Below are 72,089 nucleotides of genomic sequence, written 5' to 3' on the forward strand. Positions count from 1 at the left end.
TGAATTAGTGGAAATGTGTCAATTATATCAGTAGAAACCAGGTAACGAAGTCATGAACATTTAAACTAATACTTCATTTTTTTGGTAGCGGGTCGTTAGAGAGATGGGTTTAAATGATAAGTTTAAATGCGAAAGGATTTTTCCTCTGTTCTTTTTTTTATTTATAATATAACTTGGTTTTTACCTTTGTTTACAAAAAGTTGCATTTAAATAACTTTTCATTAATAAATAAATTTTTTATCAACAGATTTATATTATTGATTTTACCACTGTAAGTAAAAAATATATAAAATATATAGTATACTCTAAAATATATAAAAAATTCGTTTTTATTAAAACTTTTTTCTAAGAGTTAAAGTTTGATAATAGAAACCAGTATTTTTTTCGTTTTAACTTTTTAAGCCTCAACGACCCTAAAGCTTTTTTTATTGTAAGATTTGCTTTGAGCAAATTAAGAGAATAAAACATATCGAGTTTTCGAGTTTTTTTGAGTGACTTTTTAAATTAAATTCGAATTACTGTAATCTATTTTAGTGAATCGATTAAAATACGTTTTAATATTATTTATTCATGCAAGCTTTTGGTTTTTTTCTTTTTTTATATTTATATTTTATATCATCTGCCGGTTCTTAAAAAAACTTTACTCAAAATTACTCGAAAATACATTAACGTGCACCGTGCGTCCTCTGAATGGTATTGAATTTAGGATATGGATAGTATTGAATTTAGGATATGGATATGGAATGGTATTGAATTTAAGATATAGAGGAGTTTAGGACAACATAAGACGGAAGCAGGGGGTGCACGGATCTTTTAAAGGATCTTTTTTTATTTTCTTATTTATTAAGATATTTATTGTAGATATGAAGGACTTCTTTTTAGAAATTAACGATTTTGCTCCTCCACTTCGAAACCCGTGTCGCCAGCCATGTAAAAAGCTGCGTCTGCAAACAATAAATGATAAATTGATTTACATTAAAGAACTCTAAAACAATATTTCACCTTTTCCAAACACCATAAAATCTAATCTTTATAATGAGCTTAATAACTTTATTTCCCATCAACTTAATAACAACAATAACAATGACGTAAACCAAGAAGAAAATTTTATAATTAAAAAATTTTATAATGATATTTTTGAAAATGGAACGATACCGTTTATAAACAAACCTACTAGAATTACATCATCATCAGCCTCATTAGACAATATAATTACTACAGATATTTTTCACTTATCTATAAAAAAGGCATAATTAAAAGTGACGTCTCAGATCACTTTCCAATTTTTTTTTTTTCTATTAACGTAAACAACATAAAACTGCTCCGTCAAAATAAACTTCTCATTATATATTTTTTACAGAAACAAATTGTATAGCATTCAAGGAACGTTCCTTGAATGCTATATAATTGTTCGAACAATTATCTTTACTTCATTGGAATCACATTAATGATTCTAAATAATAAAATTTCAATAAAATATCGTAATAAAACGCATAATTCGCTAATAAAATTGATAAGCAACCAACAAAAGTAGAAATAAAACAAAAACAGATTTATGAGAAATTATTCAAAGTATCATTAACCAAAAACGTTTCTTATATTTTAAAAATTTCTTTTTTTGTTAAAAACTTGAATGAACTTAACGAATTTACCGTACCTTTGAATCCTTTTCGAAAAGTATTCCATACTTTTGGACCTCGATATAGAATGCTGTACTCTGAGTATTTGTTTATTATCCGAGGCAGTTTATATGTGTTGGACATATTCGCTCTAAGATTATAGCTATCATTTTTATTTATTTTAAACTTGTTATTAAAGCTTATAGGAGAGATATTGTGATTATAACGATACATGAAAATTAAATGCTGGTAGATATTTATTTCAAACACATTCATCATTTTCATATCTTTCATTAAGGGCTTAGCGTGTTCACGCCTATTTTTTGAGTAAATGATTCTGCAGGCATGTTTTTGAAGACTATAAATTTTTTTAATCTTTGCCGCTTGAGTACTTGCCCATGAAATGTTTGCATAGCTGATGAGGCTATGAATTAGCCCAAAGTAGATTAATTTAAGACTATTTTTATTGACGTAGGAGCGAACTCGATACATCAAACCTATTATTTTGGTGATTTTTGACTGGATATATATTATATGTGGAAGCCAGGATAATTTTTCATCAACACGCTAATCAAGACGCTAACTTAGTTTAACACGCTAATCAAGACGCTAACTTAGTCTATAATTCGTTTTTAAAAACATTTTTTGAAGTATATGCTATTAATTTTCCAAAATATAAAATATTAAAAAAAAAAGGAAGATATAACGTCGCCATGGATAACAAAAGATTTCAAAAATGTTCTAAAATCAAGCAAATATTGTATATCAAATACTTAAAAACAAAATCATTCGAAAATAAAACATTTTATAAGACTTATGTTAAAAAAGTCCAAAGGAGAATGTTACAAAAGATTTATTACATAAATTTACTAGAAAAACATAAACAAAATTCAAAACACACAGAGAACTTTTAAGATAGCTGATAAAACGAACACATTTTTTATTTCAGTTGGAAAAAATTTTGGTTAAAAATATTCGAACCAAAACAAAAAAAATTAATAATTTTAGTTTTCCTTTAGAGTCTTGTTTAAATTCATTTGAATTATCTTTCGATGAGTTTGATAAAGCATTTAAAATAAAGTCAAATAAAGCAATAGGTCATGATGATATTAACGGAAACGTGGTTATTAACACATATGAAACCATAAAAAATGTTCGAAATAAAGTATTTAAATGTTCAATTGATCAAGGAATATTTCCTGATCAGTTAAAAATAGCGAAAGTTACACCAATATTTAAAGGAGGAGAGTTGTTGAACGTCAGTAATTATCATTTCTATTCTCTCTGTTTTTTCTAAAATTTTAGAGAGAATTCTTTATAACAAAATTTTCCAACATCTGTCTCAAAATAATATCTTATATAAAAATCAATATGGGTTTAAGAAAAATAACTCTACTGAGCACGCTATACTAAAAATAACTCAATATATTACAAATTTATTTCAAAGTCCAAATTTACTTTAAGCATCTTTGTTGACTAATCAAAAGCATTTGATATGATTGACCATAAAATCCTTTTCAAAAAACTAAAATATAATGGAATCATAGGAAATTTTTTAAGCTAATAAAAAGTTATTTACGCAATAGAAAACAATTTGTTCATTTCGACCAAACATTGTGATTTCAATTATTAGAAATAATTTGTTTGTTTGATGACTGTTACGTTTGCTGATGACACAATTTTTTTTTTATCTCATAGCGACATAGCAACACCATTTTCTTGTATGAACAATGAACTAATGAAAGTTTCTCAATGGTTTAAATCAAACAAACTTTCTCGGAATATTGAAAAAGACAAAATAATCTCTTTTTCATTCTAACTCTAAAAAACGTCTACTTCCAATCGAGCTTCTTCCTCTTTTTATTGATGCCGTTCGTCGCCAACAGAAACATGCTCCACGTCTTATTAATTTTAAAGACCATTTTTCACATGCTAAGCCTCTTTTTATTGAAATGAATATTTTAAATATATTTCAACTAAATATTTTTAATGTACTGTGTTTTATGTTTAATTGTAAAACTCGTACAGCTACGGTTTCTTTTCGCAATTTATATTCCTTAAAAGAAAAAAATAAATATAATTTACGAAATGATAATTTCCTTCTTCAATCAGTTTTCAGAACCAATTTAGGCAAGTTTTGTATTTCTTTTCGAGGGGCGTTTCTATGAAACATTATAGTTTTGAAACGTTTTGATTTTTCTCAAGACTGGAACTTTTTCGCATTTAAAAGGAAATTAAAAAATATCGTTCTCTCTATTGAAAACATACTTATATATTTTTAAATTTAATTATTTTGATTTTTTTATAATGTTTTTACGAATTACTATATAAAAAATATTTATTTGACTATGTACTTGTATATTTCAATTTTGTTTTCTTAATTTTATTTATGTGTATCATGCTAATTTAATTTATACATTTTATACCTATAAAGTCTTGTATTTTAAGTATTTATATAAAACGTTAATTTTTACTTCTTACTTTCGTTTCATAAACTTTATTTGACGCCCTTATTTATTTTATACACATTGCAAAATTGTTTTAAACACGTAGCGGTTCTTGATGATAAGATCGTATGATCTTCTGCAAGTCTCCGCGTTCTTATATTATATGTAACAAAATTTGGAATTTTTTATTTACATGCATTCTTCTTTCATGTATTTTATTGTAATAGTTATTATGAATAAATAAAAAAAAAAAAAAAAAAAAAGGAAACCTCATAAATTGTAAATATATGGCATAGAATGGTTCAATTTCTCTTTTTCATTTAAATATTGCTTCTTTTATTAAAAATTTTGACGAATTAAGCTCACTATTATCTCTTACTAATCAGGATTTCAGTAATATTGGTATAACTGAAACTAAACTAAAAAATGACATCCTACCAACATCCGATTAAATCTTACTGGTTATGTTTATGAGCACACTCAACGAATCACTCAAAAACTTTAATTGATAATATTATTTCTAATGCAACTTCTACAAATATTTTTTCCGGTAATTTTACTTCTACGATATCAGATTATTTACCCTAGTTTTTAATATATCCATCTTATTGAATCAAAATTATTCCTCATAAAAGCTGCATTTTTTGTCGGAATTAAAAAAAACAAATTGCGAAAATTATGAAGTGATTTCTCAAAAACCAGCTGGACGTCAACGTCAACACCAACGAAGGTAAAACTAATAAGTGATTTGAAGAGTTTTTCACAAGTTTTGATTCTCTTTTAGATAAACATGCACTATTAAAAAGTCAGCAATCGCTGCTTGTCTAGGGGTCGCCAACCTTGGATAAAACGAGGAATCTTGACTTCAATTAAAGTTCGGAATAAAAATTTTAACAAATTTCTTAAAGCAAAGAATCCTAATAACAAATTCAGTCTAGAAAAATTTTATAAAACATATAGAAACTTACTTGTTACTCTCACCCGTCGCAATAAAAAAAACCATTACTCTAAGTTCTTCTATGCCAAAAATTTGAAATAAAAGTTTTAATATATATATGAGTTTAACACTTTTAATATTCTTTGTTTTATTTTTAAATGTAAAATTAATTTGTACACGGTTTCTTTTTATGATTTGTATGTGTCAAAAAATAAAAACTAATACATTTTACGCAATGATAGTTTTATTTTCAAACAAAGTTTGATAAATTTTGCTTTGATTTTTTGCGGACCAGTTATATAAAACAAATTGGTTTTAAAAGGTTTTTTTTGAGATTTCATTCAACAATACAAATACGATCAGGGCTGCCCAGAGGAGGGCCACTGGGTACGTTTTACTTAGGCGCACGAACAAAGGGGTTTATTTTTATAAAAAAATACAATTGATAAATAACTGTCTAAAACCTAAATTTGTTCTTAAATCGGACTTCAAGTATTGGAGTTCCATGTTCTTCAATAATTTTTGAAGGCAAGTTGAGGTCAGAGGTATCAACATCTTCCTGATCATACCACTCAATTGTTTCTTTGTCCGAATTTAAAAAGACACACATGAGTTCAGATAGACGTTGAGCAACTAGGCAATGAGGTCTAATTTTTTGAATCTCATTCGAATATCCAATACTTGAGCAAACTGTTTTGTGTTGTTTTATTGATTTGATAGTGGCAAAATATAAACTGCAGTTGGTACAAATTCTTTTTGGTAAGGAACTTTGAATACTTGGACATGAGTAATCGTATGGCAGTCCATTGGGATACTTTTTTGTAACTGTCGTGGACAAAATTGTTTTGCAAAGTGATAAGTTTAAAAAGAGAGATGCTAAGTTGTTCTTTGTATTATTGCATTCAAGACCATCTTCTCCTTGGAAAAAAAGAAATTGATGGTGGAAGAAAACCAGTTAGAATGAGATAAAATAATGAGCTATGACAATGACCACAGCAGTTTTGATCATTACATTTTACAATTTGCAGGAAGTATTGGCTTTCTCTGACATGCTTAGCATCCCACTCTGCTTCAAAATGTTTTAACTGTACACATTTTTCACTGTTTGGTTTTATGTACTTGGCTTTAGTTTCAAATCCATCAATGACTATGCTAGACCAAATTTGTGCAAGAACTTCACCTGCTTTGGCAAAATTTGCCTTCTCCATAACTTTTTCTGTTGTTTCTCCTCTTGAATTAAGATGGCTTCCAAAATGATCAAATGGAAGTATAATTCCTGCTAGGTCATGGTTAAGCGGAGCCATTCTTCTCTCTACCCTGTAAAAGGCACTTCTGCCAGGAGCATTAATGGCCACAAACATTCCATCAAGGTCATGCTCTTTGAAATAAGTCTTGGCACAATGAATTGTTTTTTCATATCTTGGATTTCATCAGGCCCACCGTCAACAGTTATAATCATGACTGGTTTGCTAACTCCATCTTCAGTAAATAAGCAGCTTTTAAATGCAGGAAGATGGTTTTTGATTCTGTTTATGTCTTCTAAGTGACTAAGTGCTGTTGATGAATCATGTTATACACTTTTGATTGTTATGTATGTTGGGCCAGAGTATGTGACTGCTTGTTTTTCCATGCAATCCATTTTAATTTCTTTGAGTGCAATTACTGAAGGAATAAGTTTGTGTTGAGGAGCAATTACAAAATCATGATCAACTAAAGTTACCTTGTACTCCATATGCATCGTCATTGGTGCTTGTTTGTTTGCAGCTGTCAATCCAATTGGCACCCTGGCTTTATCATCCTGGGAGTAAAACGTCACTTCTTTAGGACCCAAGACTGCCGCAAGTTCTTATAGGGCACTAATGCATGATATTTATGCTCAGAATTTTGTGCTCTTATTAACCGGACAGGTGCAGTTTTAACATGTCTTTTTCCTTCTGTGCTCAATGATCTGCTTGGAAGTGATCTTAAGTAAACTCCTGATCTCGTGAGATTGTAACCATGATTTTTTAATTCTTCAACCAAGTCATTTAATGTTTTTACAGTTCAAACAATTTCAGTTCTACTCCTACCATCAGAAGCATACCCTTTCATGGCAATATCTACAATTGCTTTTATTAAACTGTCCTAATCACAGGCTAGCGATCGACCTTTTGATACTGACTTTTTAATTCCACACAACTTTTTTCTAATATCTGGATCTAATGCTTCTATAGCTTTTTTTCAAGATCTCGTTTTTTTTCTACCAAAAGTTTTTGCTTTTACCCTAGTATTTGGTAGTCTTCTTATGACAACAAGTTGCAATTTCTTTTTTCGGTGAGATATGCAATATGTATTTGTAAAATAAAAATTTCATTTTTTAACTGATCTTGTTTCGGGGCTTGTTTTGTTTAAACTTTTGAGAAATTGGAAAATTTTTTTTCACACTCTTCACTTGTTGTAATTGATGAGGTCGCGTCAGTCACGCCATCAAAAGTGATTTTAGATTTAACCGCACGCTTTTTTGGTGGATTCGGTACTTGGTTCGTTAATTTTGTCCAGTAAGATAAAATACCAACTTGTTTCGGAGTTTAATTTGTTTTAGCTCTTTTAACTTTTTTCAACTTCGACATTTAATTCGGATGTTTTGCTCTTTGTTTTAATCTCAGACCAGATTTTATTTGTTTTTTCTTGATACTTTTGCTTTGGTATGTTTGCAGATGCTTTTAAATATCCTTCATAAATAGATTTGTAAAGTTTTTCTTTTTCACTAGACATTTTTAACCGATAACAACATCAACAATAAGAAATTAATTTTCCTTACAACCATTACGTTAAATAAGTATATAGTAAAGATAGTATCAATAATAGTATAATTATACTATTATTATTACTAAAATTTACTATTACTAAAATTTTATATCATAGTAACTAAATAACTTAATATATAATTAAAATGATAACGTAACAAAAGTAGTTCTACAAATTCATTATAATAGAGTGACACAAAACATTAAAAGTAACAAATATAACAAAATAATAACAATAACATTAAAAATTAAAGTATTGTAAAACTAAAATATTTATAGATTAGATGACGATCAAGAACAATATTTATGTTTAAAGATCAAATTTTAAACAACTATTAATACTTAAAATTTTAGTATATTTATACAAATATTCGTTGAAAAATAAAACTAGATTTTTAACAGTAATAGAGGGTTGCTTTTAAATATTCGCCCACTATCTGGTTTTTCTATGTTTGTAGAATCAAAATTTCTTTTTATGCCTGTGATTACAACAAGTAACTTAAAAAAAACTAATTTAAATTTTTTATTTTCATTTGTTATGACTCTGTTAAACAATAAACGCTAGCTACTCATTTTTCTTGAAAATTTTCGTATTATATATAATTATTTCGGAAAAAAATAAAAAAAATTTCACAAATTTATGAATTTACTGTATAAATCTATTATGAATTTGATTTAACATTATAAGTCTTGTCGGTAAACGTGTTAGTTATATTGGGGAGGGTTGCTTTAATGGAAACACTTAAGGAATAAATATAAATTAACCAAAGATGGCTTAACTATGAAAACATTTATGACTTGAATAAGACAAGCAGACAATTATACTATACGTAGAACCATATTTTGACTTAACTGATTAAGTCAAAATTGTTATTGGAAATAAATTCATTTTTGCAAAGATACCATTTTGTTCCGATCAAGGCAATTCCCTATATTGGAAGGCTTTGATTCCTAAACCAGAACAGGTTGTTTCATTTAAAAAACTCAGTAAATATATAAAAAACTCAGTAATTTAAACAGTTCATTCAAAACTTATGATAGGATTAATGTTAACCTGGCAAATTCTACAAACAAAAAAGTGTAAGGAAAAAGCTTCAACTGTTACAACTCTCACTTAATTTATTGATTAAAAATCACTGAGTTAAACATTATTTTCAAGATTTGTGGTTATTACTAAACATTTTTAAATTCCGCCTGAACTATTTCTACAACCCATTGAAACTAAATAATTCCAATCAAGGAAACTTTGGACTATTTTGTTATATCGCTGCAGTATCATGCTTGAGGTTACTGCTCAGTGGGCATACATCGTCCAAGGGACGTCCGTCGGATGTCTTACGGACGTCTTACGGACGTCTTACGGACGTCAGGAGGGGTACAAGATTATTATGATGTTAAGATACTTCTTGTCAAGATGAAACTGAATGCAAGATTCATGTTTACCTGACCACATAATAACTGTTTTTTTTAATATTTTCAGAAGTCAGCAATTAGTCAACAGCGTTACAAAGGTAATCGTATAACACCTTGTAGTTAATATAACCTCTTTCAGATTTTCCGATGACTTTCTGTGTAGTAGGTAAAGATACATAAACATTCAATGGAATACGTACATTAGAATATATTATAAGTGGTAGTGTCAATAAATCCTTTACTATGCCAAGCTAGCTAGTTAACCAAAATAAGCAATGGGAAAACATTTCACAATTTTATGTAAATTGTAAAGTTTATGAGTTATAAAAGTGTAACAGAATTAGCAATCTTTAGATAGCAAAGATTGTAATATCGTATACATTTTGCATAACCAAAACAGTAATTCTTTCCTTATCTTTTGAGAAGGTGCCGTACGGGACATTTTTTGAGCCATTAATTTTCTCAGCCATCATTTTGGGCCCATTTAAAAAAACACGAAACCGGACTTATCGATGTTAAAGTTCCGGTTAGGTTCGTTTAGAATGCCCAGGCATTTTCCGACAAATAGCTGCGAATATTGGAAAACCATTGTTTGATACACTGCTGCAAAATGTTAACTCGCACGTGACTATGTTCGGATGCCTTGCCATAAAAAGTTTACACCTTAAAAATAACAATGATAAAGTTAATATTCTACTTTTAAAACTAGGTAAACAAATTATACTTAAGGCCTATATAGCTACTAATTTATGTTTTTATTTCCTTTTTAAGGTAATAACTTATTTAGTTATTGTACGAATTAAGATTCTACAGCTTACACTTTTATACCAGTCAATATAGGCTGAACGTATAATGCTATACAAACAAATACTTGTATAGTAACTTATTATATATTATATATAAATTGTAGCTGTTACATTTACTAACCACCAATCGCCAGGTTTCAAAGTGCTAGCTCTGCCTAATTTTTTTGCTCTGACTCAATTTATTTCTCCGAGTAGCCTCTCATCCATTTGGAGACTGAACACATGGGATATAACAGTGTCTTTACAGACAGGATTAGCTTTTCCACTGAGTTTGTCTCTTAAGTTTTTTTGGTATACCATAATGCTTTTAAGCCTCCAATTTGGTAATAAAACCGCTAAAAAATAAATAAAAATGGAACAATAATATAAAATATATTTATATTTTTATTTTTTAAGTGATATTGTGCATGTAACTAGTTACCGTTGAACATTAGTTAGTGCAGTTTTTATATTTTCATTCGTGTATTATCTACGGGTTACCATTCGAGAAAGTTTATCAGCTTTCTTGCTCATTTTTAAGTATTTAATGAAAAATCTCGTTACAACTTTTTTTGATAATTTATACTAAATTACAACCCTCGCACAGTTACTATATTTTCGGACTAATATGTAATTTTCAATGTGTTGATACAAATTTTAATAATAAATTTTGAGGGTTGTAATTTAGTATAAATTATCATCCAAGCACAAATAAATAATTTAAACAAATCTAATAAAAACTATTTTGCAGACCATACTAGCTTACATCCCTAAAATGATCTAAAGTTTGAGGAATTCGAAAAAAATTATATTTCCAGCATTGTAGTAATAGATATCTTACCCTTTATAAAAGATTCTCTTTTTAATATTTCAACTCATCAATTCGAACAGGTGTTGTTCCAGAAAAATTAAATATGGAGAAAATTTTACAAATATTTAAAACTGGAGATCACTATCACTAACCAATTACAGACCTATCTCAATTTTTCTAGTATTCTCCAAGCTTCTTGAACGAATAATCTACAATAGACTATTAATGTCTAACAGAAAATAAAAAATTTTAAGTGAATATCAGTAGATTTTCTAACGAATTATTCAACGGAACATTCAATCATAGACTTCATGAACAACATCAACTCATCTTTTGATATAGGTCAGTATTGGGAGTCTTTATTGACTATACTAAAGCTTTCGATAGAGTCAACCATAAAATTCTGATTGAAAAAATGAAAAAATATGGTCTAAAAAACAAAACTGTTAAATGGTTCATCAGTTATTTAAATAATAGACAACAATGTGTCATAACTGACGATATTTCTAATTCAAACCTATTAAAAATAAAATGTGGTGATCCACAGGAATCAATTTTTGCCCACCTTTTGTTCCTTATATACATTAATGACCTTCTTAATGCCTCTACAAATCTTAATTGCATAATGTTCGCAGATAATACAAATCTGTTTTATTCATCTTCTTCTATCGATAACCTTTTTGACAGTTATCGATAGAAGAAGATGAATAAAACATGGTTTATTGCTAATAAGTTCTCAATAAACATGCAAAAAACTAAATAAAGGAAAAAAAAGGTACTTCCATCAATTTTTTCCTCTCCATGTATCAATTTCAACAATATTGAAAGAACCCAAACAATCTTGGATTAGTTATAGACAAAAATTGTTTCATGGACAGCCCAAATAAAAGTCATCAACACTCAAATATCTAAAAAATTTAGGTTTACTTTTCAAAGTTAGACCATTTTTATCACAAAAAGACTTGAAAATTCTTTACTTTTCTTTTATAAATATTCATCGTACATACGTTAACATTGCTTGGGGAAGCACACACATGGCAAAATTAATGTCTCTTTATCGACGGCAGAAACATGCTTCTAGAAATATATATCTTAAAAAGAAACATGTACATGCTAAACCTCTATTAAAAGAATTGAAAGCGCTAAACATTTATCAAATCAATATCTATGCTTATATACTATTTATGCTACAATCGGATTAGTACCTTCACTATTACAGAAAACTTTTTTCATCCAATAAGTTTAACACTAGAGCAACAGGAAACTTTATCATACTCCTAAAAAAAAAAAAAACTCTTAATTCTCAATCGCTTATCGCGGCCCCTATTTATACAACAAATTAATTCCGAAATACACCTTAATTACTCTTCCTGACAATATATTTTCTTTAAAGTCAAAACTTAAAAATCTTGTTCTTAATATAGATAATTACATAGAATCGTTCTAGTTCACATGATAAGTCAAAGTTTGAACTAAAACAATCTACAACGTGAGAAAAGTCGGATTTTTATATATATCTAAAAAACATTAAAAAAAACAACAACAACAAAAAACACACACAAATTATAATACAAGAAGAAAAAACACAACAAAATTTTATTACGATAATATTTAAAATATTTGTGCATAAAAATCACAATGTTTATGTATCTTGCGTAATACCCCGAGGTTCTTGATGATAAGACTTATTTAGTCTTCTACAAGTTCTCTGTCACAATATTATCTATCTTAACAAGTCGTTCATAATATATTTAACTAATGCTTCCTAAATTTATTTATTTTCAATTGTTTCTTCTTTTTTAACTGAGTTTTATTTTTTCTGTTAAATGTATTTTAGCAGTATTTGGTTAAATATAATCTTTTGTATCGGAATTATATTTTGCTTATATTGCGATGTGAAAAAGTTGTAACGAATATGTAGTTGTGAAAATGTAAAATGAAAAAAAAAAAAAAGGTAGTATAATGATTTATAAACAATTAAAATTATCATTTATCTAAATTAGCAGCTACTAGGAAGTAAGTTTGGCGAAGACTGGAAAAGATTGAACTGCTTATTACATGGTTATTTTTAATTAAAATTAGGCCGTACCCATACTGGCATGTGTGCCAGAGTTCATATTTGACGATAAGGAAAAAAAAATTCCAAGCTTTTTAAATTCTTTTTGGTGGCGAATACTAACAAGGGGGTTATTTTGCTTCCAGTGTTTGGACATCACCCACCCAACGTCTGTCTTTTCAAACTCATCCATTAATTCTATGTTTATAAGCTAATTCTGCATTTTAAATTCTAATAGTTTGAGAAAGAATAAAGTGCAATTAGATTATGAATAATATATTCGACATATTAGGATAATATAATAGAAATGCAGGTTTGAAAGTCAAAGAACTTCCAATCTTCTTTATTAAAAAGATTATCAAAATAGGGGGGAGATGGGTTTCTGTAACTTTTAGTTTTAGGCTCCAAAACTTTTAACTTTAGACAATAAGTTTCTTAAGACTTAAGGGACTTATGAACTACAATGAGGGAAAAAAACAGGATATTTACAGAAACTTTTCAAATTTTAATCTGGAGTACCACAGTGTTATTGGGAATAAAGCCTCTGGGTCCAGTTTTCAAAGTAATATGATCTAAAGTAATATATAAATAAAATAATATGCTTTAAAATGCATGCAGTTATACATATAACTCCTGATAGTTAACTATATATATAACTAGTTATACATTTAATTTTTTTATATAAACTTATTTTTTAAGGTTATACTTAAACAAATTAGTACCGATTAATTCAAATTCAAGATTTAGTTAAAGTTAGAGTTAAAGTTCATATTTGTTCATTGTTTTTTCACTATTTTATATTTATTTGTTCATTTGTTCAAATTTTTTAATTAGTACTAATTCTTACTATATTATATATATTAAATATTACTATATATATATATATATATATATATATATATATATATATATATATATATATATATATATATATATATATATATATATATATATATATATATATATATATATATATATATATATACATATATATATATATATATATATATATATATATATATATATATATATATATATATATATATATATATATATATATAACATTAAGACAATAGAATTGATACAAAATTTCACTTTAAAATGAATACCATTAACATTGTGATGATAATAGCATTAGGAAACTAGTATTTATGTATTATTATTATTATACTATAAATAAATAATTTTTTAATTCACTTTATAAAATAGAGTCTTACAACTGACAATTAATGGAAATAAATACAAATTATAAAAATCATGTAAGCTTCATTTATTATTTCTAAATACTATATTAATGTTAGTCTACGAAGTTAAAATTAATTTAGAGCATCGTTATTAGTTCTTTTGTGATTCGCACGTCCACCTGTCTCTCGAATTTATTAAATAGGTGGTCAACGCTTGCTCAATAGATAGATTCTCAGCATTACAATGCTTTTTTTCTTACACTTTCTAAAGAGAAGTATGGCAGATTGATTACTCATCTTACCTAAATCATAGGGTCATCTATGCATAATGATGTCAGATGATGACCGGGTTTATTGAACACCATCCCCCTTTATCAAACTCGGCCAATTTTTTCCCCCCTATTTTTTTTTAATAAAGAAAATTGGGAATTCTTTTACTTTCAAACTTGCATTTCTTTGTGGGACACTGCATTGTCCCATGAATGCATGCTAGGTTTTTGACAATATTTGAACTTGCATTAGTTAATTGTTTGCAGAAAATATACTCAAGAACTATATTCAAATATCATATGAACATGTTAGAGAATGTTCATATAATATTTGAATATCACAAATTTAATAATTATTAGTGTTGTGATGTGTTATATAAATAATACCATAATAGATTATGATATGAAAATAAGATAGGATATAAAGGCATATGAAATGAATGATATAAAAATAAGATAGGATAATGATCAAAGAATAAATTTATTTATAGAAATTTAGATGTTTTTTTATTAGTTTCAGAGTATTATATTATGTGTGACGAAAAAGTAAAGATACTTTTGAATCCAGTGTCTATTGCACCCAATGTCTACATCATTGTAAAGTAGGTTTTTACATTTTTGTTTTTGTTTTTTTGTTTAACGACTTATCCTAGTTGATCACATTATTTTAGGATTCTTTTCATGGGTTTAAGCTCATTACCCATAATACGTTAGTCATTGTAAGTAATAAATTAGGAAATAATTATTTGAGAAATATTGTAGTCATTAATGAGTTCAACCTGGCTAATAATTAAAATTGCTCGACTAATAAGGTTCGTTATTAAAATTGCTCTCTCTCTCATTTTATTTATATATATATATATATATATATATATATATATATATATATATATATATATATATATATATATATATACATTTTAGAAAATGTATGAAGAAAGTTAGAAGATACTAAAAACCTTGGTTTTATGCAAGCCGAAGCGATTTACTTAATTCAATCGACAAAAAGCGGCGTGTAAATTGCAAAAGAAAAAATAATATTTTCAATATTTATTTTGAATGTATTCATTAATAGCATTTAATTTAAAATAAATTCATTTTGCAACACGTTCTTTAATTTTATAAAATTTCGTCATAATAGTTTAAGGTAAATCCCACATAGGTTATAGGTGGAAAACATCACATGTAAAAGATCAAAAATGCTGCACGTTTTGAATACCAAATGGGATAAAGCAGCAAATACCAGATAAAGTTAAGCCTCTCTGAAAGCTTCGATGATTAATTTTAAATTACTATTTAAGTAATTTTTAAATTAAAAGAATTTTAAAAAGTATCATTCAAAATTATCATATCAAAAAATATCATATCAAAATTATCAATTAAGCATTCGGACTTTCATTTGTCTAGTATTGACTACTTTTATACCATTTGGATTAAAATATGTGGCATTTAAGATCTATAACATGTAGTATTTTCCACCTATATCCCATGTAGGATTTACCACATAAAACCCATGTGGGATTTACCATATGAAACCCACATGGGACAAAATAATAATCCCCACATGGGTTACATATGGAAAAAATCCACGCGTATCCCATGTGCGCTTTTTCACTGGGAAGTTTTTCTGTAATAAATCCTGTGGCATTATTTTTAAAGCTGCTTTTGTCATGTATTCGTCAGTTATAAGAAGAACATGAGAGTTTTTTTAATTTGAAACAAACAAACAAATCAAAGAAAAAGAAAAAAAGAAAAATTTAACAAAAAGAAAAAGCAGAATTTCAAAATAAAAAAAAGAGCTCTGACGTAATACAATAAAAGAAGATAAAAGAAAGAAAGAAAAAAGTTAAAAAATAAAAATAAACAAAGAAGAAAAAAGTAAATAAATAGTAAAAAAAACAAAATAAGAAGAACGAGTACATAATAAGAAAAATATATATATATATTTTTTCTTATTATCTATATTTAAAAAAATAATAATAATAAGGAAGAAAAATAAAAGAATTAGAAGATTGTTTTTCATACTTATTTTTTAACAATTTAATTTGTAATAATTCATTATTATTTTTGTCTTTCTAACTTTATTATTAATCATTTTCTTGTATTATATTGTTATTTTTCGTTAATATAATAATTTTTTATTTTTATTTTATGTGTTTTTAGTTGTTGTATCTTTTATTATTATGTGACTAATATACATATTTTATCTGCTATTATATTATTTATCATTAGGTTTTCTATTTAAAATATTTTAATAATATCTATTTTTATCGTTACTATATAATTTACTTTCTACTTACTATCTATTTTTATAGGTACTACATAATTTACTATCTAGTTATACTACATAGTTACTTATTAATTTACTATCTATTTTTTTATAGTTACTTTATAATTTACTAAATCCTTTTGATATTACAATACATTCCTATGTAATTAATGCTTTATAGACTTATAACATTCTTTTATATTTTATTGTTTTTTTAACTTATATTTTTATATGGCAAATAAGTGCCCTTGCAAGTTTTGCAATAAAGGGTGTGGCGAATAGTCGCAAAATTTTGATTGTCGCAAATTTGATTGTCGAAAATGTAAAAAAGGAATAGTGTCGTAAACTGTCTCATTATTGATTTTCGAATAACAGAATAAGGAATAATGTCGCAAATGAATTTAATGAATAGTGTCAAGAAATAAAAAAAAGGAATCCCAGTGAAAAAGCGCACATGGGATACGCGTGGATTTTTTCCATATGTAACCCATTTGGGGATTATTATTTTGTCCCATGTGGGTTTCATATGGTAAATCCCACATGGGTTTTATGTGGTAAATCCTACATGGGATATAGGTGGAAAATACTACATGTTATAGATCTTAAATGCCACATATTTTAATCCAAATGGTATAAAAGTAGTCAATACTAGACAAATGAAAGTCCGAATGCTTAATTGATAATTTTGATATGATATTTTTTGATATGATAATTTTGAATGATAATTTTAAAAATTCTTTTAATTTAAAAATTACTTAAATAGTAATTTAAAATTAATCATCGAAGCTTTCAGAGAGGCTTAACTTAATCTACGTTTTGAATACCATTTGGTATTCAAAACGTGCAGCATTTTTGATCTTTTACATGTGATGTTTTCCACCTATAACCTATGTGGGATTTACCTTAAACTATTATGAAGAAATTTTATAAAATTAAAAAACGTGTTGCAAAATGAATTTATTTTAAAATAAATGCTATTAATCAATACATCCAAAATGAATATTAAAAATATTATTTTTTCTTTTGCGATTTACACGCCGTTTTTTGTCGATTGAATTAATTAAATCGCTTCGGCTTGTATAATACCAAGGTTTTTAGTATCTTCTAACTTTCTTCAAACATTTTCTAAAAAAAAAATATAAATACAAATATATATAAATATAAATATATATATATATATACATATATACATATATATATATATATATATATATATATATATATATATATATATATATATATATATATATATATATATATATATATATATATATATATATATATATTATATATATATATATATATATATTAATTATTAGCCAGGTTGAAGTCATTAATGACTACAATATTTCACAAATAATTATTTCCTAATTTATTACTTACAATGACTAACATTTTATGGGTAATTGAACACATATTATGCGTAATGAGCTTGAACCCATGAGGAGAATCCTGAAAAAAAGTGATCAATTAGGATGAGTAGTTAAACAAAAAAACAAAAATAAAAATGTAAAAACCTACTTTTTCAATGATGTAGACGTTGGGTGCAATAGCCACTGGATGCAAAAGTATCTTTGCTTTTTCGTCACACACACGGCCTTCTATAATAACAGGCCTTGAAATCGCGCAAAATGCTGTAAAAACTGAAGGCCGATTAAACTTTCACTTTTACTTATATTGATATATTTTTATATTAGGTAGGGTGTAATGGCAGTCTATGTTTTCTAATAATAATCTCTAGTAAAGACGGAAATATAAAAAGAAAACCAAAAAATTGTTAAAAGATATTTTTCGTATTTCAAATTTCATTAAGAATATTTATATAATACTATATAGTATCAATAACAAGCAGAACCATAACAAAGTATATACCTATATATTAAAAAGATAACTGTATTTTTAATTTTTTTTGCTAAAAATGGTAACAATAAAAATCACCAACAATGAAAAACGCCAACAAAAGTTGATTTAAGCAAAAAAAAAGTTTTATCAATATATCTCAACAGGGTAAATATTTACAAATCCAAACATATTGAGAGACATATAGGCTAATGAGAAAATAAAAAACATAACAAGTAAATAGCATAATAAATTACAAAACTAATTTTCACATAAATTATGATAGCTTTAGTATTTTGGGAGTGGTAATTAGTGAGTAATTCTTTAGCAGAATATTAGAATATACTCTGCATTGTTTTTTTGTGATTTTAAATTTATATTTAGCAGCAATGAACTGAAGCTGAGTAACACAAAATGTTCTGCATAAAGGGTCAGTAGCACCTTGAAAAAAAAAAGCAAAATATTGACCATTAAACAAGAGTATCAGAAGGAATTTCAAGTCCGCCTCTGTTTAGGCTATACAGATAACTTCCATATTTATAATAATAATTGGTAGAATCATCATAAATTTTTATTTCGCTTTTTTGCACATAGCCAGCTATGTAAACTATAGCCACTAATGTAGACTTATTAACTGAGCTTTCAAGATCATGTATATTATCCAGAATTTCTTTTTCATCAGTAGAAATATCTCTAAAACATATGTCATAAGCATGACCATCAATACCATCAACAGGAATGTCAAGTTGTAATATCAATTTAGTATGTTGGATATTAATTTTTTCAATTACAGATTTAGCGTTTATAAAGTAAGTACCTCCAGATCTCTGTTGAAGCTTAGAAAAAGCTTTTTCAAGTGGATCTGTTGAAAACCAACCTAATAAGACATACTTTGCTCCATTACTCAACAAAGTTTCTACAAGATCAATAAAGCCATAACATAAATGCGCTATTGCCTGTAGATTTCATAAAGTTTGACAGTTCAGCAATATCTCGTAGCAGTTGTAACTGTTGATCACCAACTGAGTGGATTTCTCCGCATAATTCATTTCTAAACCGAATGCCAGCACCAGGTGCTTTGACATTAACACCATTCGAAAAAAAATAATATTTTTAATAAACACAGCAGTACCTTCAAATGCTTTATTTTCAATCTCTGGATGCGTTCTTAATGCAGCTACTGTTTCTTCGCAAAAAACAGACAAGCAAAACTTTACAGATTGTCTCCCTATTGGTTTTGGATAAACTGATTTAGCTGTAAGTTTAGAGAGTTTAAAAAGACTATTGCACTCAGTTTTATATTAAGTTTCTAAATCACTCCACTTAGTCAAAGCCAGTTCTTTATTGTTCAAAAATTGAAGTTCCCCAGTCTTTTTTGTCAATATTTGACTGAAGCGAACTTTCTTTATTTTTAAAAAATCTAACTGCTTCAAATAAAGCTGATTTTGTTTTTATTAACTTTAATTTGTTTACAGCTAAAGATGAAATATTTTAAGTTGTGCCATTATGGTTAGCTACAAATGAATAATCATTGAAAATTACTAAAATAAATAATGGAACACCAAGTTTGTACATTTTTGATTGTATGGGTAAACTTTTTTTATTGAGCTAGAAAACAATAACATTGTTATTATCACTTAACAAAGATTGAATATCGTCAAATATAAGTTCATCCTCGTTTAGAAAATCATTTAATTCATTTGGTAAAATGCTTCGAAAACCGCTTGAAGTTACAGTTTTTCTAACTTTACTTGCTGGTGTGGATAAACAACTAGGCGGAATATTTTTAAAAACAGATGGTGGGCTTAAAGGTCGTTGCTTCCCATATTTGTTTTCAAAAGGTGCTTCATTTGGCCAATGCAGTTGACATACTGCTGTATAGTCTGTAACAATAAAACCAGTTCTTGGGATAACTTCACTACATCTTTTTCTCTCCTCTAGATTCTTCGGGAATTTATAAATTGATATTTTTGTTGTAGTTGAGTATTAATATTTTTGTTGTAGTTGTAATTGATATTGAAGTTGTAGTTGTATAAATTGATATTTTTGTTGTAGTTGAGATAGTTCGACTTGCAAAGAGATACACAGCATTTTAAAGGCATTTTTAAGGCATTTTAATTATTAAAAAAACTTATTGTTAGTTTGACAATATTATTACCTTACAATGTTAACGCCTTGAACCTTACAACATTATCGTCTTGAAGTTGCGCTATCTAATTTATAAACCAATCAAATTTTAAAGATTTATTAAAAAAGCGCGAACACAAACTTTCTAAAGTTAAAAAATGTAAACACAGTATTAGGAATTGGCCTTCAGTTTAACAACTTTGTTGCGCAATGTCAAGGCCTGTTATTATAGAAGGCCGGGATCACACATAATATAATATTCTGAAACTAATAAACAAACATCTAAATTTCTATAAGTAAATTTATTCTTTGATCATTGCCTTCATATCCTATCTTATTTTCATATCATAATCTATTATGGTATTATTTATATAACATATCAGAACAATATTATTAAATTTGTGATGTTCTATTATTAAATTTGTGATGTTCTGTGAATATCATATGAACATTCTCTAACATGTCACTGTGTCACGAAATGACTTTTAATTCGAACCTCTTGTCCCGAGAAAACCCTTTAGAGGTTTGAGAGTACACATGTGTAGAATTACACTAGAGTTGGTTTTGAAATCTTTCATCGTCGTCCGAGAAAGAAAAATCAGTTTAAAGTTTTTAATTTTATGCTTATTTAATAAGGTCAATAAACTAAGAGATTTTTTTTCTTTCTCAAAAAAACTGTCTATTTTGGTTATTTGTTTTACAAATAGTACATACAAAATATTTTAGCAAAAAAATAATTAACTAAAAATTTCCGGGAAAAACCTGCAAACAGTTTAGAAACCGTTTTAAAAGAACAAGGTGTGCGTCATTTTTCAAAATGCATAACCAAGCAAAAACTCATGAAGACAACAGGAAAACTGTCTGTTTTCTCTGTATGAACAAAGGTAACAGACAGCTGACTGATTTTATGATTAAACGCAGTCAAGAAATTTTGGGCCAAAGAATCAACTTTGAAGACCAAAGAGTACCAATTGGAATCTGTGAAAACTGTCGAGTAAGTCTCAGAAGAAAAGGTGAAGGGAGACATGTCCAACTTCCTTCCTTGCCAGACTATCAAAACATAAAGATCCGTCCTGCAACAAGAGAATCAGCATGTGATTGCTTGATTTGTAGTGTGGGAAAAGCAAAATTCAGAAGCCCTCAGATAAGTGGAGCAACAAACACTGCCAGTCAGCTTATAGAATGGCCAATTGTTAAGAAAAGATGTTCAGCATGCTTTTTATTGATAGGAAGAGGCATCCCTCATGTCTGTACTAAAGCAATGTTACGACAGAACTTACTCGAAGTTGCAGAAAAGGACAAAAAAGCAACAGAAAGAGTGGCTGTTTCTGTAATTGCCAACCAAGTTCCTTCCCCCCCATGGCACTGTCCGTCTCAATCAAGGAGTAGGAAGACCCTTTCCAGTAACTCCAGGTAAAAACTCTACTTTTTAAACAAAAAAAACTTTTGTCAAAGGGCATAGCAATAAAATATACACTATGAATTTCGGAAATGATACAATGGTAACTTTCTGTGATTTTTTGCAGGTCCATCGCGACAAAGAGAATTATTTCCTTCATCTACACCCACCTTGACTGCACAACATCTAGTACAAGTTCAAAACCAGATTGGTCTTTCAAATAGAGGAATGAATATGCTTGCTTCAACTCTAAACAAAGTAGTTCCACAGCGTGTTGTGGAGAAAAATTTCAGAGAAAAGTTTGAATCTCTTGGAAAGCAACTTTCTGACCTCTTTGTCACCTCAGAAATTACTGATACATCCAAAAGCACTAGCCAAGAGTCTAAACATTTATTGGTATACTGCAATGACATGGGGGCATTAAGAAACACTGTTGCTGAAGTCAGAGGCCCTCAGTCAGACCAGCTTATTAAGGTGGGGATAGATGGTGGAGGCGGGTTCGTGAAAGTTTCTTTTGGTATTATGAGCTTAGAAACACCAGATACTTCTCCTCCATCAAAGAAACCTCTCTTTAAAAGTTTCAAAGACTCAGAAGTGAAGCGTCAACTTTTGGTGGCCATTGCAGAAAATGTCTCTGAAAACTATGACAATGTCAAACAAATCCTGGATAAACTGTGTTTAGAGAGAATGTCTTTTGTATTGTCATGCGACATGAAGCTTGCTAACATAATTTGCGGCTTGCAATCTCACTCTAGTGCACACCCTTGCACCTGGTGTGACATTGAGTCAAAGAATCTTCATCACAGTGGTGAGCTTCGAACATTTGGCTCCATTCGTTCTGATTTTGAAGGCTTCCAAGCAGCCGGTGCCCAAACAAAAAAGGCAAGGGACTTTCAAAATGTTGTTCACCAGCCAATAATAAGACTTTCTGATGATACTCTTGTCCTAGATTTTATTCCTCCTATGGAACTTCACTATTTATTGGTGTTGTGAACCAACTCTTTAAGAACCTCTGTCAGGTTTGGCAAAATGCAGATGAGTGGCCAAAGATGATCAACATTCACCAACAACCTTTTCATGGAGGACAATTTGCTGGCAATTAGTGTAGAAAGCTTTTGAGAAATGTTGACTCACTTCAACAACTTGCAGAGAAGCATGCTTGCTTTTTGGCATTTCCATTTATTGAAACCCTCAGAAAATTTGATGCTGTTGTTCATGCCTGCTTTGGGAATACACTCCAACAGAACTACTGTGAGCTTATTGAAGAGTTTGAAGCTTCCTATCTCAACCTTCCAAACACAAGTGTTACCCCCAAAGCACATGCTGTTTTCTTCCATGTGACACAGTTTATTGATCGCCACAACCACTCTCTGGGCATCTTTTCTGAGCAAGCCACAGAGTCACTTCACCACAACTTCAGTCTTCATTGGCAACGTTTCAAGAGGCCAGCCATCCATCGGGATTATCCCAGGAATCTTCGAAACTGTTTGATCGAGTATAACAGTAAACATTTATTTTGATTTCTATTTGTGGAAGAGACATTTAGAGTTATTAATTACATATGCTATGTAAGAGTTTAATAAAGGCTTGCTTCTTGATCAATTGAGTAGAATAATTTTGCATAAGTATCTAGAATCATTAATGTTTTTCACAGCTTGAATTTCAAAGCTGAAAGTAGAAAACTGTTTGTCTTTCAAGAATAGTTTGTATGTATTTTTTTTGGTTTTGCTTTGTTTAGAGTTGCAAACACATTATATGTTAAAGAAATTTATATGTTATAATAGAGAACAAGATTTTTTTAAAGAAATTATTTTTTTGTAAAATTTTTATTCTAAGCAATAAAATTAAAAACTTTAAACTGATTTTTCTTTCTCGGACGATGATGAAAGATTTCAAAACCAACTCTAGTGTTATTCTACACATGTGTACTCTCAAACCTCCAAAGGGTTTTCTCGGGACAAGAGGTTCGAATTAAAAGTCATTTCGTGACACTGTGATGTTCATATGATATTTGAATATAGTTCTTGAGTATATTATCTGCAAACAATTGACTAATGCAAGTTCAAATGTTGTCAACCAAGCATGCATGCATGGGACACTGCAGTGTCCCACAAAGAAATGCTGGTTTGAAAGTCAAATTTTCTTTATTAAAAAAAAAAATTAAAATAGAGGGGAGATAGGGAGGTTTCTGTAACTTTTTTTAGACTCCAAAACTTTTAACTTTATATATAATAAGGTTCATAAAACTTAAGGGATTTACGAAGTACATTGAGGAACAAAAACAGGATATTTACAGAAACTTTTCAATTTTTAATCTGGAGTACCACAGTGTAATTGGGAATAAAATCTCTGGGTCCAGTATTCAAAGTAATATGATCTAAAGTAATATATAAATTAAATAAAATGCTTTAAAATGCATGCAGTTATACATATAATTCCTGATAGTTAACTATATGTATAATTAGTTATACATAAAATTTATTATATAAACTTATTTTTTAAGGTTATGCTTGAACAAATTAGTACCAATTAATTTAAATACAAGATTTAGTTCAAGTTTAAGTTATTTGTTCATTGTTTTTTCACTATTTTATATTTATTTGTTCAAATTTGTTAACTAGTACTAATTCTTACGACAGTAAGAATATTTATCATTGTTGAACATGATTTTATTAGTAACTTAATTTTACTACCAACATATTTTGACAACACCCTTTATATTTTAAATGATGACAGCTTTACTTTTCTATTGATGTTAAATTTATTACGTTTCAATAACTCAGATTAAATTTTAACTGAATTATTGTAAGCTTTGTAAGGGTTTGTTGTATATCAAATGGTGTTGTAAATAAAGTAAAAATAATTTATATATATATATATATATATATTTATATATATATATATATATATATATATATATATATATATATATATATATATATATATATATATATATATATATATAGATATATATATATATATATATATATATATATATATATATATATATATATATATATAGTATTTAGGCTATGGGATCATCCATAAATGATGCCAGTAGATAGAGGGGCAGTGTGAGTTTAACAATAATTGACAATGGGGAGGGGGTGTTGAGACCAAAATAATGTCAATTAAAAAATTGAATTAAAAAAAAAAGTAAAATATTTTATTTAAAAAAAAAGTAAAACAATTTATGCTAGCTATGCGCAGGTTTTAGAGGTATTTACACCAACAATGTGGTCTAAAAACTTCTTGCTTTTGTTGCTTAAAACTGTAGAGGATCATAGGAAAAACAATTTAAATTCAGAAATTAGCTTGCTTATCTGAAAGAGCAATTTATGTTTGTTTTTTTTACTTTTAGTACTGTTGAGAATAAATGTATAATTGAACCAGAAAAAAATTGATGGTATATGCATTTTTTAATATTATATTAACAATTCAGATATACCATCATAATATGATAACAAAAACTGACATCATTTTCATGGGGAGATGGCAAAAAATTGACTGAGTTTGATAAAGGGTGAAGGTGTTCAATAAACCGGGTCATCATCTGACATCATTATGCATAGATGACCCTATGATTTAGGTAAAATAAGTAATCAATTTGCCATATTTCTCTTTAGTGTAAGAAAAAAGCATTGTTATGCTGAGAACCTATTGAGCAAGCTTTGGCCACCTATTTTATAAATTTGAGAGACAGAAGTGGAAGTGCGAATTGCAAAAGAACTAATAACAATGCTCTAAATTGATTTTAACTAGACTAACATTAGTATAGTATTAGTTGTAGACTAACATTAATATAGTATTTAGTAATAATAAATGAAGTTTACATGATTTTTATAATTTGTATTTATTTCCATTAATTATCAGTTGTCAGTCTCTATTTTATAAAATGAATTAAAAAACTATTTATTTATAGTATAATAATAATACATAAATACTAGTTTCCTAATGCTATTATCATCACAATATTAATGGTATTCGTTTTAAAGTGAAATTTTGTATCAATTTTATTGTTTTAATGTTATATTTATATATATATATATATATATATATATATATTTATATATATATATATATATATATATATATATATATATATATATATATATATATATATATATATATATATATATATATATATATATATATATATATATATATATATATATATATAAGAGAGAGAGAGAGATTGTTTTTACTTTATTTACAACACCATTTGATATACAACAAACCCCTACAAAGCTTACAATAATTCAGTTAAGATTCAATCTGAGTTACTGAAACATAATAAATTTAACATCAATAGAAAAGTAAAGCTGTCATCATTTAAAATATAAAGGGTTTTGTCAAAATATGTTGAAAATAAAATTAAGTTACTAATAAAATCAGGTTCAACAATGATAAGCATTCTTACTGTAGTAAAAAATAAGTACTAACTGATAAATTTGAACAAATAAATATAAAATTAACAAAAACAATGAATAAATAAAAACTTGAACTTAAACTTGAACTAAATCTTGAATTTGAATTAATTGGTACTAATTTGTTCATGCATAACTTTAAAAAATAATTTTTTATAACAAGCTATATGTATAACCAGTTATACATATAGTTAACTATCAGGAGTTATATGTATAACTATATGCATTTTAAAGCATATTATTTTATTTAAACATTACTTTAGATCATATTACTTTGAAAACTGGACCCAGAGGCTTTATTCTCAACAACACTGTGGTACTCCAGGTGTAAACTCCAACAACACTGGGTTAATACCATATGGTTCCCACATGTAACCCATGTGGGATTACCCACATGGGTTTAAAGTGACAAATTTCCATACGAATACCACATGGGAAAATCCGTCCCACGTAAATCCCATCGGAATCCACAATCCCACGGAACCCACTTGAAACCCATCTGGGACGCGGTTTTATTTTTCACTGGGGTGTCACAAATAAATTTAATGAATAGTGTAAAAAATAGAAAAAAAGGAATTATGTCTTAAGCAGTTAAATGAATAGTAGCAAAAATAAAATTAAAATAATAACCATAAATGTGTGTTTAGATAACTTGTCTGATGTCATACTAAAATATCCTACTGCCGGGGGCTTCAGTACATACACCAGGCTTATAGCCTGATGCCGCAAATGAGTGCCGCTACATCGACTAAAGGTTTGGGGTTTGGTAGCAATCTTTTCTTTCATCATTCTTTGTTTTTTCTTGTAAAATCCATATTCTATAAAAATAATCAAAATAAGTAAGCAGTTGATGAAATTAACTATTTGTAACACTGTTCTTTTTTTGTTTGTTTTCGGCACTACTCATTAAGTTCATTTGCGACACTATTCCTTTTTTTTTTTGTTGCAACGTTAGGCCTTTTTAATATATTTGACACTATTCTAAAAATGACTTTTCGACACTTCCTGTCACTCCAATATAGCAGTGGTCTATAATCAATGAGGAACTTAATGCGATTTATTTTTCATGGGGTTATGTTGAATGCAATCTAGTCAACAAGTTCAAGTATAACTTTTTGTCCCTTCTGACGGGTACTTTAATGGCTGCATATTTAAGAATGTACCAATTAGCTTTCGGGCTTTGAATTTTCTTTAACTTAATCATGTCAGAATCTACCAACGAATATCTTAAATTCTCTCAAAAGTCCAATACATTTCAAAATCTTATTTTAGGATATAAATAAAATCTCTAGCGCTATTTCTAAGAGCAAATATTGAAATTTTGACATCTTGATCTTAAAAAAAATTTAAAGTCAAATTCTGATTTGTACCTTTATCTAAAAATTGGTTTTTTGCAATTTCATATTGATAATTTTTGCTGTCTCAAAAGTTCACTTTCCATTCTTTCAATAGTATTTGGAATTTCGGAAACTAATTTTTAGATTAACAATCCCAATATAACTGACATAAATATAGATTGTCATAATATCGAACAATGCACCATTGAAGCTAAAAAAGGGGTGCTCTTCTATACTTACAATCCACTTAAACTACAATGATCGAAGAGATCTTATAGTATATCCCCAAAATATTTAGAATCTATATTTATTGAAATTATCAATCATTGGCTGTATTTAAAAGGCATCCTTCAACAAACCTAAAGAATTTATTTCTGATCATTTTAATTCTTTACTTAAAAAGTTTGGATCTGTAAATGGGCAATTAATGCTAATGGGTGACTTTAATATGAATTTAATAAACTACAATGGAACCATTATTATATCTGATTACCTTAACTCACCATGTTCTTACTCTTTTTTTTCTACAATAATTCAACCAACGCGAGTAACCTATAAATCTAAAACAATTATTGAGAACACCTCATTAATTTTTCAAATTCCTAATCTTATTTCTGGCAACAGAACAATATAAATTTCAAATAACATATCATAATTTGTTTGCATTCCTAGTACTGTTTTCAAAAGAAATAAGTTCATAACTACTATACGTTTATTTAAAAATTTCAATGATAATTATTTTATTTAGAATATTACTAACATTAACTTTCATGTTAAAAATGATAGTTATGTCAATCTTTTTTAAAATGAAACTCTCAGAAATTTTAGAACTCTATTAGTGATTAAACCTTGGATCACAAATAGAGTTCTGAAGTCAATTAAAATTAAAAATAAGCTCTTCAAAAAGTATATGATGTCTAAAAATTCTAACACAAAAACTCAACTGTATAATAAATTTAAATTGTACATGAATAAATTTTCAACTTATTAAAGATTTCCATAAAGTCATACTACATCTCCTTTTTTTAACAAAAACTTCAAAAATACAAAATGTACATGAAAAAGAATGAAAGAAGATATTAACATCAAACACTTTACACCAGTTAAATCTTACATTCTTATATCTAATGGTAACACTACCTTAGACAGTATAGCTGTTGCTAACATTTTCAATGACAACTATGAAACAATTTAACGCTCACCCATGAGTAAAATGATTTTTTCTAAACCTTCTCTGATTATTCAAAGGATTTTTTCTTCTTTAATCTAGCAACTGAAAATGAGTCGTCTGATTTAACAAAAAAGTGTCTAACTTTACAAAATGATAAAAGTTTACTTACAAATAAAACTTTATATTGCCTCTTACATTCACAATCATTATTCAATATTGTATAAAAATTATTATTCATCAAAAAATAATTATAACCTAATTTTATGGTTATTTTCATTAATATAATAATTGTTAAAGTTATGCATCAAACTGATATCTGTACAGAAACCATTAGCATCTTCTAGCTGAAATAGCATAGGGTCACTCGTGTGGTTTCTAAAAGTTTCCAAAAATACGTCTGCATAAATTTTTATGTTTTGGTTGGTTGCGTTGCGCTATATTTAATAAAATAATAGCAGAAAAGGTTTTTAAATACAATTATATTGGCATTCATTTAATTTTATTTCAGATCCAGCAGCGCTGTCAACCTTTAAGATTTATTTTCAAAGTAAACAAAACTTGATGCTGAGTTTTTATTTCATCTTAATGGCATTTTTAAAGCAAAAAAATTTTAATACACTTTCAGATTACACATTACTACGTTATAATTCAAAATACTTTCAACAAGACATTAGAAGCATTTAAAATTGAAAAAATAAATTATCATTTTAAGATTTTTACAATCTAGGTTCATTTAAAAGAAAATCAGAATAAAATTTTTTAAAACATAACATTTTGATGCTTACCATAATAAAGGTCATTGTTTTATTTTAAAACTTTGAAAATACCGCTGCTTTGATTTAAATAAACCAAAAGCAAATTCGATTAGCTGTTTATGTAAAGATGCTAATTGTTTTACTTAGAAAGAATTGTTTTAATTAAAAATAGCAAACTATAATAGTACTTTTCAGAATAATTACAATAATAAAGTTATTGGATTCAAACATACTAAAATTTTAAGGTAAAAAGTTTAATTGCTTTTACAAGATTTGCTCTATAAGTAGAAAAAGCATAAAATCAATAGACAAAAATATTTTTTTTTTAAATCGGTATTGAAACGGCTCAATTTTTTAATTTTGGCTAACGACGCTCGTTAACAATAAATATTATAAAAATCTTATTTAATATAATTTAATATTTTCTAAGCTTGATAAATATTGATTTAAAGTAAAACTCGTTACCATTTTTGCTTTACCGCAATATATTTTGAGTAATCAAGGAAACAAAAGTTACGCAGCTCTTAATTTCTAAACTTTGGAAGTCAGCAGAGGGTTTATTTCACGTAAATAATTTATTATAACAAATTTAAAATAAAAAAAGTTGTCTTGTAGACTGAAAGTAATTGACTAGATTAATAGAAAAAGAATTTTTCCAACAATTTATGTAAAAAAATTATTTTATTATTTTCTTTATTTTAAATCAACCAAACCTCATTCCTTTTGAGACCTGTTAGTATACAAAGAGTTGCTCTTTATAAGAAACGTCATTAACTCCAATAAAATTATTTTAGAAAAGTTAGAATAGAAATTAAAAAGACCAGAACAACTTAAGTATTTGATTTTTCCGAATAATACAATAATAACTGTTGTCAGAACAACTTTAAAATAACTTAGACTTAAGTCAAAAAAAAATTTTGTTATCACCCTTCCTTTTTTTTTTAATAAGCTAGTGAAACAATAGTTTTCTTTGAATTTGTTTAATATGTTTAATTTGGGTATTTTTATTATTAGATTTTCTTAAAAATAACTTATTCTTTAGTTTAAAACATTGATATTTTTTGTACCATGTTCCATAATCTACCAGACTTAATTGAACTATTTTATTTATTGTTGTTATTAAAACCCTATTATCATTTGAGTCTTTCCATCAAAAAAAAAAAAAAAAAAAAATCATGGCTTACTATTATAAAATACTTCCTGCTGAATTTTTTATATAAAGTAATATTGTTATTGTTGTGCTGCAACTGGCAACTCTAAATACAACTTTCTTTTTATTCAAAATAACATAAAGGAAATATATATAAAATATATATTTAGGGAGGTTTACTTCCGATCTTATACCTAACTGTTTAAATAACTTGTTAAATCATGTTTTAAAAAATCTGATTTACCAAGTTAGTTCCCAACCTTACATTAGGTTAGATTTTTTATTTATATATTTAAAGCAAGTTATATATGTTGATATAGGAAAAACACCATTTTAACTTTTTTCTTACGAAATTATAATGATTCAAAAACTAGTTTTGCAACAAATTGTAAAAAAACGTAAAAATACATTTATATTAATTCTCGTTTTTAAAAATATTAATACGCACTTTTTATAAGTATTTAGTTTCTACTGATACCTAAGTTGTCGACTAACAACTTCTATTGAATAGGTTTAAAAGATATAAAAATACAGTTTTTAATAGCAAACAAAAAATTATTGAACAAAATGCTTAATATCGGAATAATTGTACTCTTGGTTGTTAAAGGAGGTAACTTTTAATTTTTTATATATTTTTATTCTTTACAGTTTTTATCATAAATATTTAAGAAAAATTTGAAGTTCAAAAAAATGTAATACTTTTTTTTTTTTTACTCAAAATATTTGCTTGAATAAAATTTTTATAAAATTTAAATTGTTAATTTTTATATGATTTGTATATAAGAATTCTTATTCATATTATAAATTTATTGTTAACATATTCATTTATACTTTTGTTTGATGTTATAAGTTAGCAATGCCAATTTTTGTCAATGTTATAAGAACGCGGAAAATTTTTGTTGTGTTCTTTGCTAAATATATTTTGCATAATAAAATATTTATTAGAAATGCGTAATTAATAATTGAAAATGTTTTGCAAAATAAAACAAAGACTAACGATTAAATAAAGATTTCAAGTAACAAATAATATCTTTTTTTAAATAAAAGTAACGAAATTAAATAATGAAATAAAAATAGCCTAAAACTATTGTATATAAAAAAAGCACTAACAACAAAAGGTCTACTACCAGTAATGGATCGTTGTTTTTTGGGTCTCTTGGCTGATCGAATTTTTGGAGTCCTGCCCTAGCACCCCAAAAGCTAAATTTTTTAAATATCAGAAGCAACCTGATGTTTTTGTAAACAAATGAAACGACAGACTTAAAAATCAAATTTTATTAAAACTAAAAGAAATAAAATTGACATAATGACTTTATCATAGTTATAAGTAACTATAACAACAACAAATTCAAAAAAATTGTTCTCTTCTGCACTAAGCTGATACATATTCACAAATTGCTTCATTATAGGAAATGGATCTCTTGATATCATATTTAGTTAACAGAATTAAGAGGTTATTTATTCTTCTATTTGTCATTGTTGATGTATAATAATTTTTTATAAAAACCATTATTGAAAAAGACCATCCTGCTTCGCAGCTCGTTATAGGTATTGTTAGGTAAATTTTAAGAATTGTATAAAGATTCAGAAATATATCAATATTTCTGAATCTTATATATATAAAGATTCAGAAATATATCAATATTTCTGAATCTTTATATATATCAAATATATCAATTTTTTCTAAAAATTAGTGTCAACATTTCAGAAGCAGTGATACAATCATTTTATTTAAACAATTTCTAGATAATGCTGAAATTAACTGCATTCACTAAATAGTTCCTCTCCGATATCATTTTTTTATATAATGACATAACGAAATCCATTGATTTAAGTTCAATAAATGAATCTCTTTTGCCCAGATTTATCAAAAATTTGAGTTTATCTTCAATATCCTTATGACACCTCTTCTTTTAAGTTTAGCGACCAATTTATCCAATAAAACATTAAATACCTCTATACAAAACTTCTTTCCTTCCAGTAAAAATATTTTTTCCTTTTTAGAACTTTCATCAAATATATATTTAAGTGTATTGGATTTTTTTTTTGATAGCTAACTTTAACCGCATGAAATTATTCATATAAAAAGACCATCTAATGGTGATTAAATTTTTTAATGAAAATGCCAGTGATGCTATTTTACTCAAAATTTTCCAACTGTGTAAGATGCAGAGAAATAGGTGTAAATGAGTCGAATAATTCCGAAATATTTTGTTATTTCCATTACAACGCACACTGCCTCTACTCTAACCAAATTTAAGGAATGCGCAGCACAAAGGGCAAAGTACGCAAATGCATTCATTCTTTTTATTATTGCTTGTGAGCCTGTATATTTTTCACACATATTTGATGAGTTATTGTATAATTGCCCATGGATGTTTTTAAAAAGAAATCTGCGTTATTTAAAAACTGAAATATTTTGTAAATAATGTCTCGCTGGTATGATTTTCGATCTGTAGAAAGGTTGTAAATTGACGTGGAGTCTACAATAAGAGTATCATATTTTGTACCATTATTGTTTATCTGCCTAACATTTTGTTTTAAAACATTTTTTCCTATGTTTCTCTTCATATACAGTTTCGGATAAGTAAAGTAGATTTGATTGCTCCAGTTTGATACTTTGTTAGATGTTCTTTTAAGAAAAGATCAGCATTAGCATCTGTAAATAATTTGCAAGGTAAACAAAATGCTGCTCCTTTGCATAAAGAAAAACAAAGCCAGCACCTTACAACTGTTTGACGGTTTTTCATGAACTTAATATAAAAATGTTTAAAAAAAAATCTGCTTTGATATTTATTATTTTGGTTAGATTCTGAATATGAATCAATTTCATTTTTATTTTGGAAAAAATAAGATGGCCGGTTTAGGCAAAAATCGAAAAACATCAGAACTAATTAACTTTGGCCAATATTCTATATCGCTATCGTTTACTCTTACATCAATAATATCAGTAATTTTATTCAGTTTTTCTATCTCTTCTTGCATGCAGCCCTTGTCTTTGTCCTAAACAAGATATTTGCCTTGGCTTCGGTACCTTGGCTGCCCTCAGCTACTTTGATAGCGTTGGATTGGAAAAGACTGGTTAGTTCTCGAAACTTTGATAGTGTTTTAAACTTTTTTTATTTTATTTTTTGTTTTTGAACCCTTTAAATATTTCATCCCCGACGTTTTTAATTATATTTAAAAGCCCCAAAACCTTTAAAATTTCAAAGAATCAAGAGGTTGCTTAAAAGTGAATTTTAGCAATAAAAAGTATTTTGGATTTATGTAATATACATTTCCGAATAAAAATACAAAATCAACTAAACTGTTATAGTCTTATAAATTATTACGCCTCGATATTGTCTCGCTACATTTTGTTGATATTGCACCCAAATTGCATTTCAAAATTATTTATAAGGTATGTTTTGTCTAAAATATTTTTAGTGTTTGCTAACTTGGATTATTTTTTATTATATTATCCCTTAGCGCAATCTAGGCGTACATTAGCTTGTAGTTTTGTGCTGGAACTCTTTCTCATTGGGGTCATTTCCTCATGGGGGCCTAAGCCTAATGGGAGATCCGCCTCTGTCTACTATAGGTACATTATATATTATACGTTACAAAGCATAACTATAGGTGGAACACATTGTAGATGAGTTTTTCTGTCACCTACGCGAAGGTACGCCGAACGATACCACAAACCAGTTTAAACTTGTAATTGTTGAGCTGGTTGTTTCAGGCAACTATCTGTAAAAAGTTATTACCTGTTTCAAAAAAATATATATGGCGCCAGAGCTCAGCGAATATAACGCTAATTTATCGTTAAATTTCTTATATTACCAACTCTGACGTTATATTGGCGTTAGATTAAGAAAAAAAAAACCGGTTATTTTTGTATTTAACTTTTTTTTTCTGATCGTATATTTACACACGTAACATAAAAGAACAATCAAACTTTTTAAAGATAAATGCAGTAATTGTTATTACTTCATTGTATTTTTTCAGTTGAATTATGTATGACCGTAAGAATCTACGTAACAGAATAATTACAATAGATTATAAAAGAATTACAACAATTGCAAGTGTACTCATACAAAGTTAATCAATAAAAAAAGATTTTTATCCGAGCAATATTGTTACAACTAATAGTGTTAATCTGAACGAAGTGTTGAATCTTGTATATATGCATAGCTTGCTGCAGTCATTAAATTGCTCGTAAAGTCTACTGCTTTGCGAAAATTTGTTTTTATTTGTGGTTTTCGTGTATTTTGTGTACAACCAAATCTTATATAAAACCATTTAAATGTCACTAATGTAAAAACTCTTGGTTTGAGTTTCCATTTAATCTAAGGAAGTATGTAAATTTAACAATCAATAATTTAATGCTGATTTAACAACCAATAGGCTCTATCCAACCTTTTTTATTTTAAAATATCAAAGTCTCTGTCGCCAAAAATCAATCTCAAAGACCAAAGATTAAAATTGTACATTATATACAACAACAACAAAAATTCCTGCAGAGAAGTTATATCCAAAAACAAATATGAACAAGCACTTAAAAATAGCGAATACATAAACTGCTCCCTATCAGATCAAATAAAAAAATATTTATATAAAATAAATTGTAAACGTAATACCAAAAATGCCTTCACAAATGTCGCTGAAATATTTTTAAAATTACTAGAAAAAAATTTCCCTAAAACCCACAAGTTTCACGAAATCTTTAGCATAAACACTGTAAAAGTAAGCTACAGCTGCACCAAAAATATCAAAAAAATGATTAAAAATCACAGCAACAATACGTAATACGATGTTACGTTGATGCGTCAATAGACGAGGTTTTTAAAACTTTTTGATAAATTTAAAATGGCCTCCGGATCAAATATTAACAAAAACAAAAGCAATGGCTCTTGGAGGTTTCAATTAAATTGCATAAAATAACGCGTTAACCAGCTCTAGCGGAAAAAAGCAAAATATAGTTTAGTGCAATGCAACAGGCATCAAAATATTAGGAATAAAGGTTGAGCTGGAACAAGGCTGTTGAAAATTTAAATAAAAGCTATTAGCTATAAAATACAGAAGCGTATCTCTGAAATGCAAAGGAATTTTTGTTAATACCATGCCTTGTCAAAGGTATGGCTTGTAGCCACCATTTTCCCAATAATAAAGTTTGATGAAAAAAGATAAACAAACAAATATCTGTTTACCTGTAGCGAAGGTTGATTGCTGAGCCTGTTAAGAGAGATATTGTCAAACACCCTATTGACTAAGGGAAATTTGCTATATAGGATGTTAACAAACAGTTAATGAATAGCGGTGACGCAGTAGCATGCGCACTTGCCTCAGAAACAAAGGATCCGTGGTTCAAACCCCACCTCTAGAAAAATTTTGCGACATCGGTTAGGAAGGAGGCGTGACCTTCCATTTAAATGCTCATCCGCAGTGCTCAGTGATAAAACCGTAAGGACTTCTTGGGGCACCTAAAAAAAGTAACAACAAAAAAAAGTCTCGGTATGCAACTAAAATGCATTTTGTAAATGTTGAAATTGGTTATTGGTTTTTGTTATATTTGGTTTTTGGTTACGGAAAAAAACACATTTAAACTTTTTACAGTATTTGTGTTTATAAGGGATGCACCATAAAAGATTGTTTTTTTCATGCGTGTTACTGATTATTTTGAAAGAATTTTAATATGGCAAAAAGTTACGCTGGCGCGCTGTCTTCTGGCAATGCATCTGTTTTAACGAAAAGCAACCTTGATATATTTGACGCAAAAGCAGGAATCGATACTAATGTTTAGAGTGCCGTTACGGTGATTCGAATTGCAGTGTCAACGATTTTCTTTCTGCCTTAGCTACCTGTCACGAGGCACTACTCCAACAAGCTTTTTGAATTTGCAGTCATTAACTTTTCCACGTTGGCCTCTTTCCTTGAAACTGATATTGAATTCAAAGGTTGTGTTTTAACATTTCAACAGAAATATGTTCGAAAGGTCCACGTTTTAGTACAAAATATTCCAATTGGCACGCTTAGGAATGTCTGTCAAAGCGCCATCGTCCTCCTTGGTAAGCACCAAGCTTTAGGAAGAGGGGAGTTCGACTCCTTCTATTTACAAATTTGTAAAACACATGGTGAAGATATCTTTACTGGAAATGTTATCATCATTATAAGGAGCTGGAAGAACCCTTCTCAAAACCCTTTACCTTGTTATCAAAACATTGATGGACTCACTCTTAGGTACAAACATCAAGGCCAGCCCGAATCCATTACTCCAAAATCATCAAACCCAACCATCTAACCCTCAGATCCAATATAACCTACTATATCACAGATCGACAGCGCAAGTGTAGACATTGATGTTAACAGTGGCAATGTTAACCTCAATGTCGACATGGATACTAATAAAGAAAATCCCAGTGAAAAAGAACAGTTTTCAAAAACACTAAAACGAAAATCAACCCAGCCGACAAGAAAACGACTGGGGAAATCGGAATGTGAAACCCCAAAAAAATTAACAAATACTACAGAGATAAAGAAGCCGTATTTTTGGAAGAAGTTTTGTTGTCGAAAGAAAAAGATGGGATGTGTTTTGACGACGAAACTGATTCTCTAATAATTGATAAAGATTATGAAAGCCAAATATGTGCGGAAAAGAAATCGTAAGATAATTTTTTGTTCTTATTTTTTTCGTTTCAATTCCCTTCTTTTAGCTTTGTTCTCAAATAAGACTTTTATTTCGAACTTTATCGCTCTAAACCTTTATTTTTTTCTTTCTGCAAAAAAATCTTTTTTTCGAGTTTTTTCTGTTCTTTTTTTAACTTTTCATTTGTTATGCATGACACGTTTCTTAACGAGCGCTTAAGGTGTGTAAATTTGTATTGTTGTAGTTCACGCTTTTGTATAAAATTGCATGGTCCAGTGCGTTTATCTGTTTGTACTACGTCAGTTAAATCGAAAACTCGTGCGTTAAGATAAAGACTTATTGTTTGTTTTATTTTCGTCCGGTTGTAAATTATTTTATGATGTTTAAGCTGCACGAGTTTTCAAATTAAGAAAGCTATTTCTCTCCGTCATGGCTATTAACATTTTAACATGCAACATAAACGGTCTAAACGACCAAACTAAACGCGACAATTTTTTTGGTTTGCTTAAAAAGTCCTTCTACGATCTTATCCTCCTTCAGGAAACAAAGTCCCGACCGTCCACTGTTAAGTAGTGGGGTGACGAATGGACTGGCGAGTCTATTTGGAACTCTGGTCCGAGTCACAGTTGTTGCGGGGTGGCAATTCTCTCTAAATCCAACATTTCGTTAGCCGATCTAAAAAGGAACGCTAACGGTAGAATATTAAACGCCATGATAAAAATTGACGAACACAAAATGCAGGAGCTGAATATTTACTCGCCAAATGTGCCAAGAGAAAGGCGCCATTTTTTTGGCAACCTTGGAGAATTCTCGCAGGACACAAAACTACCCGTCCTGATGGCCGGTGACTTTAACATGATCGAAAGCCTGCCTCTTGACACAGAAGGCTCAAACAACGCTAAATATCACACCTACGGCATTGCTGAACTCGAGGTCTTCCGAGGTAAGAATAACCTAGTAGATGTTTTTCGTTATAAATTTCCCAACAAAAGAGAGGGCCAGGTTACTGGAAACAAAGGAGAGGACCAGGTTACTGGAAATTAAATTGTTCTCTTTTGGAAGTTGAGGTGCATAGGCAAAATATTGAACTCTTAATTCAAAATTGGCAAACAAATAAACGGTCCTGTATGTCAATTTTAAAATGGTGGGACGACTGTAAACTTTTTGTAAGGGCTTAAATACAACACATATCGACACTTAAGGGCTTAATTACAATACATATCGACAGGAAAGTGCGAAAAACAAAAATAAACATCTAAAGGATTGAAAACGAAATCCAACGGGAGCGACGAAACGCGAACCCGAATTTAGATACCATCAAAGAAAAACGTGACGCTCTTTTTTTGCTCCATTTTCCCGGAGCGTTTATTCGCACGAAACAAAAACTAATCGAAGAAGGAGAAAAACCTTCAAAATTTTTGTATATTTTGGAAAAAACTCAATTACCAAATATCAAAAAACAAGTCAATTACCAAAATTCGCAAGAATGACGGCTCATTGACGAGTGAACCTGGTGAAATACTCAACTCCCTATCAACGTATTATAAAAACATTTACACCAAAACAAATTTATGCGAAAACAAAACCGCGTCTTGTCACACATCACTAAACCTTTGAGTGATGATGAAAACCAATTTTTAAACACTCGCCTAACCTAACGCGGAACTAAAAAAAGCCCTTTTTCAATTTGAAAACGGAAAATCTCCGGGCTATGACGGATTTCCAACTGAATTTTACAAAACTTTTTGGCACATTTTTTGAAGATTTTGAAGAACTTGCCTACAAAATTCTTTTCGTAGAAAATAACACCAGCTACTCTACGAAAAATAATTTCACTAATTCACAAACAAGGAGATTTTACTAAATGCAAAAATTGGAGGCCTATATTAAAGTAATATAGGCCTCCAATTTGTAATCAGCGCCGATTAAAGAATCGGCGCTGATTACAAAATAATCACAAAAGCGCTGGCCCTAAGACTTGCATAAGTAATGGGGAAAATTATAGAACCAAATCAAACTTGCGGAATTCCAGGTAGAAATATTTTTTCAAATATACATCTGATCTAAAAGATTACGCAGAATTTAAAAAACTACCTAGTTTCATTTTGACAATAAATCAAGAAAAGGCGTTTGACAAAGTCGATCGCGCGTTTCTGCTGCTGATTCTCCGAAAATTCAATCTCGGAGAAAATTTTTTATCTTTCATTAACACCTTATATTCAGAAGTTTCGGCAACTGTTCTGAATTGTGACTTCCTGTCTACCTTCTTTCTTACAGAAAGGGGAGTTAGACAAGGCAACCCTCTCTCTCTTTTGCTGTACTTTTTTGTTGCTGAAGCTTTGGCTTTAGTGATCAGAGCGGATAGCAGAATAGAGGGTTTTCCTCTCCGGGAACACCAAAACCTCTAAAACTACAGCAGTACGCAGACAATTCGAACTTTTTTGCTAAGGACGTAAAATGTGTCCGCTATTTCTTTGAAAACTTGAAACTATTCGAAAAAGCAAGTGGTTCAGTGATCAACGCCTCAAAAACCAAAGGTCCTGCTCTTGGGGGTTTTGATCCCAAAATTTACAAAGAACTGGATAACATAGAGTGGAACAATGACACTGGTTTCAAAATTTTCAGACTGAGTGATACTTTTTTTTTTTTTTTTTTTTTCTGTCTTTCTCTGTTTTAATATAATATAAGATTTTACAACTTCGTAATATAAAATTTCAATAAATAAAATAAGTAAAACAGATAGGGGCTCAAAGAAGATGAGGATGACAGTACGTTATCGCAATCTTTTCATAGAGCCCCTATAACAAGATTTCAAAAAAATATCGTAATATGTTACAGTATGCGTAATAAAATTTCAATAAAATATCGTAATAAAACGCGTAATTCGCTAATAAAATTGATAAGCAACCAACAAAAGTAGAAATAAAAAAAAAACAGATTTATGAGAAATTATTCAAAGTATCATTAACCAAAAACGTTTCTTATATTTTAAAAATTTCTTTTTTCGTTAAAAACTTGAATGAACTTAACGAATTTACGGTACCTTTGAATCCTTTTTGAAAAGTATTCCATACTTTTGGACCTCGAGATACTACTAATTTCAACTGGCAAGTAGCTCTTTACAAAATAGAGAAAAAGCTCAAGTTTCTGGGACTGCGTACTTTGTCAGTTAGGGGAAAGACTAGTTTGATAAAAACGCTAGCAATGTCAAAAGTGTGGTTTCTAGCAAACATCTTGCCCACTCCCTATTGGGTAATAGAGCGTTTGCATTGAGCCATTTTCGAAAATCTGTGGCAAAAGACCAATTTCAACCCGGTTAAACGAGAGACACTTTTCTTACCCGTCAAAAGCGGGGGTCTCGGAATATTATCACCGAAGGAGCGAAGTTGCGATCCGCCTCAAAACGCTCTTTCAAAAAAAGAATGCGATGAGGACAAAACTCACGGTTCTTACTACTTTTCACAATATTGGGTGGCAAGTCCACTTGTAAAATTTGCTAAGCTAAACCAAAGCTGGAGTTTTTTAGGGCAAAACACGTTTTCAAAACACTGGGACAACAAAATGTCTCTGTACTATAAATCTAAAATTGAAATCTTAGATAAATAAGGGTCCCTGTCTAACATCCCCTTAAAATCAACAAAAAACTTTTATTTAGAAGTGGCAAAAAACAAAAAGACAGTCGTGTCAGCAGAACTTTTTTGGAACAGTTCAACAAAAACAACAATACCGTCGACCCAGATTTGGAAAATAAATTTTACCTCCCTCGCATACGGACCGACACAAAACATCCTCTTCCGATTTTTCCATAACAACTTACCTTCTGCTGTCTTGCTTGCCAAAAACACAAGGCAATAGATTGTTAAAAACAACAAATGTAAAACTTGCGGAAAAATTGAGGACAATCTGCACATATTTGCCTACTGTCCTCCTTCTGTTACAATATGGGAATACTTTAAACATGTATATAACTCCTTGACATCCCTAAACAACTTTTCTCCAATAAATTTGATATTCTTGATTGAGACTGCGAATTTATCGGAGAAAAACTCTACCTCGCAGCTGCTGTTAACAGTCACTCAAGCCATTATGAGTAAAATATGGAACAGCAGATACCACCATATGTTTAACAATTCAAACATTGACCTAAAGGCAGTGATCAGGATAATTACATATGAGCTAAGCTAATACACTGGCTCATAGAAAGAACTAAATGTTTAGTTAAGTATTCCTGTTCTCTGCAAATATATTTTTCTTTTTACAACAAAAATATTGTTATATAAGATTAGACAATCACTGCCAGCCCTTAGTTTATGATATATATTTTATTCTTTGCATGTTTTCTTTAGATTTCGTAACGTGATGTTTTGTGTGAAAGTCCTGTATTTTTTTAGTTTTACTTAATAAAATCTTTCCTTACTAAATATAATAAATTAATCTTTACCAACTTCATTTTCAATCTTTTTCTATATTCTCGATTTCTTTCCGCACAACGGCTTAAAAATTAAAAAAAAAAAAAAAAAAAAAAATATAAAATTAAAAATACAAAAAAATAAAAATACAAAAAAAATAATTTATATATGAAGTTACGAAACTATTATAAAAATTTTGGCATACAGGGTGTAGAATTTTTTTAAAAAGTTCGGTGTTAATTTTATGTAAAAGAGTTTGTTTTTTTGTCATATTATGAACGCGTATTAATAAAAATATTTAAAAATTGAAAAATATATACAAAGAGGAGCATGTGTAAAAGTTATTGTAATTAGTATATAAGTATTTTTTATGCAGAGACAGTTGAAATATTTGTAAAAAACTATTATTTTGTAATAAAATATATATATATATATATATATTTTGGTTATTATTAACTTGCATATACATTATGGAGAACAACTTTAACACTTTTAACAGCCCGAATCGTAAATTCTTTACATGAAATAAATGTAAAATGTTACTTGAAAGAAGAAGTTAAAGAAAAAATACGATGCTACGTAAATTATGTAAAACCTTATACATAATCAAGTTAACTTGATATGAACAAAACTTGCACAATCTAACATCTTTTGTTATATCTGTTCGCTATCTCTATGCTATCTTTCTAACTCAACTTTTTCTAACTTTTACTCTAATATCTTTCGTTCTTCTTAAATTTTTTTACTCTTGGTCTGCAAAGCGGGTTATGATGTTCTTCAGTGAGCTGAACTCGTCTTCACGGGCCTTGTATGGGGCCTCTATATGGCAATTAGCTTGAGGAGGATAAACCATAATACTAAAAATATACTAAAAATCAAAACAACAAAAATCTTCCCAAGAATTAAAAATAATAACCCAAAATGCAATCGTCATAACAAAACAGAATGTCCTCTGAATGGAAAGTGCAAATCAACAAACATTATATGCATAAGCATAATTACAGCTAAAAAACCAACCCAACTAGTAAATTACTCGCATATACAGTTTTTGTAATATATTTCATAATGCAATTTATATTTTTATATCTTACATACATAGGAATTATTCAGATTTACTCGTCTTCCATGAGTTTTGATATTGTATATGTAATATTTTAAAAAAATTACTGAAAATAACTAAAACAAGACATGCTGTAGCTCTTTTCCACAATGTCTAAAATCTAAAATAAAATCTTGTATAAACCACAAGTACAAGCTCATAAATTCAAATACCATTGACCTCAGTTTTATTTCACGATTTTTAGCACCTAATGATAAGGGTTTTTTTATGATTAATTATCTTTAGAACTTCAATTTAAAGAGTTTGATCTTTCCTTTAAAAGACATTTTCTAAAAAGTCTTTAAAAAAATCTTTTAAAAAATGAAAAGAAACTGTTACAAGTGAAATATTAGAAAAACTGTTGTTTTAAAATTTGTATTTTTTCTGGTTGTTACAGTGCTCAAAAACAACCTAACGGTCTTATTACAGAGAACCGCAGAATTTCACACCTTGTTTAAAAACAGTAGTTATTTTTATCAAATACAAGCAATTTTAAATAATCAAAAATATATTATAACTTTTTTTTTCAGGGCTAGGACTTCAATGTTATAAAACGCCTCTTCATAACGTAACGGAAAAAGTGGAGCCGATTATTCAAAACTGCTCAGGTGTTGAAAATACTTGTTTAACTGTTAGTTTGAGCATCAATGGAATAATGAAATCAATGGAATTAAAATGCACGAGTAACTTAATTATTCCGTGCTCTATGCAATGCGGATTTTTTTATTCAAGTTCTAATGGTTGTAAGGTAAAGTAAATTATTTACTTTCTTTTGCCCACGACCTCCCTCTTCTCTAAAATAAAAAAGTTCACGGTACAGGCATATTATATATATATATATATATATATATATATATATATATATATATATATATATATATATATATATATATATATATATATATATATATATATATATATATATATATATATATATATATATATATAAAGGCAACGTTTTTCGTGTACACCACAAATTTTTATACAAATTTTTATACAATGATCAATAATGTATCTCTAATAACTATCTATAATAGTTTTTGTCAACTATTTTATTATGTTTTTTATGCTAAGACTGTAACCGCTATCAATTGTTAATAGAATATTTGTTTTTTGAAGCGTATAAATTTGCAACGAACTACTTATATGTGTTTTGTATTTGCTCAGAAAGATATTTCATATCTTTACAGGCTTATTCTGTCCAAAAGCTCTCGCCACTAAGCAAATTACAATAAAAACAAAACAACGAATTTTTTTCATTACTTACATTTAACTATGATTTTTTTTTTAAATTAACGAAGATTTTTAAGCAATTAAACGTTTAAAGAAAAAAGATTAAACAATAAAGCTTGTATTTCCTTATTATATTAAAAATTATGTTACATATGCATAATACACAGAGGGTCTCACTAACTTATATATATATATATAGATATAAACTTTTTTTGACCATGAATAAACCAAACTAAATATATATCCCAGTGGGATATCGGGTAGCAAATAGCCAGCTATAATCCTAACGGTAAAGGCAGCAATATGGCCACGAAGATCGCTAGCTTTTTTTAAGTTAGCGAAAAGCTATTGATGTTTGTAAAGATAAAAACAAGGATTTGGCTACAAAGACAGCTAGCTTAATAAGCTAAAGACTCACTACCTATTGTTGCTAGCATCATTATTTTTTTAATTTTTGTACCATGATCAAGATGAAAAATATCTCTTTTGTAACGTTTTTACGTCTTTTTAAATTTAGCATGAATTGCCTCGCCTGTTTTCTCAACAAATTTACCTAGACCACAAGATTAATGAATACAATATAAAATTACATGATTCAATTTTGATCTTTTTAAACACCGGAATCAAGATAATGATTTTTGAAACCTGGTGTCACTTTTTTATCAATATGAAAGACAATAACACATATCTTCATAAACCCATCTCCAGAATTCATTGACACTTTCACTAAAGTCTTATAAAAATTAAGTCCTCTGTTACTAATTATCAGTTTAACATAATCAGATGTGTCTTTTATTATAACAATATCTCGCTCAGCCAAACAAACCACCTGATTCCTCACAAAATTCCTACAAATTCGGTAGGAAATCACAAATGGTCTACAGATTTTTATGTAGTTCTTTCAGTCTTCCAAGTTTATTGTTCTCAAATCTGCTTTGTCCCACGTTTCTCAGCTTGGAGCAAAATAATTTGGTTCTATTATCACTCAGATCAATTGCAACTTGTAACAGCATAATAATTTTAATGGGTACATATGCTATGATTCTGCGAAGAGTTAATAAACTGTAAATTTATTCCACTAGTTGAAAACATCACTCTCTGCCCACAAAGAATATTTTCCTTTTCCATTTTATGTTTAAAAATATGAACTAACATTTTTTTCTCCATACATTAACTCTCTATTACCTTCCAATGCACGATTAACGAGACTTTTAACTGTTTTCCTTTTTCCTTTATGGATGAAAATATTCCTGGACTTTAATTAAATTAATTTTCATATTTTTATTACTCTTTTATTAAATATTTATTTAAATCCTTATTTAAATACTTTTTAATCAACTTGAATTTAAGTATATCAACAAATGCAAAACAGTGAGGGCATATTGAAAACGCTTCTTCTAAAATAGGAATAATATTGATAGGTTCAGTTCAGAGTTGAACTTGCTCTTTTTTAGAATTTTGATCAATCAATCCAGTTCTAAATTGTAAAATAAACAAAACCTTTATAAATATAAGTCTTGTAAGTTACTTGACGTACTTTGTGTATTGTAGTTTATTTCGTCATCTGGATACGTGCGTTACTGACTTCCTCATAATAAAATATAAGGAAAAGTTGTAAAAAAAATTTGTTTGTCTTGTTTATTTTGTTGTGTTAGCATGAGCAACTCATCTGTAAATAATTTTTTAATTTTCCCATCAAATTTTTTCAATTAATACTTTTATTTAAATATTTTGTAAATATAATGAAATATTATTTTTTGGTAAATATATTGACAACTCATTCGGTTAAAATATGTTTCAACGATAAGATTTTCTTATAACAAACAGCCGAAGTACCTCTGGCATGCATTTTTTCAGACCCAAATAAATTAAATTTAAAATTATTAGCATGAAGATATTTGGTAGGGTAGAGCTGGTCTAAGATATCTAAAACATTAAATATTAGTGGCTGTACTTCATTACATTCCTACATCATAAAGGCAGTATTTTCAATTTTTGTTTTACACTGTGGACAAAGTTTGCTTTTTCTAATCCTAAATTCAAACATTTTTTTGTTGGTGGACAACATGAAATGTGCTGTTTTAAAAAGAATTTTGCTAGCTTTATTATTGGTGCTTTTTTATAAAGATTTAGAAAATAAATGTTTCTGATCTTTTTCATTTAAATTTTTCATGCTTATAAAAGTTGCTTTCCAATTATAAAACATGGGCCACAGCGTGAGTTAAATTGAGGAGGAAGGCGGAGGGGAGGGGGTCTAAATAGAAATATTCATCTTAAATTCAAATGTTTTTGGGATTGGGATTATGCCATGTTTTAAACATCCTCTGCATTGAAAAAGAGCGTTCTGGTTTGGCCGATGTAGCTCCGTTTTTTAACACGATTAACATAATGATCCAAAATATTCTGGATTATTGGGCCATTTTCTTTATTCGAATTCTGAAGTTTCTTGTATGTATCTAATAATTCAATATGGCATAAAATTTTTAAAAATATTCGGTATGAAATGAAGCCCCTTTTTATATGGTTCCAATTGAAATCTCCTGGGAAATCAGATTCTAAAACCTTATGCTCCTTCTTTAGGATCTTAGAAGTTTATAAACTTCTTGAATGCTAATTGCTCAAATAGATCTTCTATTGCAATAAAAATTGTCAAGAGCTTCAAAATATATCGGCTTGAAATAATTATCGGCTTTTTCTGGGTATTAGGCATTGCGTGTTTGTTCTTTGTAACCAATACATATTGAAAATGAAATAATTCAACTTTTTTTGTTTCCTCGGCAAGTTAGGTTTTTCAATTGATTTGATTAAATTTGCTGCTTTCTTAACCACCGCAAAAAACAAATGAAGAGCACAATGGAAAAAACAGCAGAGTCACATTTTTCACATTTTGAGAAAACCTAAATTAAAGGTTTGAAACCTTTTTATTACAAATTATGTGAGAAACTGTCAATTCTTTTAATTTTTAAGGGAAGGTCATCCATTTAAGCATCAAATTTTAACAAATAAATATTCTGAAAATCATGTTAGCTCATGGAAAATTTTGTTTTTTCAAAATGTGTTCAGATTGGACTCTGCTGTTTTTCCGTTGATTAGGACTTTGCCTGTTTTTCTATTGTAACACATAAGAAATAACTATATAAAACCATTAAATTTTAAAATTTTTTTATTTTAAACAAAAAAAAAAATAAAAAATGCATGAACATTCACTGGTCTTGACCCTCATCTTCAACTTTATCGTCATACTGCAGAGCATCATAGAATGCCTCATTGGTGGTAAATTTTTTGAGGACTTGGAGGTCTTTGTACTTTGCAGCTGATATAGCCAGTCTGTCTTCATACAAAGCTACTGGCACTGCTGTGCATACTGAAAATTTTTTTTTGTTATAATATAATAATATTATATAATATAATAATATTATATAATATAATAATATTATATAATATAATAATATTATAATATATATATATATATATATATATATATATATATATATATATATATATATATATATATATATATATATATATAATATATATATATATATAAGAAAATACCGTTCCATGAGTCTCTGTGACAAACGGTCCCTGGACCTTCATCCTTGTTAAAAACCATTTCCCGAATGGGGCGCGTGGGGAACGGGCAGCCTTTCTTATACAATGGCCTTAGAAAGCCGGAGAAGTTTTTGACCAGATCCTGTTTAACATCAGTCACGTTAAATGGTGTAGGATGTTTTCGTGCTTCACTAAATATTTTTATCCAGTCTTCTGGAACACTAGCACTAGACTTTGTATTTACTGGACCCATGTCCCTGTCACACTCCATATAAAAATGTCCGCGCTCAGGGAATGTCACTGTCACTGAGGTAAACCTTTTTCTATGGTGCACCATATAATCTAAAAACCGAATCAGGGTAAAGTTCTTATTCTGTCCTGAGCAGGAATCGCAGAATAGTTCAAGGTGAGTAACCTCTTCGCTGACCTTGGTTGTGATGTGGTCATACAGGAAAGAAGCCACCTCATCTGAACCTTTCCTAGCGACAGTCTCATCATAGCAGTAAAGAAAAACATCATCAGTTGATAGTTGGTGAATGTTAAATGATTGGTATGTGAGCTTTTTGTTGTAGTAAAAGTCATTGGTGGACTTGTTGGTTAGGTTGACATTTTTTTGGTAGTCAAACGTAAAGGCCTCAAGATGAGGTGTAATCTTGGCCCTTCGCTTAGCGTCTCTTTTTCTCCGGTAGAATGTGTCAGCCTTTCGCTGGTGGAGATCTTTTTGAAATTTTAACTGCTTCAGGTCCCTTATGAGGACTTCATTTGTTGGGTCTGATTCAAGAGTCTTTGTAGCAATTTCTATTTTTGCCAAGAACTGGTCGCAGGCTGAGCAAGTGTCGGTTCTTGGGTACCCAAAGCCAATGTTAAAATCGTTGTTGAATATAAGCCTGTATGACTCATACACTAAACTGTCTCCTGGCCACTTCTCTTGATATAAATCAAACATCTTGGAGATGCTGAGTTCTTCTGGCAGGTACAGCCGTCTCGTCTTCTCTTGTGAGTAATGAGACTGCCGACCCCTAAACGAAGAGATGTGGTCTCTTATTCTCTGCCGCAGTTCATCAGATATTTTGTGATGACTGCCATGCTTTCCTCGTCCATCAACAGGAGGCAGGCCTGGGGTGAGTAAAAAAAATTAAAAAAAAATTAAAAAAAGTTATAAAAATACATGTTCAGAGCACAGGACTCTTTATGAATTTCAACATTTCTTTTTAAATATTGAAAAATATTAATATATAGACAAGAAAGGATTATAGAAAAATGTGCATTTTTTTTACATTAACTATGATAAGAAAAAATAGCTTTTTTATTCCACAAACTGAAACAAAAAACTATTGCTAATAGTATAAATTACCTGTAGTAGCAAGACTTCTCTTGATAGTCTCAAGTCTCCCTTTCTTAATTCCAAAGATGGAGATGAAGGCTTGAAAGCAAACATAGGCAAATGAATCTGGGTCAACATTATCTGTACTCTTCAGGAATACTTTATAGTGATAGCTGTGACTGTTTGCACTTTTAGGCTCTTCCTTTCGAGGTCTTTTTCGGCTAATCTCCGCGACTGTGATCAGTGAAGCAAGATAGGAATCCTGTAAAAAGAAGCAATATAAGATTATTAACGCAACCGGTCACACATCTTTGGAAACACAAGCATTTTTATAAAATTTAAAAATATATAAGCCTACCTACTTTGTTAGAATTAATAAATTTGTATGCTGCGTTCAAATAGAACAATGAACTGTGATATTGGGTCCACCCCACTAAAAAACTAAGTTAAAAATGCCTATTAAACATACAATACCAGCCTTGGGTATCATAACACAGTAATACAACCAGATGTCTACCATCGTTATGATTCAGATGTACAGGTCTAGCTATTCTAGACCTAACTAAATTTGAATGAAAATGAGAATGAGAAACTCTTTGTCTTATTTAATCAACATGTTCATGGTGGAATAACAGGTGCATTAAAATTATGAATCTAGGTCTAGACCTAAATCTAGAGCTAGTATTATAAATAAAAAAATAGCCTTTTTTGGCTTGTCTGTAACAATAGGTGTAGCATCGTAGTCAGCCATTTTGTTTTAGTATAGATTCTTTGTGTACTGGTTACTCAAATGAGCTTGTGTACTGGAACTCAAATGAGCTTAATAAAAACACCCTATTTTGATCCTTATGAATTTAAAATCAAAAAAGATTTAAATTTACTTTCTATATTACACTTAAACATAAGAAGCATGCGGCAAAATTTTGAAAAGTTTAAAGAATTTCTATTTATTATAAATTACACGTTCGACGTCAAATCTCTGTCAGAGACTTGGCATGATTCAGAATGTCCTCTAGAGTTGAATTCTAATTATAGTTTGGCAAATTACAAACTAATTAGCCAACCACGAGGAAGCAATAAAAAAGGCGGAGGCATAGGTGTTTACGTGCTCAAAAAGTACTAATTTAAAATAAAAAAGCCATTAAGTGTAGCAAATAATAATTATGAAATAATTAAATATATGAAGATCACAATGGAAATCAAAACGGCAGAGTCACATATAACGTTATTATATGGACCCTGCCTTTTCTTTCCTTGTCACTGGTGGACACTGCTGTTTTTTCCATTGTATACCATATTCTCTTATTCCATTTTACCATAGACTATGTCGGTTTTTTCATTTGAAACTTGGCTTAAAAGAAGCATTTTTCAATGCTTTATTACCCAAGGGCCATAACTGAAAAATTATAAAAATGTGACTCTGCCGTTTTTTCCATTGTGGTCTTCAAATGGAAGTCGTCATCATTTTTCATTATATTTTTTATCGTATAAATCGTTAAATATACAGATTTTTTTCCACTGGTTGCTGACGTCTTTATCAATTGAAGGGGTTTGAAAAGTTATCACTCATGGCGTTAAGCTTATCAGAGAGATTGATGCCAAAAATTCGAATAATTATTGAACAGTATAGCAATTATTGAACATCAAAAAATGCTATAAATCTTTTAACTGGTTGATAACCTTTTAAAAAAGAAGCAAATACTGGGAACTAGGAACGACAAGATACATAAGTTGTTTCATCTGATTGCAAGGAAAAAAATCTTGCTTTATCATTCTCACTTTAATTTCTTCTATTATACTTTATATATACAGTGTAAAATGTCATTTTGGAAGTATTTTTTGTTATTTTTAAATTTCTAAGAAACACACTATCTAATATAGCTATTGTATGAAACCATATCTAAAAATATCCCTTGATTATTAAAGTTTATAGTTTTGTCATGTCCTCTTAAGAGCAAAGTTTTTCGTGTACAGCACAGAATTTTATACAATCTATCAAAAAAAGAGATACATATAATGTATCTCTGCTTTTGCCAAATATTTTATTATGTTTTTTAAGACTGTACTCGCTATCAATTGTTAAGACTGTACCCACTATCAATTGTTAATAAAATGTTTGTTTTTTGAAGCATCTGAATCTGCAACGAATTACTTATACGTGTTTTATATTAGCTCAGAAAGATATTTCATATCTTTACAGTCATATTCTGTCCACAAGCTCTCACCACCAAACAAAACACAATAGAAACAAAACAACAATTTTTTTTCATCGCTTACTCTTAACCATGATTTTTTTTAAACCATGCTACACAAAATGTTTGTGGTTTTTTTACCATCAATTTGAGTTATACGAACATCTTTCGTTGGTATTGTTAGAGAAATCAAAAGGTTGGTATGCCCCAAGCTTTTTGATTTCTTGTTTTTCTTAAAAGCCCAATTACGAGAAACGTTAAGCCAATAAACTGCCAGTTTTGTTCATAACAATTTATCTTATTATTGATTCTAAATTATTGTATTAGGATAAATTTAAACTATATAGTAACTTGAAAATGACTTTGGCATCAGTTAAAAGCGAATTTTATCAACAGCAGTTTAGTCGAGAAGGCTTATAATCTTAAAATAACAATCGATAAAATAATAAAGAATATAACATTACATATACATTGAGTTCTCTGATAGGTTCACATAAAGTTTTCTGAGAATGGCGGAAAGGTCAACAACAACAAAAAAGGTACTTTTACAACATTAAAAAAACTTTTAAATTAATCCAGACACATTAAAAAAATTTTAAACATGAATTTTTCAAAGAATTTTTCTTTTAATTTTCATAATACAGCACATATTTTACTTAATTAAATACAAAATTATTAAATACATAATTTACAATGCAAAAAATATAGCAAAATTCATAAGATTATTTACATTGTCAAAGATACTTCAACAATTTCATCTAATTAAAAGAAAAAACGTAATATCTGTTCGTTAGCATATATAACAGTACCAAAATACGTAAATCTGTTCGTTAGCAACTAAAATATTTCTATAGTTTTAGTTCTTTGTCTGGAGCTTTAACCCAAAAAAAACATTATGAAAATTAAATTAAATAATAATTAAAAAAAAATACATTAAAAAAACTTAATAAAATTTTCTGATTCCTCTATTTACTGGTAATGGTAAATGTTCAATATTGTGAAATATTCTAAACTTTGTATATTTTTTAAATTAGTGCCTTTTTGAAAGTATCAATTGTTGAAGCTGTATGATGAAGTTCAACCACCAGTGCGAGACCGGGGCCAGTTGGCTTGGTTTTTACTCTATGAGCTCTGTAGCCCTAACGGTACATTTTTTTGAAAATATTAAAGTGTAGTCTTAAAGAGTATGAATTTAAGTTACTTACGATATTTGCATTCATTTACAAAAAAAAATTTTTGGGGCCTTTGCGGGCCTTCAAAAAAAAAAAAATTGCGCCAAATTACCCCACTACGGGGTAAGTTGGCGCAAGCTACAAAAATGATTATTAATGTACTATTAAGTGCAAAATTAATAGAAATTTTTTTACTATTAATTTGGGCAAAAATTTTATCCCAAAATTTAATATTACTTTTAGCTGGTACCAAATATTAGTTCGTATAACAGCCAAAACAGTAGCATATTTTATCTGTAAAAAAAAAAACCTAAAAAAAAATTTTTTTTAATTTTTTTTTAAGAATAAATTTTTTCAATATTGTTAAAAATTAAAAAAAAAAGTTAGTTTTATAAAAATATTTTTTTATCCATAGTAAATGCTATGAGCCAACTTACCCCGTAAAAATTTTGCCAACTTACCCCGGAAGCCTATTTTTCAATAGTTTATAGATCCTGAAAAACGGCAACTTTGAAAAATAGTCTTACTTGTTAAAGTAAACCAATTGTGACTGGAACTTTTACAATAACTTTTTTTCATACGACTAACTATTTTCTTTGTAAAGTAAAAATGAAGCGATATTCCTAAAGTTACGTTTTTGTCCAAAAGACGCATAAATATCTCCTATGCGCATGCGCGAATCCTGACAAATCTATAGTGAATGATGAAATGGTCAATTAGGAAAGTTCTGTGTAATTTTTGTCACTTTCTGATGAAAGGCTCTGAAGATAAACGCAATTCGTCAACTTACCCTTGCAGCCAACTAGCCCCGGTCTCCCCTACAGTTTTAACGATTGAAAAAAAAAATTTATATATTTTCTGTTGTTTTAAATGTTTGTATCTTTGTTGTACAACACTAATTATAATATTGACTAATTCTAATCTTTACTTGAAGATCCAGTTGCACCTATAATTAATATTTTTGCTTATGAATTATTCTTTAAAATTTGTGTTAGATGTTACCATCATGATTGAAATCAATAATTGATTTAATAATTTAAAATTATTTTACTTTTACCATTTGTTCTATTCACTTCAAGTCTAGAGGAATGGTTCAAGTCTAGAGGAATGGTTCAAGTCTAGAGGAAGGGTTCAAGTCTAGAGGAATGGTTCAAGTCTAGAGGAAGGGTTCAAGTCTAGAGGAATGGTTCAAGGCGAACAAATCGTCCTTAAATTTAAATAAAACTAAACATAATTATCTTTATAGACTTCAAGATAAAGAAAAAATTCCATTAAAACTTCATGATCCTAATATTGACAACTCTAAAATAATAAGAGAATCGTCAATAAAGTTTTTAGAAATGATACTTAAAGGCAATTTTAATGCTGGTGTGTGGGGTGTTCTACCCCTTCCCCCTCCCCTCCTCCCTAAAAGAGAGCTGAAGGCGCATATACAGTGCTGGTCAAAAAGATCCGATCACTAAGATTTTTACACAGAAACGTAATATCAATTCAATTTAATGATAATATGATTGAATTAAACCGGTGACGAGCCAGGCCACGAAGCGAGATGATGGAATCCTCTTGAAACCATGTCTTGACGATCTTTGCCTAATGACACGGAGCGCCATCATGCATAAAGATGTCACAGTTGCGAGTTCTGAGCCAAATAGGAACATTTTCCTATATTATTTGCAAATAATTAACAGCTTTGATAGTTTCACCTGGCGGCATGAGATGGATTACCAATCGACCTCTGGCTGTAATTGCTCCCCATATCATAATCGCAGGGCAATGTTTTACCGCTGGAGCAACATAACGGGCATTGTAGCGTGTGTTTGGCGGCCGTCGAACATTCACTTTATGCGTAGCAAATTATTTCACCTGCGATTCGTCTGAGAACATGACACGTTGCCACATTGCCACGGTCCAATTTTATGTGCTTTACAAAATTTGAGGCGGTCACGAATATTTTTCTGAAATGGTCGTCATTTTAATGCAGCGTGATAGGATCGAAGACTGAAATCGTCCACAAGACGTCGGCGAATGGTGCGAGAGCTCACATTCACATCAGGAGGCAGTTCATTGAGAATTTGTAAAGATGATGCCTGTGTGTCCTTCGTGACTGCATGGTGGATCATAGCGTCAGTCTTTGATGTAGTACATTTCGGTCTGCCACTGGATCTTCCTGCAGCGCTAGTGCCTGTTAACTTAATGTGCTGAATGACGTCGTGAACAGTTGTCTTAGGCATTTGTAAACGTGCGACAATCGCACGACAATCGACAATCAGACTTCTCGTCTTCCATCAAAAGTTGTATTGTAGCACGTTTTCCAGGTGATGTTGTCACCATAGTCAAATGCAAATAGTAATTCATAGCCATGCATGCGATGGTATATATAACAATGGTACAACTGTTCTGATTGGCTGATAACTAGCCGATCACGCATGCAAAGCGTGATAGTGAAATTCCGAGGAAAGCGCCTACACTACAACGTACATAATGTATACATAGATGAACAATGCGTGGTCGGATCTTTTTGGCCAGCACTGTACCTGTGGGAGGTTCAGAAAGGGTAGACTATTTGAAAGGAATAAATGGCATAATTGTTAGTTATATTTACAGGTTTTTTGCGTAAAAATTTTTGTTATCTAAAGACTAAGGAGGAAAAGTTCAAACCAGTCCGGGATTATGGGGATACAACCCCATGTCCCGCAGATTTAGGAGCACCGAAATTTTTTAAGAGGATGCTTTATTTTTGTAAATACCCTGCTAGACTTAATCCGGCACTGGTTTAAGAACTACGGTATTTTAAATGGGCATGTTAAATTTAGAACTTTTTATGTAAATATCTTTATCTGAGTTTAGTATTAGTGACCTAATTACAGCAAAGGTAACGTTAGCAAAACTTACAGTCCCTCATGCAACTAGACCCAGTGCAGTGAGGTTTAGAAGCCTCAAGATGTATTTTTTTTTTTTAATTTAATTTTTTTAATCTAAAATTGAGTCAAATTTAAAAAACTTGCGGAAGTCCGCCGTTCTTGTCATCAAGAAACCGCTATGCGTTACTAATATTTTTGGATGCTTTTATTTAAAATAAGTTTATATTAAAAAAAAAATTAAAATGTTATTAGTTTTCGGCAGAATGAAAATAAAAATCCAAAATGCAAATAACAAAGAATGCAGGCAAAAAGAAGTTTTTAATTTTTTAATTTAATTTCCATACGCATAAGTATAAGTAGGTACACGATTTGCTAAATAGGTAATATATATTCGTTCAAGTCTTGATAAATAAGCCTATTATTTGTTTTTGTGTTTTTGCTATTGCTGTTGTTTTTCAGTTATTTAGAGTTTTTTGAGTTTTAAAGAGTTTTTTGTTTTTTTAATGAAATTTAAATTTTTAATGAGATTTAAAGAGTTTTTTTTTTTTAATGAAAGTTATTGTTCCAGAGAAACGGAAATTAGGCACCTTGACCACATATGTTCACTAGTCAAAGATATTTTGCTTCGCCATTGTGTAATATGCGTGTAAACCGAGCTGAAGCTAAGCAATGATTTACAAGCAGACTAAGAAATAAAAGTTGTAGTGATTAGAGCCTGGAAACAAAAATACCCTAAAACTTTTACAATCCCTACTATAAATATGAGGGCAACAAATTGGTATTTTTTATTTTCTTACACTAAATTTAAGTCGACAGGTTTCAAAATTCAAAAGTTATCATAATATAAAGTTTACACCCTGGTTGTTTCAATCTTTTCGTAAACATCTAATTTGATATAAACAAGAAAATACTAAAGTTTGGCACTTAAGTATGTTTTATTTACCAAAATTATATTTATAAACCAAATTTATTGGTTTTTCATAGTTATATTAATATATTTATCTCAAAATTTACGCACGTAGACACCATTATATTATTGGTTATTCATAAAGTTTTAAAATGATTTTAATATGGTTTGTTATCAACACATTAAAAGATTTTATTTGTACCTAACGATATAATAATACTATCAGTTAAAGAATGCTGTTGATTAAGTAATTCTAATAGGTTTAGTGATAAAGGAAATACCGCATTTTCAAATTATAAAACCTTTTTATATTGCTTTTGATAATATTACGCAATACCACTTGTATTTAAATCAGTTTAAAATTAAATCTTCTATTTTGTTTAATTTATATTTTCATGGATAATATATTTTTAAACCGTTTTATTTATATGTTAAAAAAACAATTTATTTAAAATTTCTGTTATTTATGCAATATATTTTCTGCTTTATTAGACCGGGTGAATAAAAATAAGCAAGTGCTTTTACTCAGTAATTGGTCAGCTTTACGTGAATAAGACCTTAGGCAATTTTGAATAAGTTTTTATTCACGTAAAGCTGAGCAATTACTGAGTAAATTGCTTAACTTTACGTGAATAAAAGTTTAAACAAAACTCCTGAAGTATTTATTCACGTAAAGCTGACCAATTGCTTAGTAAAAGCAAATGGTTATTTTTATTCACCCGGCCTACAATGTGTTATTTTAGTAAAAAAAATTTCTCTTTTTCTAAAATAACATACTAAAACAAGAGAATTTGGTATTTTAGCTACATATATATTAATTTTTTAAGGTATATTCGCAAAAATACAAAACTATAACTGTCAACTATTATTATATGATAAAATAAACTTATTTAAATCAAACTTCGGAAAAACACGTGATCATCAATTTTTAATGACAAGTTTTTAATGACTTTATTATGTACGGATATTTAGGGGCTTGGCAATAAGACTATTTTTGTCTTCTTCTTGCCCCCGCCATTTGTATATTTTACAAAAGAAAAGTAATTATTTGTAACGGCAAATTTAGAAAAATTAACTTATTAAAATTAAAAATCATTAAAGAACGTCTTTATGTAATAAAAAAACAACAATCAATGACAAAATTAAATAAAAAAAAATTAATTTGATAATGTTGTTTGAAAAATACGAATGATCTTGTAGACTAAAGTCACTCATAAAAACTTAATTTTCTTCGTTATTCTTCGCCAAATTTTAACAATGAAGTCCGCGTCATTTGATTACTTATTCACTAAAAAAGAGTTACACTAACTTTCGCTTCGAACTTTTTAATGAGGAACAGAATTTGATTGTCAGACGAACGTATAACTTAATTAAAGATAATATTTTAAATCCATTAAAATAATTGGGGAGGTTGCTCAAAATTTATATGGTCATAGTTTTTGAACACAAAGAGATTATTCCATGACATTAGAGATTTGTTAAATGAGCTTAAATTTAGTTTAAAATGTTAAAATAAAATGTATATATAAATGTTATAAACTCGTCGCTCGAAATGTTATAAACTTGTGGCATGAGAGGGAGGTAAACATTTTAGGGGTTTATTGTTAACAGACTCTGATTATCACAATACTTTTAAAAAGCCTTACATAAATATATGAGTTTGGAGTTTGATCCATGCCGTTACATAAAGTTAAATTTTCAAACAAATTCAAAAAGCTTGATACGGCTCTGATTTTTAATATACGATTGGAATCCGGTTGTTTAAATATTGTGGTTTGCACTTTTGTTAACTTTTTTACTTTAAATTTTTTGAAAATTTAAAGTAAAAAAAGTAACAAAAATTTACAGAAAAAAAAAAGAACTCGATTTTATTTCATCTATATGATGAAATAACATAAGACAATTTTCTTCTCAATCGACGATATAATTTTAAATTTAAAAAGTGTGCTTTTTTGAACCACTCTACTAAATTTGCTATATTAAATAAATTAAAATAAGCGGATGTTGCGGTTTTGAAAAATAACACATTTTTTTCAAGTTAATTTTACTTTTGCCTTTTTAACTTTTTTTTTTTTAAATTAATCTTGGGGTTATTTAAATCAGTTTTTTTTAAAGTTTTTTTTAAAAGTCTGTCTGGTTTATTGTTCTTGCTTTGGAAATGGCTGTGCGTTTTGCAATTTTATTTTAAGTTTTGTATTTTGGCTTTTTTTATTCAGCGTGGTTGTTGTTAAAAAACAATCTAACCAAAATGAAAGTTATTTCTGGAATTAATTAATTGTTTTCTGGAATAGACTAATTGAAATTAGTTCATTCCAGATAACAGTTTTATGAAAAGTTATTAAAAAAAACTTTTTATTTTTGTTAGAGTGGTTATTACGACCAGGGCCGTTCGGGGGGTGTAGGGGGTATCCCCTCCCCCTTTCCTAAGCTGTTATATATGTATTTGAGTTAGCACATTTGTACATTTAGCATTTCAGTTGGCAAGTTTTGAAGTAGAGTTGACAAATGTCAAAGTTCGAGGACCTTTTTTTGTGTGTGTCTCTAGTTAGCAAAAAACAAATACGACACCTCCCCTCCTTTCCACGAGAGATCTCTTCGAGACCGCCCTGACAACGATCACGCTGAATAAGAGAAGTAAAAATATGCCCAGCTCTTTTACGGTTAACTTTTATCAGGGCCACTAACCTATTTCCTCCCTACAAAAAAATTAATACTAAAACAAATAAATCAAAAAAATGCCTTTTCAAAGCTTTTTTCAAAAAATCTTTCTTTCAAAAAAGTTATAAACCCCAACTTTAAAGAAAAACAACATATTAGAGTGAAAAAAGGTACAGTCTCCCTTGCCCAGGAAACAAATTTAACATGCATTTTTATCGGTACTACACAAAAGCTGTCAAGATAAAGTAAAATCAAAGTAAAGTCTGAAAGACAAAGTAAAATTAAAAAAAAAAGAGATACAAAAAAGTGAAGTTCTCCAGTTGGCTCTGGAGAACTCTACTTTTTTGTATCTCTTTTTTTTTTTCCTACTCATTTTAACATGTACGTTTATTAAATTTACACAAATGCTGGAAGTTTCAGAGCTCTAGCTAGTCTGGAAGGTAATGAAAAATCAATCGCAAGGTTGCAGAACGACCGATAGTCGACTTCACAAAACATTTTTTTGTGAAGTCAACTTCACAAAATGACTATTTTGTGAAATTAAAAATATCTAATAAACACTCCTTTAATCATATGAATTATATCAGGTAGTTTAAATGACTTAAAACTTTTTAAAAACTTATTTAGCAGCCGATGTTCTTACGGGTACCAAAAGTGTTATATTGCCTCATATTACCATAACAAAATACTTGATTGAAAAGGCAAATACAAAGAAAAAAACCAGAAAAAAAGCGCGCTCTAATGAACAGTCAAGGTTTGCATGCATGGGTAGCGTCCAGTAGCCTAGCTAATAGATGCTACACAAGCATGAATTACTCATAGCTTAGAAATTATGCCTCCTTCATCCCCACCCCTCCTTTACCACCAAAGTTACATTATAGACGCTGACCTATTTCTGCTCAACAAATACAAAAGAAATAAAAAATCAATGATTTTTTAGCAGCCCTTATTAGCACTCATGCGGCAGGGAGCTCGTCTCTGCACAAAAGTGCGCTCAAACAGGCAATGGATTTGAATACGAATTTCAAAATTTATGTTAAATCAATATGAAATGACTGTTCTTTGAGAAAGTAAATAATATAACTTACATTTTACTTACTTACAAAGTAAAGTATAAAATTTCAAATACAAAATTTAATTTTATTCGTTATTGTAAATAACAATTTTTTTCAAATCACTTGTATGTAAGCTGTTTTTGTTAATTAGTTACTTTAAAACGTAAAAGTAATTTGTTGTTAAGATGTTTGTAAGTAAGTGTTATGTTATTTAAAAAAGTTTGCTTCATAAATAACTTTTTTTACCCATAAAATGTAAATCACATTTCGTTGAAAATTTTTAACATAATTATAACCAAATTACTTTTCAAAGTAATTTACTTTACACGACTAACCATTAAAAGTAAGTTACATTTACAAGTAAAAGTAAAAATGTAAATTACTTTTACTTGTAAAAATAAATTAATTTTTCAAGTAACAGTCATTTATTTAAAAAACTTAACTTAAGCAATGAAGTTTTACATGTTATATATTTATTTTATGAAAAAAAAAGCGAATTACTTTTAAATGTAAGTAAATTATATATTTTAAAATAAGTTATGTAAAGAAATTTTTGGCTTAAAAATAATTCGCATTTTTACATCAAAATAAGCAAAAGTGCCTTCCCTAGTCACTACCGCTGACGATTTAAGTGAGTAATGTTTTTTTAACCAATGAGTTCTTTCGTGGCGTTAAATAACTTACTAGTTTTCGTGCATAGATACCACTAAAACTTATAAATACTATATATTTTTGTGTATTTATGTAGAAAATAGTGTCACTATTTGTATAATAGTATTCAATTTTTTATCAGCAAAAAAATCAAAATTATTTTAAAAATAGTTGGGGAAGGGGGCATGGTCGCCTGGGAATCCACACCCGACCAAACCTACCCACCCCCACCCACCCATCGCCGTGGTCAAAATAAAATTTATATTTTGTTTTTTTTACTGGTTTATATAATGAATTATATAAAGTTAAAAATGCTAGATATTTATATTCGTTCTTTGTTCTTCTTTTGGCTATATAAAGAAAAAACTTTTTTATAATCATAATTTTGGAATTCCGTTGAATTTCTTTGTTGTCATTTCATAGGCAAAGTTTTTGTAATATTTTCTAACTTATTTTCAGTAAAGTCAATGCTTTTATGGTGTAAAAAACCTGACTGAAATATTTTAGTAACATCGGCTACTATTACAATATCGGTTTTTACGTGTGTTTTGTTTGGATTTAAAAACGTTTCAGGAAACCTTTTAATCATTGTGTTTAAAAAAGAGTTTGGTTCAAAATTTCTTCAATTTCATTTAAAAGTAAAACATTTTTTTTTAATTTATGCCAATCGACTAATGGCTGAGAGTAAAAAGGATAGCATATTGATCTGAGTAGGGTTTCAAAAATGTATTTGCTTTGCTTTTGCATTTCTAAGGTGGTTTAGTATTTGAACGAGTTGCATCCTTCTAACGTCCATCTATATTTTCATTGTAAAACTTGTTTACCCATTGCAAACGGACTTCCTTAAGTTAGTTACTTAAGCTGTTCTTTCATGCGCCACTGTTTTTTATTTTTTGTTGCGTTTTTGTTTTGATAAGTCTAAATTTTTTAATACACCAAAACAATTACTTATTTTTGCTCCATTTTGATCAGAAATCCTTTGCTCGGTAAGAGTGCTATAAAAGCAAGTGTATTACTTGCGGGATTGTAAACGTGTTTATAATTATTTTTCTGCCTTTTAAAGACAAACTGTATTTTTCCCATTTTTGTATAGAGCTTTCCATTTTATTAAAACGCTTATTCCATCGGGTATCGTATTGGAAGTTTCCGTTATTTAAAAAAATATTCATAAGCTTCTAAAAGAGTTCGTATCAAATGAAATTTAGATTTTAGTTTTAATCTAACCATATGCTTTGACATTTGGCAAAGGTTTATTTTAGCGCTTGTGTGACTTTTTGATTGAACTTGAAAGCGTCCTTACTTTTGTAATGGAATCATCTCCGCTTAAAAAAAATTGGAGTCGTCGACGTATTGCTGTATTTTTATTTCTCTCCTACAGCATGTACACCTTTAATATTTTTATGTTGCCTAACATAGGTTGAAAAAATTTCTGACTGAATGATGTACAGTATCATTGACAAAGGACAACGTTGCCTAACCCCTCTCAAAATATCCTTTTTTTTCCTGATAACAAACCGTTAGTTTTAATTTTAGCATATATATTATTATAAATTGTTTTCACAAAAGATGAAAAAACGTTTCCAAACTCAAAATGCTTCAAATAATCAATCAAAAAAGCTCTATCAACCCTATCAAAAGCTTTTACCTGATTCATAGAAAATTTGCAAGCACCCAAATCACCTTTTTTTAGCAATTCTAATAATGTCTCTTGTGTAACTGAAATTAAAATATATTATTCTGTTTTTAATACATGGTGTCTGGTTGCTATGTATTATGTTTAGTAAAATATTTTTTAGTCTACTTGGCAAAACTTTCGTTAGGATTTTATAATCCACATTTGTTAATGATATGGGTTTTCAGTTTCCTAAATCGATTTTGTTTTCTTTTTTAAAAATACATGTTATCAGAGCTTCTTTTTGAGAGTTTGTCATCTCGCCAGTAAGTAAAACATTATTTTAACTATCAATCATGTCTTTTTTAATTATATTGAAAAAATGTTTGTAATAATCAATTGTTAAACCGAATTGGGGGACATTGCTACTTTTATTTGCCCAATAGCTTGATTTTACCTTGCTTTCAGAAATTTCTTTTTTCAACAACTTATTTATTTTTTGGTTATTTTCTAAACTTTGGTGTTTGAGAACAAACATTCCAAAATAGATTTTAAATTTTTTTTAAACTTGTATAAATTTCTATAAAAATTTTCGAATTCTATTAAAATTTCATTTGGTTCTGTTTTAACCTTCCCATCTCTGCCGTTTATTTCAAAGACATTGCTCAGCAAGTTTTTGCTTTACTTAAACGAAAAATAATTTGGAGCATCTTTTTTCTTCTAACCTTCACTGAATCTTTGCTCTTATTATCGCGCGTTTGGATTTTTTTTCTTTCAATAGCTTCAAAATTCGATTATAATTTATCGTTTGATTTTTTCATTTTGTTATATAGATGCATTTTTTTTTATGCATTTTCTAATAATTTTATAATTTTAAATTATATTTTGTTCTTTGTTTGCTTCAGTTTTATGCTTTATTTATTTTTTCCTGTATTCTATCAATAATTTCTTTATCTCTTTCGCTTATATATCGAGGGTTTCCAATTTGATGATAGTCCATTCGTATACGAAACTCATCAATACGTTCAGTTAAATCGATATTTGTTCTTGTTGCATTTGCGAAAAAGGTAAGTTTGGTATTACCAAAATTATTTGACGTAGTCGGATTACAGAAATTTTTCCATTTTTTTTTTCTCTTTCAAGTTAACCAAGACGACTTCCTTACTCACGCGTTTCCTTAAACTCTTTTTTCGCTTAAGATGATTATAATACCAAAATCTACCTTATACGATGTACGAAATACAAATACGATGAAAATTTCAATTCGTGTTTTATCAGATGTTCTAATTTTTGCTGGAGATGCTTATAATACCCTCTAGTTATTTGATACATTTTGAGCAATAAAATGTTTCGCTAACCTCCTACCGGCACTTTTACGTTTAAAAAACGTTTTAAAGACGTCCGATCAGAACGTTCAGACGTGGTTCTTTTTAGGTACCCAGATGAAATTACCAAAAACGTTCCGAGGAGACGTTCAAAAGACGGCCGTTTTTGACATTCAAAAGACGTGTGATTCAGATGTTTAAAAGACGTCTGATTTGGACTTTTTTAAGTGGTTCAGATTTGGTACCCAGATGAAATTAACAAAGACGTTTTTTAAGAACGTACAAAAAACGTTCGGAAAGGACGTTTAAAAGACGTACGCACGGGACATTCAAAAGTACATTTTGTACCGCTGTAATATTATAATATAATGAAAAAATTTACAGTCATAAAATAATTTATTAAAAATAAAAGATGCAAATAAAGTAAACAATTCAGGGATGTCTCAGCACTAATTGCTATTCTTTCTTTTCATGTTTTTCCAATGCACACTTGAATTTTAATGTTGCTGGATTCAGTTATAGATTCTAAAATTAATTCAAATTATTAGTAAAAACTTTTACAAATTTTATGAAAAAATTATTCAAAAGAAGAAGTAGGAGAGGCCTAAATTGGAACACTAAGGGAATAAACAACATTTTACAGCAGATGACAAATCTACTTTATTTGTTAATAACTATAGACATTCAACCTTACTAAGCGGGATTAAGTTACTCTACTGATCATTATAACATAATACAATCATAAATACTTTGCTAATTAGTAAACACCATGTGCAACCAATAGTCATTACACAAACTTAGATTACAGAAGAAAAACCTCAAAAAATTCAAAATTTTTTTAATTTGTCCAATAACTTATATATGTGTATATATATATATATATATATATATATATATATATATATATATATATATATATATATATATATATATTTATATACATGTAAACACTTACCAAATTGCGACTTATATATGAAGAGCTCATAAACTTTTAATAGTAATCTTCGTACTCAAGCAGAAAGCATCGTTTACTTACGATGTCTTTGTATTTATTCTTGGTCATGTAGAATAAATCATAGCTCAAAGACATAGCAAGATGTGGTAGTTTTGTCATGATAGATGACTAAAAACCACCAGTAACATTCTTGGATCTTTTGATAAATCCAGCCTGTATGGCTGCAAAATACACAATAGCTCATTGACGGAAGAACTTGAGCACTTGTTATAAGCAGCTAATTATGTTGACAAAGATTAAAGATCTTTTTTAAAATACGAATTAACAGAATGAACTAAAAAAAATTTTAAATCAATAATTCCGCATCCTCACTTGAGTCACATAAATCTTAACAAAAAAATTATTTAAGTTTTTCTTGACGAAAAAGCTGGATTGTTTCAAGCATAATCCAATAGCTATTGAGCAGCAATGGTAGACAGATGAATGGTTTCTATCCTACTGACTATTAGTTTCACAATATTCATGACCTTTGATAGTCAACAGCTACTAGATTAGGCTTTAAACTATTCAGAAACTAATTTAGTACCAGTTTAAGTTAACTCAAAGAACCTAATAGACTTTAAAATGAAACTCTCAGAGCATGAAAAAATATATTAAAAAATACATTTAAAAAAATTTATTATTAATTTAAAAAATTTATTATTAATTTATTATCTTTTTTACCTTTACATCACTAAAAAGTATGTTGAACATTTATTCTTAATTTCTACTTATTTCTTAATAAAGAGAGTGTTATTGTATTAATTTTTTTAATATATGTTTTGTTGAAAATAAATAATGAATAGTTTAAATATACAGATTAAATTTAAACTAGGGCATAACCGAATCTTGATCTAGAAATCGGTATCAACCTGGTTTTGCTAAAAACTGACTAATCGGTATTGGCACCAAAACAGCAGACCAATCCAAAGAGTAAATAAATAAAATAAAATGCCAAATAACCAAAAGAACATATTTATTGCAAAATAAAGCAGAAAAACTAAAAAAGTATTTATAAAAAAATACCCCTCTGCATATATTATTCATTTCTGCAGTTTTGTTGATTTAACAAACACACTATTTAATGGGCATGATGTCAAATATCAATACTCAATATTATTCACAATTCACAATTTTCGTTTTATATAATAAAAAAACGGCCACTCCAGTTAAGGAGGCTACTTTTGTGGTTACAACCCTTTCTCAACTCTAAAACTCCGAAACACGAATCTTGACAAACAAGGCCGCTGTACAGAGAAACAAATTGAGCGTGGTACTACCAGGGATGTGGTAGAGATCGAACTCAGAACTTCTTGCTCATAAGGCGAGCGCTCTACCACTACATCACTACCACATATAAATAACTTTAATTAACTTTAAAATCTTGAATAAGTTCAAAACTTTGAATCTAATATTTATCATAAATAAAAAGAATTATAAGTTTGGAACTGCTTGAACTCATATAAGTTTAACACAATGTTTCAAAGTAAAATATGGCATTATTTCGAAATAAACGCTGTTGATGAGTCAAGAGCAACGTACCTTGTAGGGAAGAACAATTTTAAAGAGGAGGAAGAGAAAAGCTGAAGAAGATAATATGTTTAATAATATGTAGAAGCCAAAGATGCAGACACTTAGAGCTCTCTTTGACAAGAAGAAAGTTGTTGATGTCAACAAACCATCTCAATTACAGATCACAAAGTTAATAGCTGAAATAATTGCATCAGATGTCTTGCTTTTAAATTTTGTAATTAAGTTGGTTGCGTTCGCTTGATGCATGAGTTAGAGCCTTGTTACACCATACCAGCACAAGCGACTTTTTCCATAACTTTAATTCTGCAAATGTGTGCTGCAGTGAGAAACAAAGTTCAGATTTTGGTTGATAAGGCAGAATCCATTCACATTACAAGTGATGTCTGGACCAGCAACAATAACCTTAACGCATTTCTACCCTTAACTGCCCATTGGACTAACCAAGATTGAAACCAGATGTTTGTTGTGTTATTATTGAGGAATCTTGAGGACGGCCACACAGGATAACTCATTGTTACCAGTCTCAATAACATCTTGGATAGATGGTCAATCCCAAGCAGACAAAATGATGCCCTAATTAGAGATAATGGACCTATAAACAAAGACAAGAGAATATCTACGATCAATATTTTGTTAAAAATTTCAAATGTAATTATGTAACCTAACTATTCGGATCATAACCAGAATCGGCAAGTACCAAATTAAGAAATCTCGAATCAGCGGAAAAATGCCAATCAATTATGCTTTAATTTGAACCATCCAACCATCAAAACAATGGGTAAGGTCAAGAGTAAACATGGGTACTAGTCAAGTCAAAAACATGGGTACAAGTCAAGTCAAGAAGACAAACAAGAGTTTCATATTTTGCAAGAGGAACGAAGAAACTGTTTTTATAATTCTAATTTTATATTATCATTTTAATCTTGCATTATTTTATATTATTATTTCAAAATGCCTATTATCTGCACAGATAAATCATTTTATAGGTACTCTATTTTAATGATATGATTGTAAGTAAATTAAAACAAATTAAAATCTCCAAAATATAGACATGTTCCTTTTCCAAATAATCTATTCAAATATTATATTGCATAAAATAAAAACCTCTCTATATAAAAAAAAAGTAAAGTAAATGCGAATATACAGCAGCCAAGAGTTAATAATTTAAATCATTACTTTTTTTTTATTATCACAGCATTTATTTTAAAATAGTAAGTAAAAATAATACTTGATTCAATATCAGTGATTGATAAAAGATCATTTGATTTATTTTCATTTATTTCTCTGTGATAACTTAAGTCTAAAGAAAATGATAGAAACCAAACTTATTTATAAAATTCCACAAAAAAAGTACAAAAAAAGTACAAAAAAAAATCATACATAATATTATCAAGTAAGCCAATAATACACTTAGGATATGTTTAACATTAAAGTTTAGTATTATTGTAGAAAACTCTGATTTTTAAAACTGACACAACTGTAAATAAAGTGAAGTAAACTGCACTTTGATATCGCATTCCCATAAACAATAAGAAAGTCTTAAAATAATTTTAGGCTTAAATATGAGAAAGAATGTGATTCTTTCTCATATTTAAGCCTATTTTAAGACTTTCTTATTGTTTATGGGAATGCGATATCAAAGTGCAGTTTACTTCACTTTATTTACAGTTGTGTCAGTTTTAAAAATCAGAGTTTTCTACAATAATACTAAACTTTAATGTTAAACATATCCTAAGTGTTTAATCCTAAGTATGAGAAAGAATGTGATTCTTTCTCATATTTAAGCCTAAAATTATTTTAAGACTTTCTAATAAAATGTGATTCAAAATCTACACTTCCTGCTGCTACATCACTAACTCTTTGGTTAACAAACCGCTATCTTTTTAAATAAGCATTAGCCATCTATTTGAAAAGTATATGCAAAAATTTTTTGTAACTTTTAATTGGCATTGCATAAATATAGTAAGAATAAAATTATATACTAACAAATATAAAGTAATGTTATTACTAAAGAGATTTGAATATATATATATATATATATATATATATATATATATATATATATATATATATATATATATATATATATATATATATATATATATATATATATATATATATATATATATATATATATATATATGGTCTAAATAGCACTAATTTAGTAACAATTTTAAAATAAACAACAATCCCCTACAACATTTTAAAGTTACATAACGTCTCAATCGGTTACAATTGGTAACAAGGTTACATTCTCTATTTTTTAATTAAATATTAAGTAAATAAACGTAGTAATAAATTAATGGTTTGTTTATTGTTGTTTTGTCTCAATTTGTTACACTTTAAAAAAAACACGTAATGTAACGTAAAAAAATTTACATTTGTGACATATTTTAATTGCTTTAATGTAATTAGAATACGTCAATTAAATACATTTAGGAATTGAAACGTTTTATTTCTTAAATGTTTTAAGTTATGTTACTTCCGATTGGTTAAACTTTTAGAGGTAATAAGTACCTTAGATTGATTAACCGTACCGTAAGTTATTTTAACTATTAAAGCTACTTTTGATTTGTTTTTCGTTACGTTACTATTAAAGCTTTAAAAGTTGATTTACTTTAAAAAATACTTTTTTTAAAAAACCCACAAGCGTTAATTTTCTATACCCAAGTACTGCTTAATTTTTTAGGACTGGGTTAATTTTTTAAAATACTTTTTTAATTACAATAGTTTTGAAAAGCGTGTTAATGCATTTTCAAAAATAAAGTACATAAATAATTAGATACATAAATAATATTGCTAATAAAACAATTTTGTTAAATACCATTACTCATGATCTGAGGAACGATATTTAACAATGTGTTTGTCGAGGCATTTGGAACTAAATTTTTTTTTTTAAAACTGCTAATTACTATCGTTTATTTTAATTGTAAAATAGATTTGTCTTAATTGTTTTGTTTTTTTATGTAACTAATTTTTCGTGAAAAAAAAAAAGTTTTAATTCGCAAAGTTACATTTAATTATTTTATTTTAACTTATAAAAGTGCAACTTTTAAAAAGTGTAGACTGAAACATAATTTAACGTTAAAAAAAATTCTATATTTGAGTATGGAACGCCAAAGCTGCCTTAAGTGCGTTCAGTTCATTATGTGTGCTCACTGCATTATTTGCTGCGCTCATTGCATTATATGATGTGGTGATTACATAATACGCTGCGCTAACTACGTTATACGATGTGCTCCCTACATTATATGATGCGCTCACGACATTATATGATGTGCTCACTACATTATATGATGTGCACACTACTTAATATGATGTGCTACTAAATTATATAATATGTGCACTACATTATATAATGTGCTCACTATATTATATGATGTGCTAATGCATTATATGGTGTGCTATTACATTATATAATGTGCCCCCTACATTATATAACCTGCTTACATCATTATATGATGTGATCACTATTTTATAAAGTTATGAAGTTCATATTTTAATTTCTTCTCCCAGCTTTACAAAAATTTTTTTAAATAAATGAAGTGTAATTTGCACAATGAATATATAACAATGAATTACATAGTTAAGAAACTATTTGAAACTGGTATTAAAAATCTATACATATTAATATACTTACCGCCATAAACTAATCGATATTAATATAATAACCAACATATACTAAAGTACTTACAAGCAGGTTCTCGAAGGTACTTGTTAAACTTAGCATATATTTTAGATTGAAACACATAATCATTTGATCCTATTTCTGCAAATGATGGCTTTAAAAGTGTTGACAATCACTTGAATGTCAGTTTTTCTACATTACATGAATTAAAAAGCTGCAAGATGGCTGGTAGAGAATGAGCAATCTATAAATCAAATCAAACAACTACAATAAATGTATATACAAAATAAAAATTTAGGTGCAATAAAAACATATGGGATTTTATTATAAGATGTAAAACCTCATATTATTAAACAACTATGTTACTGATTGGTTTGCTATAGCAAAACAAGTCAATTTAGCTTGTTTCTTACTTGGTATATTCCAAACTTTTTAAAGGCAGATCACATTTCATTATAGCAGGGTTTCGGCGCAGTGGCATAAAAAATCTCATCTAATCTGACTTTGCATAGAAATTTTTGAAGTTTACCATTCTGCAATATCGAAAAATCTGTAATGAAAAAATAATACAAAAAAGTTATACAACACCTTTTTTTAACAATTCAAAATATATAAATGTTATACATCTATATAATTCAAACTATAACTGTTATATAACTCATTCAGGTGTCTATATGAATGCAAATAATTCTAAAGTTGTAGAAAAAATTATTTCTGAATATATTATATTAATTTAAAAAAATATATAAATGCATGTTGCATATGCATAGTTTATACATAAATTTATACATAAGCGAATAAACAATGCTAGAGTAATTATAATCGTACCAGATAAAAAAATCAACTGCATAATAATTTTCAGGGAATGAATCGAGTATTCCATTGTCGAAATATTTTTCCCAAATCTTTCATAAAATAATTTCAAAGAACTCTTTCCTAGGACCTCCAAAATCTTTAGCATCCTTATTTTATGAACGTTTAAAAAATTGTTTTTCTAGTTATTATATCAAAAACAATTCATCAAAAACTATTTCATTATACAAATGAAATCATTTTTAATGATATAATTATTGCTATAAGAGTTACCTCATTATAAAATTGTACTTCCAGAGTAATCAATTTATTTTTAATATCCAGCAACTCTGCAGTCATCAATATATTTGAATGATCAACAAGAATAAAAGGTGTCTCTCCATCTGGACAAACAGCAAGGTCTGTGATTTAAGAAGCCTTCCAGTTATCAACTTTTTTTTGCATATATCGCAATATTTCAACAGTATTTTCTGAAATATTTTTCTTATGACAGTATTGAATAATATCCTCTATCTTTGTATCTAAATCTTCTTTAAAAACATATACATTTTTATTACAGTTTACTGAAGAAATAGATCACTCTAATTTATGTCTTGTTTAGATTCCAAAATGATAAAAATAAGTTCACATTTGGTGATTCATATTCTGGCAGCTCATACTAGGGTAAAGGTTGCATTGAAAAACGATTTTGTTGTGTAAAATTATTATTTGAACTATTACAATTGTCATTGTCTTTGAATGGAGAAAACAGAGGAAGTTCAAAAACATCATCATTTTCGTCACTGCTACTGCCGTCACATTAAAGCATCACTGCTGTCAACATTAAAGCAAATCTGTATGTGATTAACTCATTTAAGAAGAATTCCTTCCCACAACTCCAACACTTGTTTTTTAAAGTAATTATAGCTCTTCATTTATTGATTTAGTTGACAAACATTTTTGTATTGGTCTAATGTACACTTTTCCTTGGCCTCGGCCCATACTTAATTTAATTTCTTTTGCAGTTTAATAATACTAAATCTCGAGAATTCGCTAAACAAGCCATTAACTCAATTCCACCAGATTCTTTAACTTGTAGAAAATTTTCAACAATTTTACTGTAAACAGCTTCTTCATTTGCAGTTATTTCAAGCTTTATTTTTCTATACCCAAGGACTGCTTTTTGTAAAATTATTTTTTGGTCAGTAGTAGGAATTTTTGTAGCATACATTTTTGCCATACACATAAAATTAACAGTCCACGTTCTTCTCCTCTCTTCTTCCGCTTTGTGGCTAGCATCTTAATATATTTTTTCAGGTTTCTAACTGTGTATAGTGTTAAAATCAAAAACATAATATGTAATCTCAAAATCATTTGCACAAGTGTAGAATAATTATTTGACAATTAGATGTCAATTAAAAAACTAAGAATCTATAATAATTTGTCAAAACACAATGTTTGTAGCTTTTATAGACAATTTTTAAATTCTTATAAAACTTTATAATTGAAGTTTGTCCTTTTTTTTTTAAGAAGTTATTCTTAATGTATATTTTTAAAATTTAACATTAAAAAATATTAATTGCAAAATTTTCCAATATTACTAGTAAGTTTACCAAAAGAATTTTGAAAATGGACTATTTGATTAATCAAAAACAAGTAACAGTTAATAATTTAAATAATCAAAAA

At 28.7% G+C, this 72,089-nt stretch overlaps 3 long non-coding RNA genes across 4 annotated transcripts in view; 1 reads left to right on the forward strand and 2 right to left on the reverse strand.

Annotated features, from left to right (window-relative positions):
- Nucleotides 1–17,523: 17,523 nt before the first annotated feature.
- On the reverse strand, nucleotides 17,524–20,826 carry LOC136077893 (uncharacterized). The gene is made up of 3 exons (XR_010637352.1): nucleotides 18,098–20,826; nucleotides 17,960–18,028; nucleotides 17,524–17,701 (listed from the first exon to the last, which is right to left on the reverse strand). It is a non-coding gene; the product is annotated as an uncharacterized LOC136077893 (long non-coding RNA).
- Nucleotides 20,827–31,252: 10,426 nt separating this feature from the next.
- The window catches only part of LOC136077895 (uncharacterized), a 46,716-nt gene continuing 5,879 nt past the window's right edge, over nucleotides 31,253–72,089 (forward strand). Inside the window, exons 1-2 of the long non-coding RNA XR_010637355.1 lie at nucleotides 31,253–31,391; nucleotides 43,445–43,662. This is a non-coding gene — a long non-coding RNA (uncharacterized LOC136077895). The remainder of the gene's footprint in view (nucleotides 31,392–43,444; nucleotides 43,663–72,089) is intronic.
- The window catches only part of LOC136077894 (uncharacterized), a 9,126-nt gene continuing 833 nt past the window's right edge, over nucleotides 63,797–72,089 (reverse strand). Inside the window, exons 1-6 of one of the 2 annotated variants that reach the window (XR_010637353.1) lie at nucleotides 70,698–72,089; nucleotides 70,025–70,161; nucleotides 69,678–69,855; nucleotides 67,212–67,283; nucleotides 64,412–64,745; nucleotides 63,797–63,981 (exon numbers count right to left, since the gene is read on the reverse strand). The exon at nucleotides 70,698–72,089 is cut by the window's right edge and continues 833 nt beyond it. This is a non-coding gene — a long non-coding RNA (uncharacterized LOC136077894). The remainder of the gene's footprint in view (nucleotides 63,982–64,411; nucleotides 64,746–67,211; nucleotides 67,284–69,677; nucleotides 69,856–70,024; nucleotides 70,162–70,697) is intronic. The other variant, XR_010637354.1, reaches the window with a different exon arrangement.

The sequence above is a fragment of the Hydra vulgaris genome, chromosome 03, assembly GCF_038396675.1.
Source record: "Hydra vulgaris chromosome 03, alternate assembly HydraT2T_AEP".
NCBI lineage: Eukaryota > Metazoa > Cnidaria > Hydrozoa > Anthoathecata > Hydridae > Hydra > Hydra vulgaris.